Source organism: Diadema antillarum, unplaced genomic scaffold, assembly GCF_040938485.1.
Source record: "Diadema antillarum isolate AM-2024a unplaced genomic scaffold, OU_Dant_1.0 seq00000122_RagTag, whole genome shotgun sequence".
Classification (NCBI taxonomy): Eukaryota; Metazoa; Echinodermata; class Echinoidea; order Diadematoida; family Diadematidae; genus Diadema; species Diadema antillarum.
The window spans coordinates 618,267-690,355 of record NW_027271202.1 but is presented as its reverse complement, the minus strand read 5'-3'; the positions used below and the strand labels follow the sequence as shown (position 1 = coordinate 690,355).

The 72,089-nt window shown below is 38.7% G+C and overlaps 1 protein-coding gene and 1 long non-coding RNA gene across 2 annotated transcripts; both read left to right on the top strand.

Moving 5' to 3' along the window:
• Positions 1–15,409: 15,409 nt before the first annotated feature.
• Positions 15,410–41,285, top strand: LOC139727186 (A disintegrin and metalloproteinase with thrombospondin motifs 1-like). The gene is made up of 26 exons (XM_071638146.1): positions 15,410–15,433; positions 16,519–16,579; positions 18,275–18,624; positions 19,454–19,614; positions 19,678–19,775; positions 20,550–20,737; positions 21,309–21,392; positions 22,688–22,830; positions 23,496–23,639; positions 25,802–25,937; positions 26,538–26,699; positions 27,680–27,775; positions 28,774–28,916; positions 29,643–29,706; positions 30,971–31,082; positions 31,580–31,861; positions 32,490–32,567; positions 32,925–33,048; positions 34,108–34,310; positions 34,888–35,017; positions 35,503–35,713; positions 36,547–36,769; positions 37,793–37,939; positions 39,029–39,202; positions 40,120–40,313; positions 41,127–41,285. The coding sequence occupies exons 1-26, from the start codon at positions 15,410–15,412 to the stop codon at positions 41,283–41,285; spliced, it is 3,891 nt and encodes a 1,296-aa protein (XP_071494247.1).
• A 6,499-nt stretch (positions 41,286–47,784) lies between these two features.
• On the top strand, positions 47,785–50,703 carry LOC139727207 (uncharacterized). Its single transcript, XR_011710737.1, has 3 exons — positions 47,785–47,829; positions 48,860–48,996; positions 50,560–50,703. It is a non-coding gene; the product is annotated as an uncharacterized lncRNA (long non-coding RNA).
• Positions 50,704–72,089: the final 21,386 nt, after the last annotated feature.

Genomic DNA, 72,089 nt, shown 5'->3' with positions numbered 1-72,089 from the left:
AGGACAGAAAATGTCGCAGGATGCTGGTGGAAGCTTTCTACCTCAGGTCTTCGTCAGCTTTGTTGTCTGTTTATACGAAATGAAATGGATGTTTTGAGCATAAAAGATCATATTATGAAGTAATGAACATAATACATTGAGTACAATTTCAGCATGAGTTAACAACTTCGGAGCATACTAGGCAACAAATTTGGCAATTGCAAAACATTCAACAATGTATTACTGTAAGTAAATATATAATAATGGGTATATATTACATACAGGTATATCATACAATAAAAAATATCAAACATAACTACACCACATATCATGACTATTAAACATAATGATGTAGTTACCTGTTTAAAGCAGACGTGTGTGTGTTTCTTGGGTTGTCTTGTGGCTGTCTGTGGCGGGATGAGAGTGATCATGTGATATATTGGGAGAGGTATGTCAGGCAGGAGTAGGGTCCGATGGTATAAAGAAATGGGTCCAGTGTTCATGCAAGTGTGTCAGTGGAGGATTGTTTAAAAGTACAATACATGAGCATTCTCGTGGTCATTGCCGGTCTTTAACTCCTACAGCTGGTTTACAAACAATCACAATGGCAGGCATGGAACCAGGGTCCAGTAAAGAGTAGATGGTGTGTTGCCATAGGCACATAACACAAAAATACACAGTATACACATAATAACATATAACAAAATTAACTATTGCTGGCAAAATCTTTATGTACTTATATACTGCGTGATATAACAAGACTGTGTCGCACAGTGTACTATGCTGTTTTTCCTGTACACACCTCTATCTGTCTCTCTATCTATCTATATTCATATACTTCCTATACATATAATATTCATGCACCCATATACACATGATCATCAACATATATCATATAATGCGTATAGAAAATATTCATTCTATACGCATTATATGATAGCTGAATATATAACAGTACCTATTGATCAACCAATGCAACATCAAAAAATCAATCCTTTATAAACGTTATATCTGTTCCAATAAATACCATCTCATCTCATACAGGAATAATAACATCATGTGTCAACACGCATTTATTCTGCAGAAGTCGAACTCGGAACCCCCGTTTCAAGGTCAACAGTATTTTCCACTACACCACGAACCCCCACCCCCACCCCCCCCCCCCCCCCCCTTGAGAGATTTGTAAGGCTATGACGATTTCGTCTAAAACTCCTTTATAACTTTCTCATTTTCTTTTGAATAAACAAAACAAGTGAAGGTTCGGCTTTCCTACTTATCTATTTTACATGGCTACAATCGTTACATAGAGCGGTATTCCACGTATCAGGTCTGTGCAACATCAAAACTTTCTTATTTCACACGAAACGTGTTGGGGCTTGCGTGAGCGTGTCTTCACAACGTTCCAAAGGATGCAGACGGGAGAGTCACAACATTTTTAGTGGAATGACGTTCTTTTTCGAGTTTTCGAATTCGAGTGTTGTGATACAGGGGAATGAATCGACGGCGGAGAGGTACTTTTGTTATGGAAATTAGGTGATCAAGTAATTCGGAGAAGGCTATAGTCTACGATCTCAGACCTGAATTGCTACGTCAATTGCTTAAAGATCCATCAACAAGCATACCAGAATGATCCTCTGGTGTTTTCGATTAGGATGAACAGCCTAGGCTGCAGTACACACAGAACAAATTTTGGGTTGTTGAGATCATAATGTAGTATTTGAGTGACGCTATTACTTTTAGCAAATACAGAAGTGGACAAATCTTCAGTGTTTTTAACGAAGAGTGTATTAAATCCTGGTCAACATGACAAAGTAGTTGTAGTTGTAGTTGTAGTTGTAGTTGTAGTTGTAGTTGTAGTTGTAGCAGGTACTAAGCTCACCTAGTACATCAATGGTTGACTAGGGTAAGTAAAATAGGACAGGACGTTAGTGACTTGACCTGTGGATAAGACGAGCCGAGGTCTGAAGGCGGCGAACCAACTCGGGAGGGTCCCCTTTTCTTCCAGAAACAATACTCCCAAGAGGGTCTGTTTGAGCGACCACTCCCGTGGGTCCTGTGCCAAACTTTCCGGTCCAGCAGGCTCGCGTCAACACTGAGAAGACCTCACTGACCAGTGGGAAGGAAACATAACGGGACCGGTCGTGTGTTCAATTTCTGTCCATCAAATCGCACAAAGGACGAAGGATGATCATCAGTCCATCACTGACCGCTCGTCCAGTCAGGAGGCCAGGCAAGTATCGTCTGCTAGCTAATGTTTTGTTTTCGCTCTGAGTCCAGGTCAGGGATCGCCACTGGTTCCAAAGGATGCCAGCACTTACTCGCTGGCTCAAGGAATAACCTGTGCTGTTAGGAACTCTCTTCCGGGTGGATCTTCTAATTTATGAGTGCACGCAACTCTCTGACGATCGATTTTTTTTTTGTGTCTGTACCATCATCGGATCACGGAGAGGGCTGAGGACAACTCTATTTCCCCCTTCCTCGTCCTTTTGTGAACGATGTTGTTTTGGAAAATGTTCGTCGGTGTCCTCTACTCGATCGGCATTTGTTTTGTTGCGTCGTCTCATGCTGGGGTAAGTGGCTGTCTGTTTACTGAGGGGGTCCAGCAGGTGTTACTAACAATAGACGCGCGGACTAGTGGAGAACTGCGGAATAGAGTCGTATGGCCAAAATAGAAGATGGGCTTTGTGCCAGGCATGCACCCATTTAACTGACCTGATCATCTTCATTACTGATCAGTTTCAATATTTGGTGCTCGCTCTGTTCACCTACGGCATAGATTTCTCCTTTTTTTTTCTTATACTATTAAAAAACAATAAAAGTGTATACTCTTATCTCTTCTTTACCTTGAACTGACAATAGTTCATGAGTTTTGATCATCGCAACATTTTGTCAGTTGTATGTTAGGCCCTATATATCCATAAATATCTCATATGTTGAGAAAGTCCAATTCCGTTCAATTCAGATCAGTTCAATTATAATTTATTCCCATCCAACAAAAATGTAATACATAATAAACAGCATACATTTCACGATTCACCTTGTTTGAGCAATTTGTAAGAAATACGTTTTGCATAAGGTTTATGCAAGAGTAAATTACCAAAGATACGTACACATTAACTAAACGGTAAGAAAAACAAAACACACTTTGCAAGGTTGATAGAATAGGAAATATAATGATGGAAGATATCTGGTAAAGCGGGAATCACTCAATAAATGAATGTATTCATTCATATCAATCATTATTACGTTCAGTAATAACGAAATAGTTAAATGCAGTTATTGTGACATGGTTTGTGCGTGCGCTGAAATCGAGACAGCTAGATGCTGATCGAGAAAGTGAAAGCGCACTAGTTGTTTACTCCGACTGGCCGCTAATGCGGTATGTAAGTCAATCGATCGACTAGCTTGTAAGATGGCAAGAAGGAGAATGACCCATTTTGTTCTCTCCATTGTCGTCCTTGCAAGTCTTTTGTCTTTGCTGGTGTAGAGACAGGTGCGAACATATTTCGTTTGAAGGCCAGTGTGTGTGTGTGTGGCTCAGGTGTGATACATTCTCAATGTATACATTGCTATCATGCGTGAATGTATGAGTGTGTATGTGTGTATGTGGGGGGGGGGGGGCTGGAACAGATAATAGATGTTTTAATCAATTATGACTCACCCTGCATGTATTGTTACATTCGAGTAGAAACGAAAGTTATCACACACGACTAGGCTGAATGTCACGTACGGTTTTGATCTGAAGGTGGCAGGACCATTCTCATTTCTTTTCTTTTTTTCATCAGAGTAGTGGATGAAGACAATGACAATCATTTCTCCTTCGAGTAACTATAGATTTTGTATCTTGATACAAATTACCATATTTGGAGGGAGGGAAGGGCGATATTTCATCTTATAAATGTTATTGAATTAAATTAAATGTTTCTGTTAGTAGCAGCACCTCACTTTCTTGAAGCTGCTTTTATCTTTTATGAAATTATGATTGCAATATTCCTATTCTGCGTGTTTTCATTAGTTGTTAGTCATAAGATGTTACACACATCAAATCTACAGTTCTGATTGCACTGGTTGTACAATTTTTAAACCTCTTCGTTTCTCAAAATCAATGTGCACAGCTAAGTTCGTGTTTGTGTATGTTTGAGCGTATGTGTGCTGTTTTTGTAGCAGAGTAAATCGATTTCGTATGGCTGCAGGCTCACCTAGAATATGGTTTATGGAACTATCAGCCTAACCGCGTTCACATGGATACTGTAGAATTGGAAGGGTGTGTGACCCATTGTGTGTTGACGCAAGCAAACAAAAGAAGTTTCTTCACAATTTCACGTTTGCACAGTAACCGTCACTTACACGCTTCGCTCTTGAATCCCCATCCCCCTCAAATTAAAGTACCTCGGCAAACGTAGGTCGAGAGAACTGATTAAACAAAGAAACATGTGCGAAGCTTTCTGCCTCTGGGCACGGTTAGCTCTACACATTAATGAAAGGGACATGAAGTTTGGGGGATCTCGACATATCCCTCAAAATGAACCGCTTCTCCCCGGGCACCCCTGGATAATACCCAAAGGGTCTTCAATAAATTCTATATGTTATCACATCGTTGATTTTATGATACCAATGTAATGTGTTATTTCATATATGCTTCCATCGGGGTTTGTTAATACAAGTTCAGTCCGTCAGGATTCCCTCATTCCGACAGCCACCGATGGTAGTGATCCGGACGGCAGCTCGAAAGCCTTGGTGTCCACAGAGCTGGACACCAGGACTATTAATTTCTCAGTCGAGGCGGGAAGTTACTCACCTCCCTGGTCGAGGCCAACCTACTTAACGACAGCGCTCTCTTCGACCTAGCCTGCCCCAATCGACGGTTTGGCGCTCCTTCGAGCTCGTGTACTTCTAGGAAACCATGCGAAGTGGCGCTTTGAAACTCATTGCTTATTTAGATTCCAATGTAGCATATAGAACAGATGGATATCATTGTCGTGTAGGCCGTAGGCTGACATTCAACATTATATAGTCATGTTAGTTGTGCTTCAATCAATCCACAAAATCGTGTAACAACTCTTAGCCCAGAAATCGTGACTGAAAAAACACAATTATAAGGTTCCTTCCTTTCGTTATTGTTCCTATACCTTTTTCAACTTTTCTTTACTTCAGAATATTCATCAGCATGATTAGTCGACCAATCTTGTTTAGGGGTAATGCTGTTGTATTCGTTGCCAGTATTGTTTCGGCCATTCTGTTCGATGTAAGTCTCTTGTACGATGAGTGAATGACTCAGTGTGAGATGGTGATGGAAGTCAGTCACGTGTGCAAAGATTAGGGACGTAAGGACAAGGACGTCTCTTCATGGAACGTTACCCGTAAAAGAGCGCGTCACACGGGTTCAAGATTCATGGCCAAGTAACGCCACGTGGATATAGACAAAGTGCTTGGTGGATAAGGTTGACCGATGAAAGTAAACGGAAGATTTTTTTAGAATACCGAGTAAAAGACTGATCTTACGTCTCGTGAGCAGTTATACATAACAAAGAACAAGAACCTGTAACCTGAACCTGCAAAGAGCAGCGATTATTCTACAGCACAATCTTTTAAGAGAGAACATGGCATTTGCACCTGCACAACAAAGATATGAGATTGGCAAGAAATTGATTAAAAACCTCGAAAAATAAGCCTTTGGTCAACGGATCTATGAAATTGGCGCAAACAGATTGACACCTTGATTATAAGATAGCAACGATCATAAAACGTGGATCCATGATCTAGAAAGACTCGAGTGGCGTTTGATAAGCAACAAGCCAGGTACTACAAATTGAAGGAGACGTCCCTGATTAAAGCTAGGAAGTGGAATAGCGAAGGATTTAAAGAAAGTCGGATTTGTCAAATTGATCCTGAGTCATCTGCACACAGTTCGAAAAGATCTTGATAGCATTGAAAGGGAGGAAGGAAAAATATAAAGACGAGTTTGAATGAATGACGAAATGATGAGATGATAACGATGTTTTTTTTTTTAATCATCTGTAGTCAACGTGAAAATGACAAGCAGGATAGATCGATTTTCTGACTTCCATTGTACTGAGTGATCACGACCCTTTAGTCATACTTAACAACCAAAACATCACAGCGGATTAGAGTACTCGCTTGCATAATATGGTTTCGTTCTTGTTTTTCTTTGTTGACAATAATTATTCATGTCTGCTTCCGTGTGTGTTGGGTGTGTGCGCGCGCTCGTGTGTGTGTGTGTGTGTGTGTGTGTGTGTGTGTGTGTGTGTGTGTGTGTGTGTGTGTGTGTGTGTGTGTGTGTGTGTGTGTGTGTGTGTCGTGTTATTCCCTAGGAAGTCATTGGAAGTAAGAGCAAATTGAACTGTAATGTTGTCCGTGTAGATCTTTTGACGGTCTCGCAAAACTTCACGACGCATGCCCCGACATCCGTGCCATGTTATGAAAGAGTTGCGATCAACCGGAAAATCCACACTATAATCGTAACTCAATGTTTTGTCCTGCCAGCATTTTTAGTCATTTTCTGTTCTCATTCTGAGCCCTGAAAGCTGACTCGAATCGTGCAAATTTACCACCTAGTATCCTGATGATCACAGTCGTGAATTGTTTTCCATGTAGTCTAAATGCTCGTTATCATTCATAAACGCTGTTCACTCATCCATCTCTTATAGCGCTATGTTGTAGAATAAATTTTTTGTTGAAAGTGTATGCTTCATTCTGACTGTCTGATCAAAGCTATTCTTCCACCTTTTTTGCTTCCTCCTTCCAAGATCCCCTTATCGTACATTTTTCCCTTTTCTCCAACGATGTCTTCACTCTTTTTCTTCATTTGGCATCTTTGTTGATATCCATTTGTATGAGTAGGCGTATTTAAACAAAGGTACGAATGTTTCGTCAAGACGTAGAAAACAATCTACGTCGATGACTGTTTGAGACTAGAATATATCAACTTACAGATATAATTGGAGTGGTCCGCTGCTTTATTACTGGGTCTCCTTGTCCTTTGTTGGCTAAAGGTTGTTACGAGCACCTGGCAATCTAACTTTTTCGTCAATAGGTAATCATGTCTTGTCTGTAATACAAGGCCCAAGATTGCTCTACATGTCATAAGAAGCCCACCGTCCATCGATCTTTCCAAAGACTAACGTTATCCGATCGACCTTGTAAAAAGGGGGGCTGATGACCCCCCCCCCCCTTACTCCTATTGTCTATTTGTCCATCAACAATGAGGCACGTCTTAGGAAAGAACGCACGTGTACATTGCGCACATGGTGTGTGCTCGTGCGTAACGATCGGAGTCATGCCCTGAGCGATGTATGGTCACGTAGCTCGGCGCTATTCTCGGCGGCAGGGCATTGCTCCTTACCCTAAGGTCGCGAAAAGCGATCGACATTTTACACGCGATTTCCACTATTTTCTTTAATCTTCAACGTTATCATTTGTATTTTCTTTGTAACATCATTAAAACCTTTGTAAAAACCAGACCCATATGCAGAGATTATGCTGTACATCGAGGTTGCGAGAGAAAAGGAAGTTTGAGTTGTCATAATTATCTTGTGTGTTTGTAAATGACTTTAATGAACTTCATTCAAGTGTTTATAAGGCCACTGTTGCTATGTTTAGAGTAAATCGACAGAAGACGACTTGATCACTTAAACACGACAAATACAAATGACTAAAATCTAAGTCGGGAGGGCAAATCCGCTATTTGTGCAATTTGATCCGGGCGACTTGGACCACAAATAAGGTGTTTTTTTTCGGAGATATTCTTCCCCCTCCTTTATTTTTTTACCAGATCCCTTTTCACGGCTAACACAGAAGAAGATCAGGCATAGGTTAGAAACACTCTATGACGATGAGATATCTTGGGAGAATAGTCACGAATATAGTGGCTGGGTTTGCAAAAGGAACGAGCGACCTTCAGTAACAAAGCAACAGCAACGCCCAAGGAAAAGTCCCGACGAATACTAAAAGAGAGTGAATACGAGATAAGTTTAATTCTTCAATTGAAGTATCCTCACTTTATTGAGGCGTGTTTGCGGCGCCACAATATTAGCCAGTACAGTATACAAAATAGAAATGGTGGTACGGCAATGCACCGTCTGCACTGTCTCTTTATTTTCTTTCGTATCACGGTGACGACTAAAATACGCAGCTGTCTAGTAGTATAGGCTTACCAGCCAAAAATAAATACCTGAAAACAAAAGAGGAAGGTCTCGTATATCACCACAATAAACATCAGTGAGGGTCTTCGTGGGATGAACCTTTCTGCCTTAGAATAGTATTGTTTGTTTGTTTGTTTGTTTGTTTGTTTATTTCATTTTCCATCTGAGAAGATGGCTGGATAGCCCATATTCAACTATAATAGCTGGTCTTCCATGGTGTCCAGTTGGATGTAAGGCGGTTCCACTTCACCTGGCCGGGTTAAACACCCTACTCTTTGCATGATTTGTGACTCTCTCACACACGGGACCTCCATTTTACAGTGTGTCCTATCCGAGGAACAGAGTGTTTTGCCTCTTACTAGAGGGGACGGTATGATTACACACAACATTGCTCAGTGGGACCGGGGTATCGAACCGGGGTCCTAGGATCGTGAGGCCTGCAGACGCGCTACCGACTGAGCCAAATCACCATCTGTAGGTCTTCGATAACATAATAGGTTAGATTACAGAAAGTCAGTAACTACTGATCATTGACACCATCATCTACGACGTAACATGGACGTCCATTATAATATTTTTTTGAATAAAATACAAGTAAATGCGTTATTTTGTATGACCACGTTCCATCATAAGAGGTGGAGATACGGGAAAGAGAGAAAGCAAGATTTTGAAATTGGGAAAGAATAAGCAGTTCTGGGGGAGGTACTACACCTGGGGTGTTTCATAAAGGTGTTCTTAAAGTTACGAACGACCTACGAACGACTGGTGATCAGTTCTTGTGCTGAATTATTGAAATTCTGATAAGTATAGCACATCAAAACTGATCACCAGTCGTTCGTAAGTCGTTCGTAACTTTACGAACAGCTTCATGAAACAGGGCCCTGCTATGATGCATTTTCAGGCAGAAAGACATAGGGAAAGAGGAAGAAAGAGGCTCTTGGGAAGGACGTGAATATCTCTGTTTTTTTCTTTTTGCATCATCATTGATTACAAACGGGATTTGAATATCATGCCAAAGACCATCCGTATAACCAAACTCTCCATATAACCAACAATCCAAAAGTGAGCACTAACAAAATGTTCGCTTAAAGTCCTATCTCCATAAACTATAACATACATCATGGCTCGACACTAACTTTTTTGTTTGGTGGCCCGATGGGGCCACCAAAATCCTAAATTTCAAATTTTTGGTGGCCCGAGAGAAAAATTTGGTGTCCCGAAAAAAACACAATAAAACACATTAAAAGTCCTTTTTTTTTAATGAGTCAAATGTTTAAGTTTTGTGATAGTAAGAATTAGAAGTTAGACATATCTACTCATAAATAAACTTCAACAAACTTGCAACACTCACTCTCAGGCACTCATTCAGTCCTTTTCATCCATCCTTTAAACAAATTTAACTGCTAATTTCCGGCGCAAAAAGTTACGAATTTATTGACATACTTTTCAAAAAATTTTGGTGCCCGAGGGGGGCCACCAAATTTGCCCTTTTTTGAAATTTGGTGGCCCGACTTTCATTTTTGGTGGCCCCGGGCCACCAGGCCACCGTTAGTGTCGAGCCCTGCATACAATGCATGTATGAACCTACTTTAATGATTACCTCAGAGACATTCTGTTATGAGCTCTCCCTTTGGAATATTTTACTAAAGCATAATATTGTACACGTAATGATAAAAGTGTTTGAGCTCTTTATGATATCGCCTGATTTGATGTCAGTATTGTCTGGGGCAATTTGTTTTTCAATAAAGCCCCATTTGTGTATTTTTTTTTTGTAAACAAAAACAACAACAGGTACATTCCGTACGCCAACAAGAATCCGGTGCCCAACATGTGATTATGTCACTCGGTTACCGTGAGAGAGTGTGTTTGTCTCTGTAGCAAGGGTGGATAAACTGACAAATGCAGTGCCCGGTATCCTATTTACTTGCGAATTTAGGGACAATACTGTGCTCAAATATTCACAAGTATCTCTGCCCGTATTTAGCTGGTGACTCAATCTTGTTTAAATATGTGTCACACAGGGCTCTGTTTGGGAGTTTGATGCAAATGGTCGTAGGTTTGATGCACCGACAGAGAAAATGAAAACGGATGACGTCAGGAAACGAGTCAGAGGCGCGATGACGAAAGAGCGATGACTAACTGATTTCCTATCATGCAATATCTGAACCACGGGCGAGTCATTTTGTTTTTTACGCTCCGGGTTACGAAGTACCTGGTACCATTTCAAAGCTTCCGTTGTGTATGAATAGTAAAAAAAGCTGGAATTCCTGAAGACTATATCTGAAAAGTGTTCACTTTTTATGATGCCTGTACACAACAAAGGCTGAGTGCCTCATTCTCTTCTATCCTCCAGTGTTGTCGTCGTAGGTCAAAGGTCAAGTCAAAATTTTAAAAATTGTCGTTTATGACATGTAAGGCCAAGTAAAAAAAGATAGCAGTTTCTCGTCCGGGTTTTTTGAGCAAGGCGATGAGGGAGGTCCTTACTATTTGATATCTTACTATTATTTCGAGGATTGTCAAAATGGAAGTAATATGTGTTTCTCATCCGGTAATTCTGAGAAAGGTAACGAGAGAGGGCTTTACTATTTTCTTACATCCAATTTATGAAATGAAATATCACTCTGGTAGCTCTGCTGTGTTATGAGAGACCAGGTCCCAAGTGTACAGTATGTCTTGCCTGCACTCAAACAAATAGATTATGTACCATACTTGAAATGAAACTTCATGCATGCCGAAATACATTTGCTTTTTCTTTCCACTACAGATGTCAAGGGAAAATGACCATCTTAATACTGGTATTATTAGTGTTGTAATGGCATTTCTCAGGGGCGGATCCAGGATTTCTGTAAAGAGGAGGCGTGACTAATATTTCTCCTGGTGCCACTTCCGGGTTTCATTTCATCTTTTTTCTTTTTATTTTCTTTGTTTTTAACGAAAATTAAAGGGGGGCGTGCGCCGGTTGCGCCCCTCTCTGGATCCGCCACTGTTTCTGATACCAGTGTTATACTTGCAATTCTGATGTATTGTGCTACTCAGAAACAGGTATAAAACATGTCTTTCAACAAAGAATGTACGACTGAAATAAATTGTATGATATTCAAAACACTGCTTTATTCATCATTGGTGTTTGTGACTTTTTGTGTCCACACAGCTGGTATGTATCTGCATTTCTTCACAGTACAATTGTAGCACATTTAACTGGAAACTGTTGTACAATAGCAGATGGATGTCAAAATGATACTGATATGGCATTATAGCATTAAACGTTTAAAGATGTTTCTTCATGTTCTAAAAAAGACATTTGAAAATCACTCATCATTTGGATGATGAATGATTGTATACCCACACTACAGATGATATGACTCACGGCCGTGTCCGTGAATTTACATCGTAAAGAAAAGTATCCCGCAGAAATACGAGACAAACCAGAATCCGTGGAAAAGTTATTTATTTTGCAGATACACCCATTTGATAATTCTACATTTGCTGGAAAAGCGCATTCACTTTCTCTTCAAAATAGAACAATAAATCGCCGTCAGCGATGCAACGTTACAGAGCAGAGTGTACGAGCTTCTACACATTCGAATGTGTTCATGCGTGCGTGCAGACAGCTGACAGACAAGTCCCGTTGCATAACACTTTTTTAGCAACCTTAGAAAATTCAGGTTGGGATTTGCCCAACCTGAATTTTTTAAGGTTGCTAACCTAAGAATGTAAAATCCGGTTGGGAGCTTCCAACCGGAATTTTGTGATTTCAACCGGAAAAAAATCCGGTTGGAGTTTTATGCAACAGGCCCCAGGGGATGGTACCGGTGACCGACCCTGGACAGCTACATGCATAACAGACACGCACACTTTGCCAATACGGTGCGGCACGGCCACTGCACCGGCACCGTACCTTCCGACACTGCACACACATGCACATACAATTGTAGTCACAATGACATGAAAATGTATACAAACTCGATACAATCCTCACAAGCATTTGTACAGTACAATTCATCCGCTTAAAATATGAGAAACGGGGAAAAATACGAACAATGCGCGAAATATGCGTGGAATATCAGCGATTGATCGCAAAAAAAATGTTGCCGCTATCCCGTTCACGACGTACCGAGTGCGCTGTTCATCACAGCTAGCCCAGGCCGGCGCCGCCCACGCCCGCGCCCATCCAACTACAGTTCGACTGCTTTGTGGGTCATTCCTTCTTGCCGAGCTCGCAGTGTGAAATGCATGCGTTACGCGTTATACATACACACTACAGAAGCTACAGCTGTACTACAGCTAAGTAGAGGACGCAAGGCGTAATTAGAAATGACATCACGATTGGTAGGTGAATTGTCGATCTTTTTTTCGGCGGCCGAAAAAATAGTAAATATCAAAAAAAGTTGATGCCGCAACTGAAAATCGAGGCGGGCGGGGAGCGGGCTGGGACGAGAATTATGAATTTCTTGGTATTTTCAGCGCCATTTTGAAAATAGTAAATAGTAAAAAAATCGATGCGGCGGCCAAAATCGATGCGGCGGCCAAAATCGATGCGCGCGAGGACGAGAAACTGGTTTCTTTTTTTACTTGGCCTAATAATAATATTATAGAATTACTTGATATTTTCCTATCGGACATAATTAGTACACATGTGGAGTGTCGTGGGACTGGTTTTTACTTCGTTGCAATTGATAATGTAATGAAGTGAGAGGGCACAAGAGTGATATAAGATTTTAGCCGTCAACGTTTGCGGAGGAGAATAATTCATTAATATGTCAGAAAATATGTTGATTGTATTTAGTGGGACGAACAAACTGACTGATCAGATTTTTGGACAACTTTTATGAGAGGGCGTCTTGAAATTTCATACCACAATGCGTATTCTCAAATCATTCATTTTCTGTGCTCCGAAGTAACGATTGTTACAAGATCATACAGAGCATACCTGTGTCGGGATAAGTGCTTACCTGCACTGACTTTATTGACATCTGATAAAAGCTGTAAAAATGGTACGTACTTTGTAATCAACGCACAAGTTGGATATATTCACCCTCTTCAATAAAAACTATCCATGTTTTAAACTCCCTCAGATAGTTGTCTCGCTGTTCGTTTGGAGAATAACGAATTTGGCCAGTGATGTAGATGAAGATAACAATTTGATCATAATGACATGCAAGAGATATGAATCATACAAAATGAGAGAAGGCGTATAACCGACCAGGGAACAATCATTTCCTTATACGTCGTGATAATCAATGGAAATTGTTGAAGTAGAAGTCCTGCAGTGTAGTGTGGTTCGTTGAATTAAAAAACTGAATTTGTATTACTTTGCGATCTGGTTGGGCAATTGTAACAGTCAAAGTGCTTAGAGACAAAGTTGGATGAAACCTGGAGAACTGAGACGATAGTGAAAATTGGCTCTCGGCTTAGAATAAACTGACATCTCCCCTGCCATTCACGACTAACAAGACTCAAACGTTCGGATTTTTCACTTCGTTACCTACCCGTCTCGGACCATTTAGCTTAGATCACTGGTCGTGCAAACACCATTGTCACCCAAAAGAGGCCAATAATTACCCGTCATTGTTTCACAGCTTAGGTATGACCGTTTTTCCACAGAAAACTCGATGCTGACAACTTGACCAAGAAGTTGTCTTTGGTCTACTGACGGAGTGCATCAAGTACCATGTAATTCTTCCTGCCTCGGTGTTTGGTTAGGGACGCAGTGTACAATAGCGTTTAGCTTGTCCAATTGTTCTATCAAAGACGAATGCATACACAGGTCCCACCTATAGGTTGCTTTTCTACTCCTTTTACTGTAACGCCTCGATGATTCTACCTTTATTACTACCCGTGATAAACCAATTGTTAGTTGCGCAATGCCTGACATGTCTAAGTGTTTTTAAAGTGGGGTGGCGGATCGTTTGAATATCAATGTTGTGTTTAAAGCCACTGTGTGCGCAAGTTATTCTTTATTGATTATTCACTTTTTTTTTCATCGATTCCAAAGTCTGGCCATTCAATCATGATGTTCATGACTAGGGGGTTTAGAGTACATGCACATGTATACAATGTTGCCTATTTCGATTATATGATTTTGATTGTAGATATCAATCGGACACCGCCACCTATCATAGGTTTTGTCGTCAGTACTCTGGGTTTGCCTTTGCTGTTTTGCCTGCAATAAAATAGTTTTGTATTATGCGAAAATATGAAGTACAAAGGGATTCCCTAAGTCTGCTCTAGCGTGTGTCAATTATGTGCTCTCACACGCGAAGCGGAACAAAGGGTCATTATAACAAGACCAAGAAGCATGTTGGGGCAAACAATTACACAGTAGGCGTTTTCACATCAGCCCGATAAAAATCCAAGCTCGAGATATTTTTTAATTCCCCCTTTCAGAAAATAGCGCGCTATTTAGAAAAATCGGGCTGATGTGAAAACGCCTAGTGAGAACTCTTTGAATAAAGGCTAAAGTCACCACTTGGGCCTATTCTTCTTCTTCTTTTTTTGCCCCTGTCTACACTAGAATATTTCGAACGAGGCAGCAAATATTGATATATCTCCCTAATAAGCCAGTTTGGAGTTCCACTTTGCTCATGACCAGAAAAAAAGGTCATTCGTACCAACACGCATATTATGTTGGTTGTTAAATTCACCGGGATAAGTATCTGTGATGTAATGATCATTCATTTAATCCTTATGAATGCTGCTCGCCTGCACATCCACCTGAAAGCAAAAGTAGTATTTGGCGATATCAATAGAAAGATGTATTGTTAATACATTCAATGCAAAATAATGAAATGGATGCTTTTCCAAGTGCTAATTGACGGATCATTGATGGTCATCTGGTCTACGCAAGTTCATCCTCAGCTTCAACATAACTGATGAATTCCATATATTGTTACGTCGCGCAAGCTTATGCATTATGTCGCTCTAAAAACGAATGAAGTGCCCTTAACCGACTGAGAAAAAAATAAACGTCATTCGAACCAATGTGCCAATGAGCTAACTCTGAACTGGCTTATGATTGTGGTTTCTTTGCTAGTGTGTTTGTTTTGTCCAAGATCCATTGAAATTAATTTTGTTCTAGGCCAAATTTTCAGCCTACACGTTGTAGTTACTAATCACTACAAGAATAGCCCATAAGTAGAGGGTAGTGTGAACCAACTTGATCTACTTCTACAGAAACTCTCAAACAAAGCTGCGAGATTAGTGCTGCATATGGCCAGGCAGACCATTTTCTACGGCTGGTAACTTGCTGAACTGACTTGGATGGCAAAATGTATACAAGAACGCCTATTGCCGTATGTGATAGTTCCATCCTATTTATGCCCTATGGCTACAATATAGGCGTTAAGTCACGTATGAAACAAGATGTGCCCTACATCTTGCCCATTGCTCATTCTCGCATCTAACATTGAATATACACCCCCCCCCCCAAAAAAAAAGAAAAAAAAGAAAAAAGCTTTCTTAATCTAACTTATACTCTTTACCTTGAGTTTCAGCCAAATTTTAAAAGACAATTTAATCAACAATCTAAATAAGTATGATTAATAAATTAAAAAATTTAGTCTAGTATTCCATATGTCATGTTTAAACCATCAATCATTCATTGGTAGTCTGATCTTATTATAACCGTATGCATCCTTGTATGAGTTCGCATATTTTTGTACGTGATCTTATCGGCTGTATTTATCATATCGCATTTGGATGCTTTTTATATGCTAGTTCCTATGCACAATGAGAATTTACCGCATACCTCTAATATTTGATATTGTTAACACTGATGACTTGAAAAGCAGGCCCCCGTCTTCTGAACATGATTACCCTGTGTGTTGGTTAATCTTTTTTGATAATGCTAAATGAATGAAATGATTAGATGAATGAAAGAAATAAGATATAGTTGACTGTTTTCTTCCGAGTCAAGTCTTTATTCCGATCTCTTCATCTCCATGTGATCTATATTTCTGCCATTTTGTTTCGATAATTATAATTAATTGTGATGAAATATAAATTTGTAATGATGTGTGTGTTTACTGTATTGTGAGTATAAATTATGGTTGTACGATTGTGTATATATTGAAAATTGTATTCATTTATATGTGTACATGTACATGAATGTACGTATGTATGTATGTATGTATGCAGATATTCCTATGTGTACACCCATATGCCAACAAGAAGAATTCCCTATATGGACAATAAATGAATCTGAATCTGAATCTGAATCTGATATCTCGGCATCAGTATGACTGGCGTTCATCACTGATGTTTAATTATGAATTGGAAATACTTTTCACATTTTAATTTCAAATACAGTATTTATGAAACGAATGAAACTCTGGTTTATCTTAATACTTTACATTTCCTCTTTGTCTCTTTCTTGCAGGATGCGTTTCTTACTGATGACGAATTAGAACATTATATCGGCAGTGAAAGGGGCTTGCTGGGTAAGTAGCTTTTTCTATACCTGCACATACACATACCAACAACACACTCGCATAAACTTGATATATATCATAGATTTAATACATCATAGACTTAATAGGTTACATGTTTAGTTTATAAAGACTATTAGGTTTCCTTGCAAGTCCAGATTTGTAACGAAACGAACAATTTTTATACTATACAAAATAGTAAGCCGAATAGATCATAAGTGTTATAGATCCTATAAGTGCGTATTAAATATACCATCCCACTGTTGTGACACAAGGCGACACAGAGCACAACGAATCTATACGCCCCCCCCCCCACACCCCCCGATCCTGATGAGGTCGTACCGAAAGCTTGAATAAAGGAGCAAGACTTTGAGAGTAACGTCCGTCTCACACCTCATTTCTTTCGCATATCAACATGAACCATAGACTGCGCGCACATGCAGCTCAGGCTTAATTTTTCGTAATATTTTTATAGAATATGCTTAACTTTATAGAATGCCGCACTGCAAAAATTCATCAAGGAGATTTGTGTAAATGATCTTAAAATTGTACCTGTTGAGTTACATTCTTTTATAGACAATAACTGACCCCAAAGAGGTTATATTTGTGGCGAAACGACAGAGAAGCAATAAAAACAAATGAAGACAAAGAAAGAGAGAGAAAAGCCAAAGAGCTCAAACTGCCACACGTTGTAAGATATGTCAGCATCCACCTATATTAGTCTCGATCCAGTATACTGTTGACGTTTTTCCACGTGTTGTGTTGCGCGAGTTGATGTTGTTTACGCGTCCAAGAGGTTTCGGTCTTCTTTCTCTTCTAGAGGATTATCCCTAGATAGGACACTTGGTCACAAGTGGTGATTATCCCTGTTGTTAAAACCTTAATCTTGTGTTCGAAACCACTGCGTTCTCCCAACTTATTCTAGATGATCTGTATTCCAACCAAATAGGCAAGGGATTTGGATAACCTTCCCAGTTGATCCAGTTTACTTTCCAATGGATATAAAATTTCTTAGCGGCGTTTCCCAAGAAAGAATTGCTGAAGTGATCCTCTTTGTTGTTAACGTTGAAGTGGAGAATGGGGTCGGGTGCTCTAGTTCAACAAACTGCTCAATTATCTTGTAATGGAGGGTGACAAAATGACACCGTCTGGTGTTGGCCAAACTCCATAAAGGATTCAGCTGAATAGAATCTTGCCAATGACCGTAATGAGACTTAGATATAGCGTGCTCTACCGTCATGGACAGTTTTCCGCAAATTTAATGGAGCACATCGGCGCAGCAGAGCGGGAAGGACTCGAAGATCCTTGGTGTCTTAGAATTCCATTCCTATAGGAAAGAGAGTGCTTACGGCAAAATAACTTTCGCTTTCAAAGAGCGGAAACCTCGTTGTGCAGTTTAAGAAAAAGTAAGGGAAACCGACTTTTTCTGAAAAATTAAAATTGCAATGCCGTAATGAATCTAATGATTTTATTGTATTTTGTTTAGTTTATACAAACCTGTATACATAGATTCATGTAAGCCTATCTTTATGAGTGATATAGTACTGTTGACAGGCCAATACCGCATATATTATGTAAAAAAAGACGTTTTATTATATGTTGTAATATAATATTAAGATACCTTGTTGGTTTAACGTACAGTGTTCCATACTGCACAGATTTCTATTAATTGAAAACGAAACGGAATCGGTGGCGATTTTTCAACAGATTTTCATATAGCAGAGCCCACGGAAGTCGGTGCGTCTTCAACTAGCGATGGACCCTACCATAACACTGATGGCACCGACAGAGTCTCGAGAAAGCCGAGGCAGGCTTCATCGGCCAAGAATTTACGTCAAATCGAATTCAAAGCTTTCGACGCCACCTATCAAATGGTCCTCCGCGGGGCCTCAGGGTTAATCAGGCAAGGTCTGGAGGCCGAGTTTCTGGGTCCGGACGGTCGGGTAGTGGACCGCAAAGCCATTGATGCTGAATGTTTCTATCACGGACAGCTGATTTCACCGGAACGATGGGGTGACCGGAATTCTACTGTGGCGATCAGCTTGTGCAGTGGTGTGGTGAGTTGTCCTATTACGGGTGAACCTTGGTTCAAGCAGTCGTTTAATCATGAATGACAGTCCCACAGAATTCATCTTACCACATACCAATAGGTTAACCTGTGTACTAATAATTTTAAAACGAAACTCTTTCCCACACGCTGTCTTCTTTTTCTCCTTCTCTTCATCTTACTTCTACTTTTTTACTTTCTGTTTCCTTGTCTGTCTTTCTCCCTTTCTTCTTATTTGTTCTTCATTTTCTTTTTTCTTTTCTTCATCGACTGATTGTTATTTTTTCCTGGCCTAGGCATCCAAAGGAGTAGTGCTGGCGCTAAAAAGACATGTCCTTGCTTACCATCCAAGCCTGTATACGGCAGAAAGAAATGTTGCTGCTTTCGAGTTGTATTCTAAGCACCCTTTCAAATATTAAGAAATACATAATGTAAAATATCAGCACATGTTAATACATCTGCACATCTTAATTTCCATTCATAAGAAATACTTCTAGGATTCTTGGAATTAATCCATTCATTTCACGTTCTCGTTGTTTAATTGGTACGCTGTTTGGAAACACATGACTTTAATGACAAAAGTGAAGGTAACCCCTTCCAAATGAGACCTTACAAAGTATCAATGTCGGTTTCATATAACTGTCTTACTGCTAGATATACACCTGAATAACATATCGATTTCTTGTGATTCTGGTTTTTAAATGCACGAGAGATGACCTTGATCTGTGACAATCATATTTCGTTTAAGTCAATTTTATTCCACCAGAATGAAAGTTATATGTCTAACTGTCATATCTAAACTTAATGATTTTGTTCGCATGGGCTCGTCTCTTTCTCAGACTGGAATAATAAGTACTCCAGAGTTTGACCTGGTGGTTCGGCCGCTGAAGAGAGATCACACCACTCGATACCACTCCGACCGCGGGCAGCCATGGCGAGACACTGGTCTCGTGAGGTCGGACACGGGTCAATTTCAGCCTCACATCATCATCAAGAGAGAGTCCCAAACAGACTTCGACTGGGAAGCCGGTAGGAGCTCGATCGTGGAGGACGACTTCGGCAGCAGTGATGAGACCGAGCCCGACGATCTCGACGTCGATGGTATCAATGTCGAGGTGGGCTTCGATGACGAGGAAGAACACTTCTGTGGGTTGGACACAAGTAAGTGTCTGACGAAAGGGCATACTCTTTCCATTTTTTCTCAATTTACAAGAGACTTAATCATTGTAAGGATAACATCAACGTTTGAGGTATAATGCGCTTTAGAGCTTTAGGTATTATTGTTATTTAGTACTTGAACATGACAACCTGATCAAGGGGGAAAAAAAGAACAAGGAGAATGCCCTTACGGTCAATGACAGTTTATACGGTCCACTGCCCAAGTCAGCAGCGTCCAGCCGTAATCTAATAAAATGGGATAGAAATCGTCATGGTCACGATTGACAGTCTATAACGGTCTCCGAATTGTGATGACGTCACATTCATCGTGCATTCTATAAATTTGGTGGGTGCGTCCATTCCTCTTTCTGATACAGAAGCACGTTGTTGTTGTTTTTTATAAGAAACAGTTAACCTACCTACGATTGACACGATATCATATGACGTGCAAGCAGGTTCCGAGATGTGGAAGATCGTTTTGGAGCCCTTCTGAAAACTATGTCTCGCCTTTAATCTGTTTTTTTTCTTGTATTATAATCTTATATTGTATTCAGTTCGTAATTATGTGTTATTATCATTGTAAGGTACTTTTGCAAGCAACTTTGTGGGTAACTTGTGTTATTCTTATGCAGGGCCCCTCTGTAAATCAGTTCTTTAACTGAAGAGCTATCATGTGAAAATAAGACGAAATTAATACAAATGAATAGATGAAAACAACGGAGTCATCTCTCTAACGAAAGACTAAAACTTTCTTTTGTCCCAACTCCCTGTCCATAGGTTTCTTCCACACCATCTTCAATCACACAATGCCACTTCAGTCCAGGCAGACGGACAATCCGACCAGGAAAAGGCGGGAAACCAACAAAGAGGCAAAGGCTATGGAACTACTCGTGGTCGCAGACAATCAGATGCGACTATACTATGGAACCGATGTCGTTCCTTATACCTTGACTCTCATTAATATCGTGAGTATACTTAGGCGATTTTGAGGAAGGACAATAACATGTGAAATGTTTCAGCAAACCAGAGGACAAATCAGGAACATCGATTGACATGGAATGGTTGTAACGATATATGAACGTTCTGAATATACTATAATATATCATCTATGCTTTGTTGTTGTTGTTGTTGTTGTTGTTGTTGTTGTTGTTGTTGTGGGGGATCTTATAGCAGTGCATTGGGTCTCGAAGTTGCATGTGTTCATAAATAGCTTTTCCTCTGACTGCAATGATTTTACTCTGATTAAACTCATTTAGCAAAGATGATGATAAATATGGACCATGATGTGATTCTGAGTTAAGCAAGTCGACAGCTTGCTGATAGACTGATAAAATTAGTTTCAAAAGGAAATGAAGATTCTTCATTTATGTTGTCTATGCATTATGTTTATCAGTTTACATTCATATGATTTATATGGATTGAAAGACTTTATGTGCTTTTCTTTTTTTCGCGACGATGGTAAATTGATCTTGTGTAAATAATTTATGAGTGTTTTGTGTCGTATTGATGTGTAGATTTACTTTTCTCCCGTTAAAGGCAGCGGGGAGGTTCCGTCATGACAGTTTGGGGCGAGTCATCCACTTTCACATCGTTAGACTCCTTGTTCTCACTTCCGATTCGGTAAGTTGATATTCAATTAACCCTTTGTATGATTTGAGTTTTGATTGGCACAGAAAACCCCATAGCATTATACACACTGTCCTAAGATTCTGCCACAGAAAGGATTAACAAGTGATTGATTTTCTTTTAAAAAAAGAAAAAATGTGATTTTAGTAATATTTTCAAAATAGCTTTTTCTTTTTAAAGTAAAGTCATCATCAAATAGTGAAAAAAAATCTTTTCAATGATGCATGACAAGAAATATATTAGTATGTCATTAAAATTATCACATGATTCTTAGCATCTTCCATATCAAATACCTCAAGTTGATAAAAATGGAGGTATCAAATTTTGCATTTAGCTTTTATAATTCAAACTTTTCTCTTGTCATCTCTATTTGTATTTCACTTTAAAAGAAGTAAGATATATTGTGTTGGCTAAGCAGTCTTCCTTCTTTTTAAAGTTTTCTAATCAAATGTTACTGCAGATATGCCTTTAGTGTCTCCTGTTTAATTGAGCTCATGTCAAAAGCACTTGCTTATGCTGATAAAAGAACGAAACGTTCGTGTTTAGGATTCTTTTTCTGACTCATTAGTTGATGTATGGATTAGACGGTCATGCGTACCATCTCTATGAGGCCATTCGAATTCTATTGGGCTCAACCGTTGGGCTCAATCATTGGGCTCAACAGCTCAATAAACCAGTTCATAATTAGCTTGTGTGCCCATTCGGACAAAATGACCCTTTTTTTCTCAGTTGCTTAGACACTTCACTCGTCAAATCGACAGGATGCAAGACTTTGCCCGATGTAACAATCACTATGAAGTTCATATTCAAACATAGAATGAACCTGCGTAGTGGGTGGCTAGAATCGCCGGTCAGTCTACACTTGGGGAAGCATCCATTTCCTTGTATTGCATTGGATGAAGTAGTAAATCTTTTCTATTAATGTTGCTAAATACTAGAATTGCAGTCAAGGGGCTGTGCTGGCAAGCTCCACTTATACCAATTACATAACTAATCATTCGTATCCCGGCTAAATACTGGTTAATGGTAAAGGTGGAGTAAAGATTAGGGTTAGGGTTAGCTTTAGGGTCAGGAGTTTGGGTTAGGGTTACGATTAGGTTCAGGATTAGGATTACTGCCACGGGGAGGGTCCGGGGTAATTGCCCAGGGGGTAATTGCCCTAAACCCGAAATCATTATATAATTGACGTCTATCGCAGTTAATTAAAAAGCCAACATGCATGACGTAATCTTGAATTACCTTAGTTTGCTCATGGAACGACGAGATGACTTTTATTTCTTCCTGTCCAGGTCGTGGCACCAGAGGGCGTAACTCTAGACGTGGTACTGGATGGTGAGATGACCCTGTCTAGTTTTTGCTGGTTTCAGTACTACACAAATAAACTGGACGATAGCCATAAAGATCACTGGGACAACGCGATCATGATTACAAGGTTTGTATAATTCACTATCTTTGCATCAAAATAATCCAAAACCAATCCTCACTTTATGACAAAAACGACTCCCCATCGGAGCCCAACCGTTTATGGAATGTCAATTTAATCCAGTTTATAATAGTAGTGCTTCAAAGTTTGTGACGATAAAGTCCAGAGTGTCTTAATACTTGCGTTTTGTGTGTGTTTCCCGATCGCGTGTGTGCATGTAACATTTGTGTTTTACTTTCGTGAACCCCCCCCCCCAAAAAAAAAACAAACAAACAAACAAACAAACAAACAAACATGTGATTTTGCTTGATGGGAATGTGTTTTAAAATATGTACGAAATATAGGCTTACTTACAATTATTCATAAGCCCAATGGTCCACTGCGCAGAACCAAAATGACTCTGGATTAATGTTTGATTTCATCTTTTTTTTTATACCACATGGTCCTGGTCACTATTTCGGATGACAATATTTCTCTAGAATATTATAACTTGTTGAAGCAACAGCCAATCACGAAGCAGGAGTCTTGCCGTTACCAATGACATTTGGCCAATCCAGCAAGAGGTGCTGTTATATCATTTTTTTATCGGACTCTGTTCTCTCACCTTCTCCCCGCCCCTCTTGCTCTATCCCTGCTCCCCCCCCCTCTCTCTCTCTCTTTCTCTATCTCCACAGATACGACATTGAATTAGAGCAGAATAAATACTTGCTTGGCATTGCCAATGTGAGAGGCACCTGTTCGCTGACACATCAGTGTTCTCTCAACGAGGATAACGGGTTATCCACCGGACTCATCATTGCTCATGAAATTGGCCACACGTGAGTTCTGTTTCAATTCAATTCAATTCAATTCAATTCATTTATTTTCATTCTTCTTCTTTTTTCTTTTTCAACAAAAGCATAACACAAGATAAATCAGGTTTTACATCATAAACAAAGAACATTTGCCTTTGCAATTAATAAATGGTATCAATAAACATAGGAGCGCATACTGGCAAAAAAAAATAATGCAAAGTCATGCTTCAGTTGAAAAAAAAAAGGAAGAAAGAATAGAGAGGTCCACTAAAAAGCAAAGCTTGTAGATTGTGAACCACTCATAAAACCTATGAATTACTTATTTACAAACACTTGTGACGAATATGATATACGACAGGACGGGACAAAACAGAAGAAACACAACAACATGACACAACTTGCCAGAATAGATGAAAAGTATGGAAGGAAAGAAAGAAAAAGAGAGAGAATGAGAGAATACCTACGCGCTGAACAATGGAAATGGAACAGGGGATGGTAGAGAATGTGCTTCATAGAGTTGGTGCTGCATGCAGCTGAGCAAGGATTGTAATGGCTACTTCTTTACATAATAATGAATTCAGTGATGATTTCTACCTTCTACTCATTACGTCATGAATATACGGACTGATGAAGGTTTACAAAATGTGAATTTTTGAAGAGTGCTGTTACCGAGAAACTTTTCGTTTATATATAGTTTCTTGTATAGTTATTTCTTTCTTTTCCCCTCATGTTAAAATTTGTCATGATTGCCACTATTTCTTTTGCATCTCTGATTGCTCTTTTGGTGTAATTGTACATAATCGGTAATACAAGGACAACTATCTATTACTTTTGTAGGAAATTGGATGTTGTTGTTCGTTTTTTTTAATGATGGGACTGCATACAACAGGTCCTGCTTTTTAGTCGTCCCCTCCAGGTCCAACAACTTTGTAACAGAATTTGTTATAAAACTTACAATATAACATTTGTATCTCAGTTCACATTTCCTTGTCTTTTATTACATTGTGGTAGGCCTACTGATCTCGTTGCATTATGTGTATTGAAATGTTTCATTGTAGCTATTTTGTTTGAAATGAAATGAACAATAAAAACTAACGTACGGAAAGAGCTCAAGAAGTTTCAGGGAGAATATTCCACCGGCAAGCAAGATAAAACCAAATATAGCGAAATTAAGATCTGGTTCAAATACTTTTTAGCATCACTACAGAGTCGTGTTTTCCTGTGTGTAGGAAGGAAATCCATGTTTTGATACATGAAACCACACTATTAAACTGATGAGCAGAACTTTCCATCTCATCGAAGCTAAGAGTTGGAATCCCTTTAAGCTATATGGTCGATAGTTGTTCTATTTTGTTTCACTCCGCGCCCTTGAACTATTTAAGTACAATATTTTGTTTTATAAGCCAGGGCCGGCGCACTGTTTTCAAAAGTGTGGGGGCCCACTTTCGGGTCCTCAGCTCATCTCTCCCCGTCCCCGCGTCCACTTCCGGGTTTCTTCAGCTGACAAGCAAAAAAAAAAAAAAAAAAAAAAAGGTCCTCAGCTCATCTTCGTCCACTTCCGGGTTTCTTCAGCTAACAAGCAAAAAAAAATAAAAATAAAAAAATGGTCCTCAGCTCATTCTCTCCCCTCCCATTTTAGTGCCATTTACGTATACTTTCCTTTGTATGGTGCACAAAAAGTGTGGGGCCCGAGCCCCCACGGCCCCCACGGCTGCGCCGCCCCCTGTAACCTACTCCTCCAAGAAAGAAAACTACAGAACGTCTGCTAGATTCATGTGGAGCAAGTTCAAGGCTGCATCAATATTGAGCTTCACATCCGTGCATGGCATGAATGGTCAGATTTGTGGATAAAGCAATTGGTGTATGATATAGGGAAAGTATACATTTTGTGTAAAGTGTATGCATGCTAATTTCGTTATCATAATCGCTTATGACATTTATGTGCTACAAAATACATGCAGTTTTCTGAATGTCAGAACTGAACTCAAATTATGCATGGTGTATGAGGCCTTGTGTGAATGGAATTCTGATAATTGCTTTTCTCTTCAGTTTAATTTCACCGTTGTAGTTTTGAGAAGCATGAGATAAGTTTAAAGTTAAGTGCACTATACACACAGAAAATGTGGTTACCAAAATGATGTAATAAGCATAAGTGGTAACAGAGACAAGTTTCCTGACATTCGCAGACTTGGGATGTTGCACGATAAAGACGTTGGCTGTCCGCTAGGTACAAACATCATGTCAGCAAACCGAATAGGTGGGACTGGGGGCTTCGTCTGGTCAGAGTGTAGCAAAGATCAGCTCGAGATTTTTCTCAAGTATGTATATCTACGAAGTTTTCATGTGACTAATTTCGTATTTTGATTTCTTTCTTCCTAGTACCTTAATTAACAATGTAACATTGGGTAAGCAGGGGATTTCATCAAGCCGTAGGGCTATGTTATTTTTTTTCACGGACAAATTTGCTCTTAGTTAGTCAGATGAATGGGTTTCAGCACCTTAATGCAGTTTGTCAGAAAAAAATTCTGACAAAACGCAGGATGAACTGCCCCCTGTGCAGTATATTTTCACCCGTGTGAAAGGTAGTAGAGCTATGATGGATATACCAGAACTTGCTTAATTTAGTGGGATAATAAGCTATTCGAAACGTCATATTTAATGTCTTTGTATCTTAATCTTGATTCAACATTTACAATCTTTCACAAAATAGTTACCACGAATGTTCGTCATGAGGTTGTTTCTCTCTGGCAAAGCCTTCTCGCCAAGTGTAATTATCATACTTTATAAATGGTGTTCTTGATTTTGGTAGGGAAAAAACACAATAACGAAATTGAATTATTAGCGTAGCAGTAACTTTGTGTCGCATAACATCATTTAAAAAAAATACATTTTCATCCTTATTGATTACAACCAAACAGTGAGCCGAGTATTGATTGCCTCGATGACATCCCGGAAGATCTTGTCATCATCGACGGCAATCCACTTCCGGGTCAAATTTACGACGCCGATCAGCAATGTATTACGTTCTCAACGTACTTCAGCGGTATGTGTACGGACGTGGCGCTTCTCATTTATGGCGTTCAAGCAAGTATTTCAAAATAAAGAATATTTATCCCTAATCTGGCACAAAACTAACGTATTTCAGGAGAAGTTCACTCGATTCGAAGTCGATGTAGCTAGTTTGAAGCAAACACTAAGAACATATTTGAGGTAAAAGTAATTTTTTACACGTTTATAATTGCACTGCCATAACATTGAAAGAAATCATTAAATAACAATTTATGTCCAATGTGATTGATATTGAATGAAAGCATACATATGCAACTTCAAATTGCTTCAAATTGCTGACGATTTCATCGTGCTCAGTTAAATATAAGGACATGGAAGACATTCATCCAGTTTGAATTATAAATGTTTACATTTTGATTTATCTTCAAAATAAACCAAAAAGCTTGAACATTGATAGGCTGAGGGTAATCGTGTTCTTTTCTGTTTGTTTTTATTTTGCTTTTAAGCATATTTCTTTCCAATTTGTTATAAACATATTACGGAGGATTTCATAGTATGTTGATGAATAATTATACCAAATCTTGTTTCTTTTTTTTCGCACCGATGTTGCTTGTAGAGGCATTATCCCGTATTTTTTCCTCAGTTACCATGGTTACATAAAATGTATGAGACAATGTATATGATTTATTTTCCTGCTATCTACTCAATCACTATGTGAAGGAACATGTTACAAAAAAATCATTGTTGCAAAATCTGCTGCTTTATTACGAGAAAATATTGTAGCCTATCACTGACTATTAATTCTGAGGTCATTAGTTCGAATCCCTTGGCAACGGCGGTTTTGCTCATTACTAGCCAATGGACCTATTCCTAATTAGCCAGTCACTCGGAGGATGCCTTTAAGGTCTTTGGTTCTGTGGTTGCTTGATTACAAGGCAATAAGTCCTTGCAAGGAGTTAAAGCAACTCAGTTCACTCCAGTTCAATTCCAAGTTCCCGGGGAGTGGCTCGACAAACCCCCCATAGTGTTACTTTGCTCCGTTTGATACAAAACAGGACAGATGTCCGCAGATGTACTGCCGCTTTCCAAACGGACTTTGCTCACGGACGGGTGTTGCTTCCGCTGACGGCACCAACTGTGGCGCGGGAAAGGTAGGATCCTATTATTATCGTGATTCAGAAGTAAAATATACACTACATTAATACTGAGTAAAAAGTAAGTTCAGGGGAGGGGTGTTTCAAGAAGTCGAACTTAATTAAATTGATTAACTACAAATTATAGTATGTCACTGGTTTCCTTGTTCAATTTCATTGGCCTAATAATCACCACCCACTTTCATTAATGTTTACAGAATACTTCCACTGTTATTTATTTTATCTTGCATAATCAATGGCTACATAAAAAGAAAATCTCTAAATCTCAATTTTCATTAGAAAGTCGAGCAACGTTGAAGACACACACAGCATACCATAATTTTTAGTCAATCTTAAATTTTAAGTTCGACTTAAATTCTTCATGAAACACCCCCAAGCCTCTTTAGGCAGCCTCGAGCAGCCTTTCAGCTCAGTGTAAACAGATAAAGTACAGAAAATGAGATCCGATCAAGTAAGAACCTATAGGGTTGGTTTCAGAGCCTTCTATAAAGTAAAAATTAAAGTAATAGTATATTTCCGACGTACAGCGTAGAACATGCACCCTGCATGTCGGAACACATTTGACATAATATTATCTCTTTCCATTTAGATTTATGTCATGTTCTGAGTTAGGATGGTTTATGGGTAGATTTTTGTCATTTCTAATTTTTCATTGTGCTGATTTCCGAAATAAGAGCTGAAATGAAGCTACATGAAAAAAAAAAATAATGCTTACCGTCATTGTATCGTCTTTGTATGACGTATATCGGGAAGTGGCCTCAGATTTATATGAAACCATCTTCAGTAGATGTTACAAATATAACACACTAAAATAATAGATATCTTTGTTAATATGTATCTATACAAGGGTGTAGAGATATAAGAGATATTTATAAAAACAGATGACGCACGTAAACTTAGCCCAATTTCTCAGTAAGCCTATTGGTTTCTTCTGTGATACCAGGAGCAACCCTGTTTTGTGGTCATTATCTCTATTTCTCTCCACACTTCCCCAGTGGTGCATCGAAGGGGCGTGTGTGGAGAAGCCAGCCATGGTAATAGACGGGGGCTGGTCGGCGTGGGATGGCTCATGGGGGGCTTGCTCCCGGACCTGCGGGGGAGGAGTTCGCCTCAGACACCGCTACTGCACGAACCCAATGTAAGCGCTTAGATTCAAGGATCTGTGATACGAGTCTCGATCACATTATGCAACTGAGTCATAGCGATTATAATAGTTGCATTTTATTTTCCTGTTGCCTTATGAATAGGCCTGATAGATATTATGTAATACTCATTGTTGTCAACGTTTGACATTTCAAAGCTTCGCAAGCATTTCAGAATGTATTATACCCATGTAATGTGCACTAGATGATTCGTAAGTGTTTTGTCATCTGGACATTTCGGAGGGAAACCTTCCAAATGCATGGTTTTCTACATAGTCGTGCGTACAATGGTCGTATAGGCAGGATTCGTAGATACAAGTGTGGAGGAAAGACAGCGATAACAAATTGCATTCGCAGCAATAATCTTATTTAAGAACTTAAAACGGTCTTATGGTTATGCTGCATGTTACAATAGATCAGCTTGCAAACATTGTTATCTCGTTAAGTACCAATATTAACATATTTTGAGACAAAACATTCCCCTAAGATGTAGATAGGACAATTGTATGTACAACTCATAATTATATATGATAAAAAGGAGAAAGAAAAAAAAAAGATAGAAGAGCATGTAAACTTGGCAGCCGTGTGACTGCCACATGATATAAAACGAGCCATATGTAGAAAATGTATGTGCTATACCCAATGGAATGAAATGCAATGGAATTCCACCTCATATTATGTTTATCATTATCATTCGTTTGTTTGTTTGCTTTTTAACCTAGACCACAAAATGGCGGCGCTGGTTGTGAAGGAGACAGCATTGTAGCAGAAATGTGTAACACGCAGGTACAGGGCACTCGATCTATTGTATGTCCCCCCCCCCCCCCCCAAAAAAAAAAAAAAAAAATTACAACGGGACCCTCCTCAATGATATCTTCAAAAATAGTGAATCAATCTAAATACAAATTCAGGATATGAAATTATAACTCATTGCCCATATCTTACAGAAAACCCCATTCGATTTGCTTCAGTGGTCCAAGAGAAATGAGTTTTGTAGAGGATGTCAGAAATCTCTTCCCTCCAAGTTCTGTCTATTGTATTCACACACAAGAGCATCAAAGTGCTTAACTTGGAAGAATCAGACTCATGACATGCTTTACAACAATCCACATTTCTCTGTGACCGCTCAACCAAATTGAATGGGGTTTTCTGCAAAATAGAGCTAGGATGTTATATTTTAAGACTGAGGTTGCATTTAGACAGTTTAATCATACTGGGTGTTATCAATGCGAAAATTTGATTGTAATTTTTTTGTGTGGACATACTTTATAGGATGCTAGAGAGGTTCCTTCTTTTACGTACCACTCTTTGCAAGATTCAATCTGATCTTTTCCTATCGGTGTAGGGACGAGTAAACGGTCAATCATTCTGTTTTCATCAAATATTCATATGAAATAACTATTTTTACAAAATTCAACTTTCTAAAGGACGAAAGCACAATTTACATACGGCGAAGTATAGCCACGGCTATGAAAAACCTCATATAGAACTAGTGACAGCAGTAGTGGTCGTTAAATTGTTTTAGTAGTAAAAGCAAAAGTAATAGAAATAGTAGTAGTAGTAGTAGTAGTAGTAGTAGTAGTAGTAGTAGTAGCAGCAGCAGCAGCAGCAGTAGTAGTACTAGTAGTAGTAGTAGTAGTAGTAGCAGTAGTAGTAGTAGTAGTAGTAGTAGTGGCAGTAGTAGTAGTAGCAGTAGTGGCAGTAGTAGTGGCAGTAGTAGTAGTAGTATAGAGAGTGGTCAGAAAAGAAGAGAGTATAGTCAAAATCCTATTAAGAGTAACAATAGTAACACCGAGAGTAACGATGGTTGTAGTGCTTATAGTGAACACTACCTGCAGGAGTAACATACGAGTAGTTAACAGCAGCGGTATGACTACTTTTAAGATTCGAGTAACAATGAACTTGATTGAAGAAAAGTAGACTTAGTAATAGTTGAGATGATCTCATGTTCTCACTACTAATATCGAACTATTCAGCATCATTTTCAAGGTCACCGTTATAATTTCTTTTGTGTGTGTTTGTGTTGTTGGGTTTTTATCACATGTTGCAGGAGTGCGAATCGACTCAGAGTGCCTTTAGAGACGAACAGTGCGGCATGACGAGTAGTGAGCCCTCTACCGGGGAGAACCTTGAATGGAAAGCTTACAACGAGAACTCGGAAGGTACGGATAAATCCACATCAAAGTTTGAATGGTCGCTCATTAAACAGGTGAAGTTGGAACGATAAACATCATTTAGGAATGGCTTCTTATCCTATATATTGTCTATGTACTTTTTTTTTTTCTCATGCCGATTAGCCTAGAAACAGTCGGGCTCATATACCATACAGTTTAGCCCGTTTGAAGTATATGATTTCTCATTTTCTTTTAACCCATCCATTGCGGGAGCTGATTGTACCAAACGTATATCTTAAAATATGTCTCGAAGCTAGGCAAGGAGTGATACTATTGATGTGTAAGATGAAAAGGAGCAACATCGTAAATTGAAATAGTGCAGATCTTTGCCTATTTGTTTGTTTATTTCAGATATTGTTATTGTTATTTACTATTAACAACTATGCACTGTGTTGCCTGTGGACATTTAAACTGTCAATGGAATTTCCCCTCGCATATTACTCCAACTACCAAACAACAACAAACACAAAATGAAACACCGACAGGTGATCAGCTGTGCGAGATGTGGTGTCAGGCGGAAGTCGTTGCCGACGTCGATCAAAGTCTACGCATTGTCGAACGCCGGGGGGACAAGTTCGTTGACGGTACGCGGTGCTCCGTTGACTTCGGCGAGACGAGGGTGTGCGTGCAGGGCACCTGCAGGGCGTTCGGTTGTGACGGCTACCAGTACTCGGGCGTGGCACTCGATCCGTGCGGTGTGTGTGGGGGAGACTCGTCTACGTGCCGCTTGGTGTCCGCCTCCCTCCACATCAATCTGGCTGACCAACGTATGCTATCAAATTCAAACTTTTGGTCTATATATATATATATATATATATATATATATATATATATATATATATTACAATAGGGAGGAAAGGCAACTTGATTAATTTGTCTGGCGTTTGTATAGAAAGAGAGAATCTATAGGTTGAAATGACAACAAAAAACAAAACATGTTGACCGAAATTTTCATTGAGTTGCACAGCACAAGTGAAGGCAACAATGTCGTGTTAAAGGTTGTATACAACATAACGCATTATATTCTCAATTATACCTTAAAGACTAGCAAAATGACGCTGAATAGACTCAAATACAGACTTGTACCAGCCGATCGCATTTTCGCGACATGATGACGAGAAGAAAAAAAAAACCCACACAAGGATGTATCCAGTAGAGGCCAAAGAAACAAAACCAACGAACGTAGTTTTGAGTCTTTAGTTGATGGCTAAATGCGTTAGCTGTAGTGATATTCTCATATTTCGTGTAACCGAAATTTACAAATTACGACATTCGAGCATCATGTCTATCCGTGTTGAGTGTTTATTTTCCCTATTTAACAATCTATTATTCTTTGTATTCATTGTTCTCTCATTTATTTTGTGTTAAAACTTTTCTCTTTTTCTTGACTCCCAGAATTTTCTCCGTTTCTAACGATCCCAGCTGGTGTAACGTCGATCACGGTTGCCAACTCGAACAACGCCACCTTTATGTGTAAGTACTCCCCCGCCCTCTATCTATCTATCTATCTATCTATCTATCGCACTCCACGTCATAATACTGCGTGTGAGTACTGATATCACATCGGAAAACTGTGTTCATGCTAGCGAAAAAGTGAAACATCTGATGAATAATATAGTCAGAAGAAGTACACACCCGCATCCAAAGACTATGAAGCATTCATTGAAACTTGACATTGTGTTTATCCACATCATATATAATTATAATTATACATTATATATTTACATATTTACATATTTACATATATATACATAATAAGTTCACATAATGCCCAGTTTACATAATCTGCTGTATTATGTATGACTCCCTCCTTGCCCATCTCACACGTAGGGGTGACTATCAACGGTCAGCTGGTGGTAGGAGGTGAGAGTCAGACCCGGTCATTGGACGGAGAGTACCGGGATCAGAATACCACTGTCTACTATACCACGTCAGCTGGACTAGAGAAGATAGAGTAAGTCATCACAAGAATAGAAAGAAAAGAAGCAAGAAGACAATCTCACTGTTGTCTTTAGCGCTATGCTAAAACGCTGCTCACTACTTCCTTTCGGTGATTTGGCTCAGTCGGTAGCACGTCTGCATCCAGATCCAAAAGACTCGGGTTCGATTCATGAGTCTAACTGAGCGATGTTGTGTGTAATCATGCCGTCCCCTCTACTATAAGAGGCAAAACTCTCGGATGTCCTTCGGATAGGACATAAAATAGAGGTCTCGCGCGTGAGAGAGTCACAACTCATGCATGTGAAAAAAAAAAAACCACCCCGCTTCATTCATTCATCGCAAAGAGCAGGGTGTGTAACCCGGTGAAGTGGTCCCACCTCACACCTAACTGGACCCCATGGAAGACCAGCTAGTGCAGCTGTATTATGGGCTATCCAGCCATCTTCTTCTCAGATGGTAAAATGAAATAAACAAACATAGATCGAAAATGATGTGTGTTTTGATTAAATTGATTACGCAGAATGCTTCGACCCATTATGAATAAATGGTGTAAGTTACTGACACGACTTTATTTAAATCAATAATTCTTGCACCGAGTTGTTCTTAATTGGAACTGATTGACAAATTGCCGTTCATCGACATAGATAAACACCGATTATTCAGTGTTTTAGTAGTAACCGTGATAAACATCATGGGCATAAATATTCAAATTGGATTCAAACCATCACAGGCTTTCGGGCGGAAGCGCGATATAGTATGGTGGATATGAGACCTGTCTAGCAATTAGGAGGTTGTTGGTTCGAGTCCAACCTGAGTATGTATGTCCATGATTTTCAACATGTCTTTTATTCAAGCACGGAATAATCGCTGTTTTATACGTCGATGAAGGGCTGGAATGGTGCAATATTACAATAGAGCTCCAGAAAGGAGCGTACAGCATCTTTGTGAATTATTATAGACAAAGAAAAGAATTGCAATGGTCTTAGATGCAAGTTTTGACGGATATTCATTTGTCAATCTACTAGGTCAGTTTTGAATGCTTGTTTCTCATTTCGTTTCATTTGACTGATAGAGTAAGAGGACCCACTGAGTATGATATCGAATTCAAGGTGTTCGCACAAGGTACTGGCAGCGTCTTCTCCAGTATTCACTACGAGTACTACGTGCAGGTCGACGCCAAGCTCACGTCGTCCACCCCGACACCGACCCCGACCGAGACAGACCTCTACATCTGGGCCAAGTCTGAGGGAGAATGCAGCGTGACGTGTGGTACCGGTTAGTGATACTTGTGATTTTAAATCCGATATGGTTCAGTTTCTTCTTGATATGATATGATTTAGATTTTATTTAATTTAAAGTGACGGGACATGATATGATGTGAGAAATGAAGAGAAGAAATTGTCAGGTATTTCAGGTTAAGCACTATCGAGGTGTTTTTCTTTGATGTTATTAAACTTGTCCCCTATCCAAGTGGGCACGCTGTATACGATGTGTCATTTACTTAAGGATTGAAGTTGATATTTCATGAATCTCTTTTCCTAGGATGGAAGATTCAAATGTGTACATTCGTGCCGCCGGCATCATACTACTCACTAACGGAGCATATTCATTTTTGCCCTATCATTATCACTCAATCATTTACTAGATTTTTGTTTCTGACAACAGTACTCATGATGACGGCATGCATGATACAGAACTGCACAACAACAAATATCCAGTGATTCACATGCCATGTCGTTTATCATTGTATACAATGACAGAAGAAACTGTTATTGGAATTGGGCAGAAGCCTTCTTTGGGTGATTTTGGATGAGATAAGCTCTTTGAAATCACTGTCTTCCTCCTCAAACAGGAACTCGAATGGAAGTGGTGCGATGCGTAGACGTGATCAGCGTCCTGTTCGTTGACGACAGCCTATGTGATTTGGCGAGTCGACCAGTTCCTCTTGTGGAGAGCTGTGAACTAGATAATTGTCCACCAAGGTAAAGAACGACAACAACGATAGTGAATATGATAGTAACGGCGATATTTATAATCTATGTAATAATACGAATAGAAATCAACAATGACTAATTTTTCTTCATACTTTTCGTGACGCCCAATATCTTACATTCCTTGTTTAATAACTTACAAGATATAATAATAATTATTAGTACTCACTTTACCCATTATGTGTCTGTTGTTTTGAATTCAGTTCCATTGTTCAGTTACATTGTTACTTTGTTCCTCTTCAAGGAACAATTTCACGATGTCATAGAAATATCAAGCAAAAGGATGACTAGCAGAGTAGTATTTTAACAATAAGTACCTTTTGAGGCAAAAATGCTAGCTCCCTAATGACATTTTGTAGGTGAACGTGAGATCTTGCATTCGGGTTTTCTATTTCATGGAGTTGCCTGAGCAATCGTGAGCCTCATACTGAAAACATCAAAATCTCAAATGGAGTACACGCTATTTTGCTTCACAGGTGGTTTTTAGCCGACTTGAATAGTACGTGCAGCGCCACCTGCGGCGAAGGAGTGCGAACGCGTGTTGTCGTGTGCCTGCAGTTCGGTATCGACGGGGTTCGGGTGGTCAGCGATGTTTTCTGCAATGACGACGATAAGCCGAGTGCTGCCGAACCATGTACAGGCCTACCGGATTGCCCCGGAACATGGGTGCTCAGTGCATGGTCTCCTGTAAGAGTGCAATGTCAACCCTTTATTCCATAAAGTATACATTCTTGAAACGGAGGAGGAAAGAGATTAAGAGTAAATGAGACAAGAAATAGCATCAGAAAGAAAAAAGAATGTTTTAAAGAGAACTGGAATAGCGACACAGAAAAAAAGGAAAGACAAAGAGGAGGGGAAGGGAAAGTTAGGCAGAGCAATTACAAAATTAAAAAGGAGTGGAATGAAGAAGAAGTTGCAATGTGTTTATTGCTCACTCAAGAAGATTTTTAGTAAAAACTTATAGCAGACTAGTAGTAAAGATAAGATTGGTAAGATTCATGATAACTTTATTGCAAAGAGGACAGGTTATGAGAAGATGAGAAAGAAGACTATAATCTTGATAGTTACCATGAATCATGTTTTCTTATCGTTATTTCTAAGTAAGGATATAATTGAATAAGATCCTTTAACCTTAATTCTCACATATATCATTTTTCTGCCTCTTTCCTCTTTCATTCCCTTCCTCTCCCTCTTTCCTTCTCTCTCTGTCTCTTTACATCTATCTATCTATCTATCTATCTATCTATCTATCTATATATATATGTATATATATATCCATTTATCTATGTATCTATCCATCTATCCATCTATCTATCTATCTATTTATTTATGTATCTATCCATCTATCCATCCAGCTACCTATATATCTATATGTCTATTTATCTATCTATCTATCTATCTATCTATCTATCTATCTATCTATCTATCTATCTATCTATCTATCTATCTATTTATCTATCTATCATTCATATTCTCGTGTTGTTGTCCATCTGTCTGCCTCTGTATCACCCTCACGGCAGTGTAAGCCCTGCATGAATCGCACCCGCCTGGTTCTATGTCGCACGGGGGAAGATTTCCTCACGGAGCTGGACGACTCCCAGTGCCCCGAACCCAAGCCCGCCACGTGGGAGGAGTGCGAATGCGTTGCCACGACAACAGCCGTCACACGTACGGGTCCGACGACCACGACCCTCACTGGCGGGGATGCCCCGTCATCTGAAGCGAACCCTACTCTTGCTCCAGGTACAACTACCTTACTTAAAAACATAGTACACTTTACATTACTGTAGAAAGGTTTGTATTGGATGATTATCTTTGCGTTGAAATATTCATTTAACTGAGCAATAACCATGCCTATTCAGTCACATATATGCTCTTTCACGTCATTCACATGTCATCACGAAGTGATTTTTTAATTTGTACCGTGCAGAAATAATAATAATAATAATAATAATAATATGAAATATTTATTTAGCGCTTAATACAACACGTTTCGAAGCGCTTTACAATGCTAAACAACCAAACAGACAAACATACAAATCAGCTTAGAATAACAAATATACAAATGCATACAGGGCCTACATAATCATTAATTCTGCTCTAAAAATAAATTAGTTTTAAGTTTCTTTTTGAAGATGTCAACGGAGGTGGAGGTCTGAATGTGAGTAGGGAGAGTGTTCCAAAGAAGGAGGGCACAAACGGAAAAAGAAATAATAAATGAAATTAAATAAACAGTCAGAAAATGGATGAAACAAGTTAGATATTATACTATATATTTCATATTGTTCATTTATTCAAATCAATTCAATTCATTTATTTTCTTTCCCTTTTTTTCCAACAAAACATAACACAGAATGAATCAGGTGATAAGCATAAACAATCGAGTTTGCAAAGGATAATGATACGATGATTTACGACTGGTAGTCTTTCATAATTGAAAGAGCCAGGCAATATTTGGTTGTTAACATAACCGAGTTACTTCTTTTGGACTATTAATGATAGTTCCAATGCTGTCGAAATATTAGAAATCATAAAATGTCATGATAATGTGCAGAGCATAAGCATGACACATTAGTGTAAACAACAACAAACAAATTTGGTATTCATACACCATGTACACTGGCAGAAAGAATGAGACAAGCACGTGGAATAAAGGAGCGTAACGAAGAACTTTGCTTGATATTAAACAAATCTCGTTCAATTTTTACCACTATCTGACCCACGTACCCACACTCTACCACTGTGTACTCTGTATATCTGATGCAGATGGCAACTTCCTAACGACGGAGGCAGAAGGTACTATTGACAGAGTCGGTTCTACAGGGGGCGCTCTAACCAGCATTGTCATTGTGGCACCGCTTGGTCACGTGATTTCTGTCACTTTCAAAGTCGTCAAGGTCATTTGTCCCTTGGGTAAGTGCTCGTCAGCAATGAGCAATTTAAGTTAAAATTTGTCGGATATTGATACCCTAGCTGATTGTCTTTATAAAAGAAAACAACTTATTTTAAAGATGATACAAATTCTTTTTTTTTTATGCAGCAAGCACACATAACTACAGCAAGAGCAGAAACACTATGGGAGGCATGCAAATGCGATCCATTTGACAACTGATGAGAAATCAGTGGAGTGAAACTAGAAAATAATAACTTAGTATACAAATAAAAAGAACACAATGTCCAGATATTGACGATCAATGTGCTTGACAATGCGCTCTATTTCGACATAAGAACACAGTGGGTCCTACTTGATTAAAAAGAGAAGTTATCAACTTGACATTATGAATGAACCTCTATAGAAAGTAACTTACAGACTTTGAATCATATTTATTGCTTACTGATGATAAATACGGGAAGAGCAGCTCTACAGGGCAATTATGTTAGAAATGAAATTACTTCATCTTTTAGGTTAAAGATAATATAAAGTTTTGGTACCTCAAAAGTTTCCCTGAGTTTCCTTGTCTTAGTTTGTGTTTCAGGTTAAAGTACCTTTCATATAACTACTGTGAGACTTACTCGCCCCAAAGTGCTCTCATGTCTTAGTAATCATGCAATAATGGTTTCGTACAATACGTGTATATTGATTCTCGCGGTACCGCGTCGAGTCAAACTAACGGCTCGTTCGAATTTTTCAGAGCCCGCTCTGCTCTGGTACGAAACCATTATTGCATGATTATTAAGACATGAGAGCACTTTGGGGCGAGTAAGTCTCACAGTGTTAGTTATATTAAAGATACTTTAACCTGAAACGCAAACTAAGACAAGGAAAATCAGGGAAACTTTTGAGGTACCAAAATTTTATATTATCTTTAGTGGAATACTTCTGAATAATTCGATTTCCTATAGTGTAATCGCAAAGTCAAGAGGAAGTCACGTTAATTATTTGACAACAAAGTCTTTGCTGATGCCGGATACCATACTTAGAGCAAGATTTAGATTGATTCAAAAACAGGTCTACCAATCCATTGATTTTGGATGTTACATGGCTGCGTTCTCTTTTCGCAGGTGATTCATTTCGTGTTAAAGATGGCGAGAACGTGTACAGCGCCTGTAGCTTCTTTACCAACTTCAACTGGACCTCATCGAGTAACATTGTCCAGTTTGACCTGTTGACCAACGGCGAGGACAGGGGCTACTCGCTGTCCTACCAATTCATCCAGTCCGTGGTGCCTTATTCCAGTTAGTAGTAGGCCTATGATAGTAATATTAATCATGATAACAATGGAAGTAATTGTTAGTTTTATGAGTACTATATGATACTAATACTATAGATTTCTAGGTCAATTTCATACTTGTATCATTCCAAATCATGAATGTGCATTCAAATTAACACAGCGCATCCACGCGAAAATATTCGGGCATTCAATTTCAGAATCCGAGCGATTAGTTTCTTTTATGGCAGCTCTATTTCGTTTCAAATTTCAAATCAAATTCATGCATGAACCTTATTTCCAAATGCGAGCACTGCATTACGTACTTCTGCAGCATTCAAATTCATGCGATAATCCGGGTGAGCTTGTTTGACAATGTTTGGGGTCAGATTCAATTTCACTTTCAGGTGATCAGTTTCGTACTTCGTGCAATCAATTTCATGAAGAAAATGGAATAGATTTTGGAAAGAGGGGTAATAGGGTGAGGATGGGGGGGGGGGGGGGGAGGAGAAAGGGGCAAAATTTTCTTTTAAAACAAGCACACAGGTACGCACAACCCAGAAAGGCTTGCATATAATTAAGATTGTTTAAAGGTTCCATGTTGTTCTGTGCTCATGAATTCTTGGTTTTTCATTTCAAGAAAATTTACATTGTAAGGTCCAATCAGCAGTGCTTCCAAACAACATAGTTTGTAGTAGTAGCAGCGGAAGGGGTAGTAGTAGTTGTAGTAGGAGGAGGAGGAGGAGAAGAAGTAGGAGCAGTAGAAGTTTCCTTTTTTATTTCTTTTATGCTTTTTCTATATTATAATTATCATGATTGTCATCATCATGATTCCAGTACTATTGTCAGCAATTCAAGTGTTATAATTTTTATGATTAGATTTTAACATACTTGTATTAGTAGATTTAAAGAAGAAATATTTCAAACTTTCTTTTTTTCCACCAGGTTGTGACCAACTACACCTGCAATCATCAGGGGTGGTGACAAGCCCAAACTACCCGTCATATTACCCTCCCAACCATGAGTGTGTGTTCTATATCATCGCCCCACCACAGAACAGGATAAACTTGTATTTTGATGAATTCGATTTACACGTGGATGATGCAATATCGTGTTCGACCGTACGAGACCATGTGCAGGTGGGTGCTAATCATTTCCCTCTCATATTAGTTTAATTATCTTTTTCTTCATTTCTTTTGTTCATAATTCTCTAACAAGTCATGCAGTTGCTAACATACACAAACGAACATAGAAACGAACTGAGTATATGTATAAAATATATTCATTTATCTATATATACCATGTATACCATGTCCAGTTGAACAATAGCCAGGGTGAGTACTAGAACATTGATTTTCTGATCTTGATTTGATTTCATGCGAATTGAATTCATTTCAACTTTGTCAATGTTCATGAAAACAAAAAGCAAACAAAAATTTATTTACAATGATTATTACAGTATATGGTACAATTGTATTTTTTTTTTCGTGACGTAAAAGATAGAACGGTTAATTAAGCATCAAAATGTAATACAAATTTTTGATAAGAACAAAAATGGGGAAGCGCCTATTAAAAGCACAACCTGTAGTAGGCCCGATGAATATGAAAAGTTTGTAGGCAGACAACATCCAGTTTCAAGGTAAATGCAGTAAATTAGACTGTCTTGTTGGATAACTATATATGAATAAAACTGTTTTTAGCAAAAATTTTTGATAATGTTATTAGAAGGTGATTGCAACTAAATTTGTGTATGAGTTTCCCCATTGAATTGGAAATCACATAAGTTTTGAATTTTCCGCATTTCATGGTCATGATTTTGGTAACTTCAAATTCTTCAGACTCTGAGTTTTCCAGTAATGTGTCAGTTTGCCAAACTTTCTTTCATTGAAGACAGGTTTATGAATAAATAATCATCAATAGTAAACATTTTTTCTTTGTGATATCCGACCAAGGTCAAGGATATGGATCAACGATACTACAGCAGCATATACTGCGGGCAGCATGCTCCCTTCGGCTATGTGTCATTTGGAAACCGGTTACGGATATCCTTCTTCAGTGACTCGGTTTATTCCTCGCTCGGTTTCTCAGCCACGTACACCTTTGTTGATTGAACCTGGCTCTCTTAATAATGGACAGCTCAGCCGATGTTGTCTGCCAAAGTGATGTGCATGTGTTATCGCTGGCTCCAAACTGGAATCATCTGGATCCATCGCGAGTGAACATTTAATTCATGCACACGGCAAACACTGCACGAAATCTGATACACCTTGCATAGTGATATTTATGTCATTTTGTAATCCATGAAATATTTTATCTATCGACACTATTTTGATGGCTATAAGCGCGTTTCCTATAATTACCTTTGGAATGTGAAAGAGTTTTACACATGCTACAGACACACTTTTCTATGCATGTCAGATGGAGACTCTTACCTTGTATCAAAACTGCTGACAAAGGAATATAATTATGCATGTTATAAGTGAGATTTGATACCTTTAGATACCGTTTACGGTAGGGACGAACTAAGGTTAAAGACTTAAGTTTGAATCAAACCGCCCGCAAGTGGAGAACAATGCAATCAACATTGCCATAGATACAGCCCCTTATCAATAAGCACTCATCTTCAACTTGCTATTTATTCGATGGATGACATTACTTTATCTTACTCTAAATCGTGTGAAAAGTGATTACTCTGTTATTCACATCCATCCTGAATTTGTCAATTTCTGCATTATTTCTAGGTTTGTTTTAACGAGATAATGGCGAGCTTTATACATGCAACGGGAATGTAAACACGACGCTATTTAGGCTATAAGTGGTGTTTTGCATTTGCACGAGACAGCTGTTTCCATTGTCTAACTGGAAAGGCTGCGTCGTCTTAGCGTTCGCGTCGCAAATCTAAAGCTTGCTGTAATGTGTTAGACTTGCACGATGACAGTCTCAGCGAAAGACTTGATGAAGGGGACTGTCAAAGACCAAGGAAACTGTTAAGGGTCATGGTCAGCCTAGCTCATGGTGACAAATGGCCATCATTAAAGGAGTGACATCTTCTTCCGGATGTTACACCCCTATTTACGTCATCGCAATCGTGCCGATACTGCCATTATTCCTATCACCAGAGTCAAATTGTGTTCTTATCACCTCCACAGTTTCTTAATATCTCAGATGCTTTATAACTTTTTTTAATGATTATTCAGTTAAATTGTTAATGGAAAGGGTTAAAGATAATGAAACGTTAAGTTGGTAGTAGAAACATTTGAACTGTCATTTCTTCAGCCACAAGTCAGAGAGAGAGAGAGAGAGAGAGGGGGGGGGGGGGGAGGGGGAGAAGGGGAGGCAAAACGACTCTGTCCAGACCTCCCCCTTCATTCCCCGCCTAGTCCCCCCCCCCCCCCCCCCCCCCCATAAACCAAAAGGTAAAATCTCTTGTACATGTCAGTCTGCACGTCTGCTCACTGGAATAGCAGTACAGACCGGATTACTAACGACTAGTATACTCAAATCTAGCATGACTTTATAAAGTGTGTACTCATGACAACTAACAGCTTGCCAGATATTTGCCCGACATATCAACAATTATTGCATGCAACCTAGGCTTCAAAATATGGAAGTGAATCTGATATGAAGATTCGACTTGAAGAGCTCATTACTATAGGTCCTGAGGGATATCAATGGAATACATTTGAATACACTTGAAAACTGGCCAATGTCGTTGGCTGTTTGTGGCATAGCACTTTGGTGACTAAGTAAACCTGAACTCGATGATGCCAGCAAAACATGACGTCAGTTAACAAATAGACTTCTGCAACAGGTGGTGTTGTCACAGTGTTATGCAACGACCATTAAAATAGGATGTCTTCTTACTCACCATTATCTTATACTGGGTTTTTCCCTGCTTAATTTCCAACTAGCGGATGTGTGCCATGGGGAAGATAATTCGTCATATCATCGCGAGAAGATTCTGTTTAATTGTTTGCGCCGTGCGACAGGTGAAATAACTCTCACCATTGGAGGAGGGGTGATGGATGGTACAGGGAAATTGAGACATTTTGTCTTGCTCAATTGAGCCCGAGTCATCAAAATATGCCAATTTATTAATGTCGGAATGTATTCAATATAAACAGCAAAACAAAACAAACGAATGAAAGTCGATCAGAGCCGACCCAAATCTCAGGGTTATTTTTTAACTCTTTTAAACAGAGAATCAGAAGGCGTGTGAAAGTTAGCTTTATGGACACCAATTCTTTCTCCTGGCATTCGTGCTGTGTTTGTGGCTCACTTCATGAAATAACCTGGGAGAACCACTTCTTAAACTGATAACTAAAGTCCTGTAGGAGGAGGATTTATCTCTGTTGTGAATTTACGGATGGCTTCTTCTTCAGCCCTGAGAAACGAGCTGCTAGATTTACCCTAACCTTCTAGCTATTGCAGATTACTCTAGAGTGAATGCATCACTTGTAACAAAACTGAGGAACTTTCTTGTGTTTTCTTGCAATGAGTATGTGCAAAAACTTCGAAATATTAGTGTCTATTCACGCTGGTCAGGTTACACTGCACACTTACATCCTGGAAAATTGTCAGTTTGTTGTTGTTGTTTTTTTTCAGTGCTTGTATTTCCGAGCCAAGTCATTTTCATAGTGTAATTACCAGGCTGCAAGAGCCATTTATTTGTATTGGAACTTTCTTACCCTCTGTTCATAGTGACAACCAATATGGTACCTTCTTATTCACCTTTCTTCTCTCTGGCCAAAACAAGTTATAAAAACGTGGAAAGCATTCCCAAGGGCACGTGTTTACATCAGTGTTCATGACAATACGCATTTCAAAGTGTGGGGAGAGTCAGAAAAATGAATACATTAAGTACCATCACCTGATTTGAGAACAAGAGAAGTGACGAAACTGAGGATGGAATAGTGTTGAGCCTGGAATGAGGCTATTGTGGGTAACTGTTCCCTGTGTGAGAAACAATGCTGCTCTCATTGTTGTGACAATGCACTTAATGCAACGTGTAAATGTACATATCAGTATCGTCCTTTGTAAAAGGCACATTTAATCGATATGAAAAAAGCTATTTATATTATTATGTAATGTGTGAAAGTAAAGATACATCGAATAAAAAGCAAACATGAAAAACAGCAATAAATTTCGCCTCCTGTGTTTCATTTAGTTCTCATACCAATTAAGTCTGAAGATTAGCTGTAATTAAGGCGTACTCTTTGAGTAACCAGTACTAAGATGTTCATGTCCTATAATAGTGAAAATCTTTGATTGAAATGATATAATTATACACTCTATCTGTCGTATTTGTGAATTTAGGATTACGATGAAATACATGACTACACAGATTTAAAGTCTATAGGTATATAGATGAGTGTATAACGTACATGAAATGATATAAGATTCATATTTTCTTACTACCTTATGGAAATATATTTTCAATGCGATATTTCAAATTCAATTTCAATTTCAATTTATTTCACAAACATTCACATATGAATCAGCATTTACATACACACGCCGTGGGGACATGTTCGTGGTATCATGTTCCCGTGTGTATCAATTACACAATTGAAGCAGGTTATTCATGTGTACATAAAATGTTGCATGAGACCTTGAAAAAGTACAAACAAGGTCCCCAAAATTACAGAAAAATATTATGCAGATGAGTGAAAATTATATTGCAGGAGGAAAGATTGAGATGAGAAACCAAAACAAGTGGGAGATGGGGAAGGGAGAAAAAGGGAGGGAGTTGTGAAATAGGATTATGTGGTTACTGACATAATAAATGCATTTGTGAATAAAATGTACACTTATGACCATTAATCAAACTCACTTAAAATTAATCACTATAGTTTGCAAGGAGGTGTATTATAAGTTTCTGCTTGAATACAGATAAATTGGGACAGATCTAACGTCAAATTGCAAATCATTTCAAAGCTTAGGATCAGAATCACTAACAGTGATTTGTTTCTTGCAAAAGGCTCGAATCAAAGTTATAGATCTCACTGACGTCTCTGTTTCCATGTAATGAGGAAGACCTTCTATTGCATATGTTTGAAAGTCATCCTATAGGTAACAAAAATGACAATTAAGAAAAAAATCCAGTAAATGCCTTCCATTTGGGTAAATATGGTTGTTTTTTATGAATTATTCTTAGTATTTTTACAAGAAGAGTCTTGAAGATAATATCTATACGCTTTAAAAAAAAAGGTTTACCAAGAACACGAAAACCGCCTCGCATGTCACTTCGTTAGTTTATCTGCTCAAATTGTTTACTTAGTTACTGGAAGCCTTGCCTGTTATAGCAACAGTTGAAAATCAATCAAAAATTTGAGCCTCGGTAGCCATTCATTCCTTTAATAGTGATGTTATTGAGGCAGTTATTGCCCGTATATTATCCACATTCATCACCCTTTCCGTATACCAGAAAGCAGGCTTGCCCGACGTAGCAGCAGTCTACCAAGTACCATGTATTGAACTACTTTGAAGTACATGCTAAATACGGTTTCCCTTTTCCATCACCATCATCTTTATTCTTCGATATCATCATCATGATCATCACTATGATCATCTTCACCATCACTACCATCATCATCGTCACCACCACCACCACCATCATCATCACTACCACCACCATCATCATCACCACCATCATCAGGATTGTCACGACCACGACCACCATCATAATCATCATCACTATCATCATCATCATCATCATCATCAATACCACCACCACCATCACCATCACCCTCATCACCACCACCATCATCATCATCACCACCACAACCATCATCATCATCACCACCACCACCATCGTCATCATCACCAACATCATCATCATCACCACCACCATTGTCTCCACCACCACCGTCATCTCATCACTACCATCATCTTTGACACGGTTGATTTGTGATTGGTCAGTAAGACCAATGATGGCTTTGCCTAAACCAGTCAGGACACAGAATAGATAAGGTGAGTTTTGCAAGAAAAGTGCTTTGATTTTTGACCTTTTTGAAATAAAACATGAATTTCATATCAAGGTTTAACAAAACTGCTAAAACTTCTGAGAGTTTGACTTTTAGATATTCAGTTCAATGCATATGATGGATGCTTATCTAGGTACGTGAAAAAAATAGTAATCCCCCCGCAAAAAAAAGGGGGGATTTAGGCCCTTTGGAAAGTGAGCTCTTCACATTGTGTAAGGGTGTACATCAGATTCGACTGCACCATGTCTTCTTAAGGCGACTCTCTACTTTGATTGCATATAATTTGCATATCATTACCAATGCAAATATCAATCTCATAATTATTGCCTATCCTTATCTTATTCGGCATGGAAGGGGGGGGGGGAGAGAAATGCCCAGTGCTGTATCCAAATAGACCTGTTTGCAAACACACCTTGGCCTTTGCCTCGGACATATTTTGAGTTTCCGTCGCTTTTGCGGCAATGCGCTTCGACAAAAAGCGGTCAAGCGGCTAATGAATGGATTTGGTAAACCATTCCTATTGCGGACACTGGTGATATGCTTGCTTTAAAATCATTTACAATTACTAATACGGTGTGCATGCTACTGATTTGTGAGTATACTAATTGCCCAGAGTTAGATTATTAAATATTGCCGCTGAAAATGTTTGATTTAACATCAATTCACGACCAACCTGATGATGTTACAACAGAAGTTATATTTTCAACCAACCTGTATGTTTATCTTGTTGACTTTAATCCAGTACTAGCTAGCCAGTAAAATATATCATTCCCTAAAGAAAGTTCCCTGAGAAAATGTACTATCTTGCTAAAAGTGTAAAGTTATTTCATTAACCCTTTGAGAACGAACTCATTTTTTCCACAGCATGTATTTCCCATAGACACCAGTCCTGCCCGAGTATACTCGGGACTCGTCTTCAATGGGTTAAATAGCTAAAAATGTAACACTTTGTATGTAAAATAGGCATTATAATGATGTCACATCTGTAGTTTGATAACACATTATTGAGATTAGGACTGAAACTTCTGGGCAAGAAAACATCTATATTCATAATAATATATAGAAATCGATATCATTTACACTTAATTCTTGGCTGTTTTTATGTCTAGATACACAAATTATATCAAAGTGTTGTATTACGAATTTAGTATTTACTGGCGATACGACTATGAAGCAATTAGACTGAAGCTAAAGCTGGGGCATTGGGTATTATGCAGATTCCCTGCCATGCCTGCAGACTTAGAATAATTCCTGCGATATTAAACTATTCATTCAGCTATAGTATGACATTTGGTTCTATGCATATATTTCTAAATGCGTGATGAGACCTTCTGTGTGTCTGCTAAAGCACGCATCATGAGTGTCCGGTTATTGTCTCTAATACTACGCAAACAAAGTGATAATGATAAAACGTGAGAAGCCAAACTTGTGTTGCATCTGCCATTTTTCTGCCGAGGGATATCATGGTGACTTCATTGTCATACCTCTCTGGGAAAATAAAATAACATGTTCCATGGTTCTTATCTACATTAATGTTTAACGAATCGAGGTACTGCTGCGATGGTTTCACCGAAAGGTAATAGTAATTGTAACATTTCCAAGTCGCATTCAGGAGTAGGATTCCTTGGGAGAAGGAACACAAGCTTAACTCGTCTCAATCAAATCGAAGGTATTCTCTTTTTGTCATTGACAATTCATATTTTATTCCAAATCCATGTCTTAATCTCCTCTTTTGGTTACTGTGCATTATACCATTATCAAATACATGCGTAGTTCAGAAATGAAGACGTTGGCATTTAATAACTCTTGTAATTCATCTATCAATGTCGACTAAATTATTCATAGCTCAAAACATTGCCCTGATTTCGACTTACTCTCGGCAATGTTCGGCATTTGGTATTCTGATCATTGTATTTTCTTTGCAAAACCGATGAACATATAGCTTCTACGGAGAAGAGTTTAAAATGTAAGAAAAAAAAACAAGACCGATTTCATTTTTATCAAGTTAATATACATATATTTGAGATTCAATCCGCTGAAGAACAGAGAAAATAGCTGATATCTTTGTGATAATTTATATCTATATGTATATATAATAGATTTAGAATGTTTCCTGTTATGTAGCGAATGCATGCAGTATCAGTGAAAAGATGTTATTATTTTTCTATTGTTTTGATAATGACCTTGCTTATAAAATAATTAGAATGACATTTATCTGTTCTTGCATTCAAACTATTCATATATTTCATTCCAGATTCTCTCTATTTCTTTCTTTCTCTCACTCTATCTCTTCTCTTCTTTTCTCCCTCCTCTCATTTCTTCCCTTCTTTCTCTCCTCTCCTACTTTTCTATCTTCAAGCTTCTTCTTTCTTTCTCTGTGTGAATCAATCTGTATGCAGCAATCAATCAATCAATCAATCAATCAATCAATCAATCAATCAATCAACCAATCAATCAATCAATCAATCAATCAATCAATCAATCAATCAATCAATCACTCACTCACTCACTCAATCAATCAATCACTTAATCAATCAATCAGTCAATCAGTCAATCAATCAATCAATCAATCAACTAGTCAATCAATCAGTTAATCAATCAATCATACAATCAGTAGGGCCTATTCCAGTCCCAATTTGCATTGAAATAGAACACGGGTTTGGTTTTGTTCATGATAATTCTGTCACTTCCACCTCCAGAAGCTGAGATATTGCTTTCTGCAGGGAAGGCATTATTTGGTTGAAAAAAGAGAGACTGTCTTGCCTTGCCAGCATGAATGACCTTTTGGCATTTTCGATATGTCTCTTCGCACTTATCGGGAGCGCGGCGTCTACTGGTGAGCACCCAAGTCCTTTTATCTACCATTGTAGATGCTTTAATTGACACTTTTATACCTACGTGTTTTCGTGCAGGCAATTCTTCCAACCTTCTACTGCTGACTTACACCTTCTTTTCAAATTGGTGAAATTTTTGCGTCTTTTTGTTTTTTCTTTGAAACTGATTGTCAATATATTAGTTGTGTCGCAATATTAGGGGCTTGCTTAAAATTTGAGATGAAAGATTTCAATGGCAGATGGAAGTTTGGAACAGGTTTTCACATTTTCATTTCTTGCAGCCACATACCAGTACATTGAAATGAGAAAAGAGGATCATTGCACCCACTCATAAGTCTCTCCCGAAACCTGCTCATGAATTTTTCTCCAATAATTTTCCGTCTTTCCAAAGCTGATAAAGGAAAATGACCAAGTTCCCTTGACAATAAGCTATTGCAGCGAAAGAAACTGAGAATCATGAATTTTGTCAAGGAAAGGGATGTGCCTATTTTAATGTGTTATCAACCAAAAAGTGACTTTTACAATGATTTCCCTTAGAAGATGTATGAAGTTTTGTTCACCATCACCTAATCAAATTCGCACTTCCGATTCTGAGCAATATCATTGCTTTGTAGTCACACACGAAGCTTCAAAATTCAATGCCAAATACTTATGCAACTTCAAGTGTACTGTTTTTACTGTCCCAATCTCTCCGTGAGAGTCAATTTGAAGACTGAGGGATTGGCAGAGTACATTAAATGACGTCAGGCAGAATTTCAACAACTTTTCTCAAGGCTTGATTTAGCATCAGCCAGAGTTCACTGGTATACACCCCATGTGATACTAGAGGGGCATCTCTTCTCACCTAAACATTGTTCTTTCGCCCTCCCGCACACCCCTCAATTACTAGTGCCTTTGTTAGCTTTGTCTTGATTTGCATTCCTTGTACTTTGGAATAGTTACCACTGGTTGTTGATTATAATGATGATGTTCTTGTCAATGTTTGTTGTACACTATAATTCATTATGGGTGATATTTAGTTACATGTTACGAGTGAGGCGATCCATGTTTTACAAGCTTTGCTCTTTAATGGACCATTTTTCCATTGTTATAGTTTTTTGTCAACTTTGCAAAGTATTCATTGCTATTGTTAGTTATTCTACGTAATTGCACATATATTTTATCATTTGACGTTAACATTATGTTTTTTTGTTAAAAAAATGATAAAACAATAATTTGTGCAAAGTATGCTTTGTATTTTGTTTCAACTGTTGTTAGATCGAAATGAATTACAATTGAATAGAAATGAATTGAATTGAATTGAATTGAATTGAAGAGAATACAATGAAATTGAATTAAATTGATTGAATCGAATTAAATCGAATTGAATCGAATTAAATAGAATTGAATTGAAATGAATTTGATTTAATCTATTGAATTGAACAGAATAGAATATAATTGAATTGAATTGAATTGAAGAGAATACAATGAAATTAGATTAAATTGATTGAATCGAATGAAATAGAATATAATACAATAGAATAGGATTGAATTGAATTGAATTGAATTGAATTGAAAACCCCCAGGCTGCTCTCGTCCCATTGTCGGCGATCACGTGATCTTGAATCCTGACACACCGACGTATCCTCCATGGACCATGGTCTCCCTCTCCTGTGCACCTGGTTACACATCAAACGGTGGTCAGACCTACAGCTATTGTTACTCCTCGTCAATCTATTACTGGTATCCCACCGAAGCCGATATGCTCTCATGCGTTCCAGGTGAGTTCATACTCACAGCACTATTTTAATCTTTGGAATTTCAATTTGAGGAAAAGATCTATCTAATTAATGAGTCTGAAAACAAAGTTGAAACAAAAATCCCATATCTTTTCATTTCACAAAGCTTTACCACACATTCTTCTGTCCTCTTGTCACAATAACTGCGTGCATATTAACCCATTGAGGACGGGCTGATTTTGCTACAGCACGCATTTCCAATAGACACTTGCTGGAGTATATTCGGGACTGATCCTCAACGGGTTGATTATGAATGAGGTTATTCCCTGTTCTTTGTATCATGTATAGGATTTCTATTTTTAACGCAAGAAGTAAGTGTTTAATAGAATGGAATGGCATTAAATGATAATATAGAACGTAAACCTTACCAGAACATAAGCACAATTCAACGCCGTGTTCAAGTTCTATTGGCTTTTAACGAATTGAATAAATTGGACGAAGAAGCTGATAAAGTTTTCATCCAAGTCTGTCCGAGATTATCAAGTCACGGAGTTTCAGAGCTTCATGGTGTGTTTTGACGAGATGGTGATCTACTTCGCAACCACTTATGCAAATTACAGCTGATGACGTCATTTCCTTCTTAAAGTCAGTTCACATTTAGCAATAGGGCAGCAATGTGGCATAGTGGATAGTAGGTCGTCTGTCTCGTAATCAACAGACTCGGGTTCGATTCCTAGAGAGACTAGCTGAGAATTATTGTGTGTAATCATGCCATTCCCTGTAACAAAATGCAAAAACATTTATATTATGGAAGTCAAGTATGTGAGCAGGGAGGTAGCCATCTGCCCGGTATGCAAGTAAAATATATATCTCTTCATTCATTCATCCCAAGAGCATCCCCCCCCCCCCCCCCTCATGCTTACACTAGAAAAAAAACCAGAAACCAAAAACTTGCGAATAATGCCGACTCATCGCGGTTCGGCTAAGGCGACTACCGATAGTCAGCAAATGGTATCAACTAGGCACGTTGTGCCTCACCACGAAGGTGCTAGTAGTACCTCCCTGGTCTTGGAAAGAAGAAGTCTGTTGGCAATGGTTTGCAATGAAATTGAGCTTATGAAGTATAACTGAGACCCCGTTTACAGTGCAGGGCCGAGCCCGGCTTCAATTGCTGTACTCGGCCCCGCAATTTTGTCCGTTTATAGTACAGGCGTCGGTCCGTGCTTTTAATTCAAACCTTTCAATATTTAATCGTAGTGGCGCTCTGCTTGTAAATAAACGATCATTATTGGGAGCGCGCCGGTCGCAATTTGGTACCGCATTTGGCCCAGTTTGCGTTTACAGTGAGAAAAGGCCGGGGTCGGCCGCGGCCGAGCCGCGGCCGAGACTACCTCCAGAGCTAGGCCAAATGCGCGGCCGATTTTAGTACCGCATCTGGCCTTATGCACGCTTACAGTGAAATGAAGGCCGGGCTCGGCCGGGACCGAGCCCGGCCTTTTTACTCATTGTAAACGGGGTCTGAAGGCCGTGTCACACCTTTCCGGTTAGGCCTTGCGTGCGACTTGCAAAGAATAATTTTGACTACCCGGAGGTCCCCGTAGATGATCCGCACATGACAGTGCCTAGCATGTATCTCAACCGTAGTCGCCCGGAGGTGCGCACGCAATTTTTTTTACCCGCAGCCATGTTTAGGTCCTGTCACACCTTTCCGGCCAAGCTACTCGGGCTTGCTGCGTGTAGGGATTTTTCAGCATACGGGACCTTTTCTGAGGGCGGACAAGAATTTTGGCGAGTCAGTGCATGTGTCTTACTTGCTGGACGCGTTCTACTTAAATTCTACTTGCGAGTAAACTGTGTGACCTTTGTAACAGTTGCTGGGGAGCTGACAACTCAGTGAAGGAATTCCTCTGGAGGAATGGCAGAAATCCCACAGAATGCCATTATCTTGGCTGCATACGGGACTGCGAAATACCTGCGTGGGAGTTGCCTGCGAGGTGCTGTCGCTAAGGGCCTCCTACTGGCGTTCTGCGTGGACTTCTCCGGGCATCCCCGGGACTCAAAAAAAAAAATTTGGTCATGCTCAAAACATGGCTGCGGTTAAATCGGACTTGCGTGCGCACCTCTGGGCAACTAAAGGCGAGATACGCGCTAGGTACTGTCAGGTGGGGACCAACTGCGGAGAGCTCCGGGTAGCAAATTCGTTTCCCCGCAGGTCAACCCGCAAAACTTCCCCAGATACGGTATAACAAGGAATTGAGCATGCTCAAAACTTATTCTGAGTGAGTCATGCGGGTTCGTTTGCAGAGGTACATGCAGAACACCAGTATGAGACCCTTACCAGCAGCACCTCGCAGGCAACTTTGATGCAGGTACATCTCAGTACCTGTAAGTCGCTCGTAACAGAAAACGGATCGGTTTCAAAGCACTCACGCAGGTCACTAGGAATACACGCAAGTAGAAGGTAAGTAGTACGTGTCTAGTAGGTAAGAAACAGGTGCGGAACTCGCAAGCATTCTTGTCCGCCCGCGGAAAATTCTCCTGCGTGCGGAAAATCCCTCCTCGCAACAAGCCCGGTTAGCTTGCCCGGGAAGGTGTGACACCGCCTTTAGGAGGTAAAGGCCGTGTCACACCTTTGAGGGCAAGCCTTGCGTGCGACTTGCAAAGAACAATTTTTACTACCCGGAGGTCCCCGTAGATGACCCGCACATGACAGTACCTAGCACGTATCTCACCCGTAGTCGCCCGGAGGTGCGCACTCAAATCTTTTTACCCGCAACCATGTTTAAGACCTGTCACGCGTGTAGGGATTTTCCAGCATACCGGACAATTTCTGAGGACGGACAAGGATTTGGGCGAGTCAGTGCATGTGTCTTACTTGCTGGAGGCGTTCTACTTAAATTCTACTTGCGGGTATACTGTGTGACCTGTGTACCAGTCGCATGGGGGTTGACAACTCAGGGAAGGAATTCCTCCGAAGGAATGGCAGAAGTCCCACGGAATGTCATTGTCTTGGCTGCATACGGGGACTGCGAAGTACCTGTGTGGGAGTTGTCTGCGAGGTGCTGCCGCTAAGGGTCTCCAACTGGCGTTCTGTGTGGACCTCTCCGGGCATCCCCGCGACTCACCCGGGAAAATTTTTGGTCATGCTCAAAACATGGCTGCGGTTAAATCGGACTTGCGTGCGCACCTCCGGGCTGCTGCAGGCGAGATATGCGCTTGGTATTGTCAGGTGAGAGCTCCGGGTAGCAAATTTGTTCCCCCGCAAGTCAACCCGCAAAACTTCCCCAGGTACGGTATGACAGGGCCTTGAGCATGCTCAAAACTTGTTCTGAGTGAGTTGTGGGGGTTCGCTCTCAGAGGTACACGCAGAACACCAGTGGGAGACCTTACCGGCAGCACCTCGCAGGCAACTCCAACGCAGGTACTTCTCAGTACCCATAAGTCGCTCGTAACAAACAAATGATCGATTTCAAAGCTCTCACGCAGGTCACACGCAATGCATGTAAGTAGAAGGTAAGTAGCACGCGTCTAGTATAGGTAAGAAACAAGTGCGAAACTCGCAAAAATTATTGTCCGCCCACGGAAAATCTGCGTGCTAGAAAATCCCTCCCCGCAACAAACCCGCGTAGCTTGCCCGGAAAGGTGTGACACCGCCTTAAAGGCCGTGTCACACCAGCCTTGCGTGCGACTTGCAAAGAACAGTTTTGACTACCCGGAGGTCCCCGTAGATGATCCGCACATGACAGTACCTAGCATGTATCTCAAAAGTAGTCGCCCGGAGGTGCGCACGCATATTTTTTTACCCGCAACCGTGTTTAGGCCCTGTCACACCTTTCCGGGCAAGCTACTCGGGCTTGTTACGTGTAGGGATTTTCTAGCATACCGGACATTCCTGAGGGCGGAAAAGGATTTGTGCGAGTCAGCGCATGTGTCTTACTTGCTGGACGCGTTATACTTGCGAGTATACTGTGTGACCTTTGTACCAGTCGCGTGGGGGCTGACAACTCAGTGAAGGAATTCCTCTAATGGAAAGGCTGAAATCTCACAGAATTTCATTATCTTGGTTGCATACGGGACTGCGAAGTACCTGTGTGGGAATTGCCTGGGAAGTACTGCCGCTAAGGGTCTCCTACTGGCGTTCTGCGTGGACCTCTACCGGCATTCCCGCGACTCACCTGGAAAAAGTTTTGGTCATGCTCAAAACTTGGCTGCGGTTAAATCGGACTTGAGTGAGCACCTCCGGGCAACTACGCGCTAGATACTGTCAGGTGCGGACCAACTGCGGAGAGCTCCGGGGAGTAAATTTGATTCCCCGCAAGTCAACCCGCAGAAGTTCCCCCGTACGGTATGACAAGGCATGAATGAAAATTGCAAACATTCTTGTTCGCCCGCTGAAAATCTTCTACGTGCTGGAAACTAAATCCTTGCCACAAGCCCGCGTAGATTGCCCGGAATGGTGTGACACGGCCTTAACATTTTACCAACTTGACTAGCTTAAAAATAACTATTGGTATATAACCTACTGAGGAACGGTTCAGTGGTATGAACGAATGAAGAGCGTCTGAATTCCTTTATGGACAATAGAAATGCAAAATATACAATGCTTTCGAGATTAGACACCTGTCGTATCATTCGATTGCCATAGTAGACATATCTTTTGAGTTTCATTTCATCAATTTATTACCTCTTTTGTAGTCTTAAAGACCAATTTTCTCTCATTTCTAAATCCACAAATGCAACTTTGATGAGATTCAGTAATGTTTCGTGAAGCTAATAATTTGAAAAGCTTTTGTCATAATCTCAGTGATCTGTTTACCGCAGTGGGATGGACGAGCGAACCAACAATAACATCTTTCGAAGGTATCTAGTATATGTCGTGATCAAATGGAATGATCCAAAATGTATGATTTTTCCCGTATAATAACTTAAACACAAATATTCATCAAAATATACGAGTATTTTAGTCACATGCAGTTATTCAGGAAGCCCATTAAAATAAAGGTGGAATAAGAAACCATCTATGCTGCTTGTATGTTTTGTTCTTTAAAAATATAGTAGTCATGCTTATACTTCAAGTGATTCATTACCACAGAGTTTATAAACGTTTATAGAGAAAGAGCAAAATCCTTTGTCTGTGATGCATGAAATATGATGTACCAAATCTCGAAATAATTTCAGTTTCTGTTTCATCCTACTTCAATGATCAAATCAGAGTAATTCCCTTGTACTTTTAGAACATTTTCCATCCCGACCCTCTTTAGGGATTGGCATTTTAGTAGTTTTGTGTTTAAGATACCTGTTGTCTGCACACTCGTCCGTTTTTCATTAATAATAGTGTACCTAAATAATTGTTTCCCATGTCTGTTCTATCTATTTTTTTCTGTTGACACAACTTTCATATCATTGAAGTACCATAATCAACATGATGTAGCATAGTTTGTTTATCTTTTTTAAATCCAATTTCATCATATTTCTGTATTGTAGCCTTCAAGACCATTTATCCCATTTCTTCAGCCATGCGAGGGTAATAAGATTCGGTAATGTTCGTAGATGTTTGGAAAAGAAAATGATTTGAGAATAACTTATCATTGCCTCCAGGTTCAACAGGGGAAGTGACCAGAGAACCAACAACACCGTCTTTCGAAGGTAAAATATTTTGTGATCGAATAAAATGAACTGTGATGATTGTTTGTCCTCATTTAAACACAATTTAGTTACCAGCATTTCTTCGGAAAGCATAAAAATGACGAGACAAAAAGTTTTATGTTGCTTTTAAATTAAACAAGAGATCAAAGTCAGGATCATTCTTTAAGTGATTTATCATCACAATCCCCATACGTTATAGATGAAGAACAAATACTTTTTTGTTATGCATGACATTTGCACAATATGTCATGACGCTTTCGTTTTCACCGTTTTTCAACGATCAAATTACAGTAATCCACTTTTACTTTTAAGATGTTCCCCATCCAAACCTTTTAAGGATTTGCATTTTTGTAGTTTTATGTTTAAGATGTCTACACACGTGTTCGGTTGTCTTTGGCAGTAGTGAGGTTCTATATTTTGTTTTGTTTTTCTTTCCTGCCATATATTTGCCTTATAGCCACAACTGCGATACATTCATGTGAAGGAAATTGCTGTACGAATTCAACTTATGTCCCGTATTGTGGGTCATATGGGAGTCCGTGCTATTGTGACCAGATTTGTGTAGGGTATGGGGACTGCTGCCCTGACTACATTGATGTATGTGACTATCCGGTTTCTACAGTGCAAGAAGGTCTGTGAAGTGCGACAAATTATATATTTCTCTGTTATTTTCATTTTGGACAATTCATCTTACATACTAAATACATTGGAATCATAGAGAATCAAGGAGGAACAGTCTATCACAGGACTGACTACACGACATCCCATTAAACTTTCTTAATACAAACAGTCCAACCTATTACAAAAATTAAACGCTTTTTCCTATGTAGATGTGTCCTCGTATTTTCTTTACTAATGAAACATTCTTTCATCAATACTTCCGTGATTTTTTTTTAGCCATAAAAGGCCAATTTTCTCCTCCTATACCAACCTTGCAAGGGTGACGAGATTCAGGAATGTTTGGGAAAAGCAAAAACTAAGATTATCTCTTCTTGTAATATACTCGCTGATCTGTTTACCACAGCGGGAATAACCGATGAACCTACATACTATCTTTCAAATATAATCAAATGAAATGTACCAAAATCTATCGCTCTTTTTAATCACTTAAACAATTTTAAGCATGAACATCTAAACACAGTTTAGTTTCATGCAATTATTTGATAAAATATAAGATAGAATAAAGATAAACTTTTTTCTCTTTAATAGTCTATTATGTAAAAGTCACGTTTATCAAGTAGGCCTAATTAAATTATCACAATGTCTAAGAACGGAAGAATAAGTAATTTTTAGTCATACCGACATATTATCTTACCCAACTTCAGAAGTAGAATTGCATTAATCCACGTTCACTTTTAGGGCAGTTTCCATTGTTGATGGTTTTCAGGGATTTGCAGTATTGTAGTATTGTATTTAAAGTCATCAAAGTTTAAAATCATTCTGTAAGTATATTGTTGTCTGATGTTGCGTACATGCGTGTTTGTGTGTGTCTCCTTATCCCTGTTAGAGTAAAAGTTGTTATGAAAACCTGATCGAAGTTTGATGCAAAATGCATCCTGTAAGCCTATATTCTTGATATTAGTATACTCGTAGTATCTGGGACTGTGCACATGGTAAGATACATTTTGGATCTAATGCATTTGTACTGTACTTTTATACATGCTTGGCCTCTTATAAATTCGAGTGACAAGAGAGAGTCTGAGGCTTTGAGCAATTGAATTTAGATGCCCATTTACTAAACACCATGCTTCTTCTTTGCATTTGAATTGTTTTTCTGAATTTGCTTTTGTACGGATAATAAATTCGAACGAAGGAAAATTGTTTTGTATGTATATTCCTTAAGTTTCCTTTTGGTCTAAAGTTTAGATGACACATTTACAGAATCCCTTGCACTTATCACAAGTTGGTATGAAAGAAATTGAATTTTACAGTTCATTTCTTAAAATGTACGTGTTTTTTATTCTACTTCGGGTAAGCCATTAAAACAGATTTTGATTGTCTATCAGCCTTATACACAGCTTATCCCTTTATCCCTGTATTAATTGCCCTTTAAATCTTGTCAAGACTCCCAAATTTTGACGAGTTAAACCTAAAAATCTCTTCCTTAAAGTTCTGTCATAAACTAACAGATTTTATCCTGCTACTTTTTGTGTCTGTTGACTTTATATTCTTGGATTTATTTTTGTTTGAGTTGAATTATGATAGTACATTACATGGCCAAAAGGGAGCTATGAATACTTGTAAGCAACCAAACCACTGGACCGCATGACCAGACAATGAAGACAAAGTGTCTTGCCCAGGGCCATAAGCCACCGCAAACACGGGACAAGGGATGCATATAAAGTCCTGAGTCTTATCCACTGGACTTACACAGCTCTTCAACATTCTAAGCTTCTGAAATAACGTTTTCTTTATTCATGTTCTGTTGCTATATTAGATAATCAATGCCTTGTACTGTACCTACACATGAATTAGGTATGTAATACATATTCTTTGTATCTGTTGTTGTTCCTCTATCCAGACACTACGGAAGAAGAGCCCGTTGAAGGTAGCTATCAAATTAATTTCAATATATTATATTGTTTCTTAGTTTTCTCAAATGCGAGAAACCATTTGCAACTTATAAAAAAACCGATGACATTATTCAACTGAAGGGGAAAATGATAGCAAACATGATTACAGAATGATTGTATTGCAGTAACATGCTTGTAAGGAGAAATAATAGAACAGCTATTTGCTTTACTTTTCTTTCATTTTTTTAGTTTTATTTATCTTCGAGCACTGGTCGCAAGATGAGATTTATTAGAGGGTTATTGAGGCTGGAGAAAATTTAAATGTTGAAATGTTATATAAATATATATATATATATATATATATATATATATATATATATAAATATCCATATATGTTTATATATATATATATATAAATATCCATATATGTTTATATATATATATATATAAATATCCATATATGTTTATATATATATATATATACATTTGATTATATACATATATATATATATACATATATATATATATATTTGATTCTGTATGATTAGTGTATATAAGTGATAAAAACCTCAATTAGTCTAATGCCATTTTTGGTTTTTATCACATATATACACTAATCATACAGAATGAAAATCAATGTGTGAAGTAAACATGCTCCCAATGTTATCATTCTAATAGATGATTTAATCAAAATATTTTACTCTCTTACTTCAACATGTATATGTCAAATTTTTGATTTAATCCACGATAGTCAAGATTTTTTTCAAAAGTCCAAAAAATCACATTGAATTCACTTATGCGCAGCAAACGCATAATGTACATAAGGTAGATTGCTATTGATAAATATTGCGTTAGGTATCTTCTGGCTTCACTCCAAAAAAACAACAACAACAACAACAGTAAAATGTAAAGATAATTGTTATGCAACAAACAATGATAATAACGATAATAATTCACAACATTTAAAAAGCGCTTAGAATATTAAAATACCTCTAGGCGCTGAGAACAAAGAGAAAATAAGAAAAAGAAGTTACAGTTTCAGAATGTTAAAACACATAAAGCAAATTGCCAGCTACGCATGCTAAAGCAAGAGACTATTAAATAAACAAATAATCTTGTATCATTTCGCCCTTCATGATATTGCACCTTACTTAAATTCTGTTTTTTCCATTTCTAAAGGTGATGACATTCTTCTTGTAGCTGATGACACCAGGATAGTTTCTGCGAATCTCGCAAACGCCAACCTCTACTCATTGATATTCAACGAATTACCCATATCTTCCTTCACCGAGAGTTATGTGATAGCTCTCGCCTACCACCCGGCATATCGCATGGTGTTTTGGACGGAGATCAACGGCGCGATCAAACGAGCCGGCATCGACGGATCCAACCCTATTTCGATACGGGGATTTACTGGCAGTACGTATTCATAAGCCTTCATGTATTCACTTGCATCTACTGAAGGCAGACAAAATTACGGGATGAAATAAAAATTATGCCTTTCATAATTATCATGCACCTGTCTTATAAATCACAATACATAAAGCACTATTTCAAATTCAAGACAACCTCCGATTTCACACGTTATGGTTGGTATGAAGAGAGATTTGATTCTCGCATTGAAACGAATTTTTCAAATTTTATTTCGTTTTGGCTGCTGCTTTTGAGATATTTTGGAACACATTATCTATTTTGACTTCCGTAAGTTTCATGATCATGTAAACCAAAGAAAACGGTTTAGACGTGAAAGTATGAAATTGAAGCCCTGAAAGAACTTTTTTTTGGGGAAAATCTATCATTAACGTAATATTTTTAATTATAATCTTTGTATATGAGTTTCTGTGAATTGTTTTGTTGTTCAATCAGGAGCCGAGGGACTTGCAATTGACCTAGCAACTGACAAATTGTACTGGACAGATCAATTCTTGAACGCGATTATCTGCGCAAATTTGGATGGAACAGGGCAGGAGGAAATTATCAACACAACTTTGGATTCCCCACGGGCCATTGTTATACATCAAGAAGAAAGGTATCTATACAGTGTCATTTGAAACAGCGTGTATGCCACAAATTTAAGAGACATTGTTGTACTCCTCTGTTTCATATTAGTTACGTTCAGACGGTGATCCTTAACCGCCGGATAGCTAACCTTGAGGATAAGTTCTATGGGGCGCCAAGTGTCGCACGATTGATTTCGTTACGATATCAGTCATTTTGAATTTAATCGAATTGAATTGAATTGAATTTATTTGTTCATCATAAAAAAAAACAGAGAAGGACATTGATTAACAATCATGACAAACACAGAGTAAAGACAGAACTTTGGAATACATAAAGCTGAAGGGAAGCAGCCAACGAGGAATTAAAAGTTTCCTTAAAATCTGGCGGACCCAGATAATCAATTAAAAACTGCACTGGTGGTAATTATTTCATATTTATAAAAAACGAGATGAACAAATATACAGATGTAAGAACAAAACAAAAAGAAATACAGCGAAATTGTCGACTAAATGACCATGTAGTCGAAGGTGCTCCGTCGCAGGTGCCTTAAAGTTTTTATTGCGAAGAAGAACAGAAGAGAGAACCCCTGTAGGCATGATGGAATGTGGGAAAAGCTGAATTCGCAAACTCACGACCGCCAACAAAATTCAGCACAATTAGAACTCATTTTGTATTTGGCAATATTTTTTTGAGACTAGATTATTGCGGCGCATTTACTGTTTGCTTTATTTCATCTTTTGAGGATTATGTTCTGGACTGACTGGGGTATCGATGATAAGATCGAAAGGGCTAACCTGGACGGTTCTGATAGGATGGTCATAGTCAACTCGACTCTGTTTTATAACAACGGCTTGACTCTCAGTGGTAAGTAAGCCTCCACAACCTTCTACTCCACTGACAAACGTGTGCTGAGTGATTTTAGTATCATTTTCATACTCATTGCACCATGCAACAATGACTGTGTGATTGTTAAATCGATATAAAGAATCAAGTAGACTCTGAATTGAAGTATTTAAATCAATTTCAATTCTCAATAACTAAATACTGATAATGATGTGAAATCACTGATAATGGAGATGATGGCAATATCTACGTACACATATGCCTACTTTTAATTCGTTCATTACCTCTAATTTTCCATGTCGACATGGCGAAGTACACTTTTAAGGAAGTCGACTTGACGAGATAAGCTACAATATGTTGCCATGTCGACTTACAGCTGTATTAAAGTTGATAACGAATGGTAGGTTACATAACTTGACATGTCGAGATAATATAGATATTGAGTTGACTTGACAAGAAAAAGCATCTCACCATTTCGTCAGGTAAAATGGCACTTAAAAGCTTCCGCAGATTATACAAACATGCTATCAACGTGCAATATGATTTTCTTATTGCAGGCTCTCGATTGTACTGGTGTGAAGCCTACTACGATAGGATCGAATCATGCGACTTCTGGGGTGGGGACAGAACGGTGGTTTTATCGATTCCCGGCGCTCATCCCTTCGATCTCGTTGTCGTTGATGACGTCATTATTTGGACTGATTGGAATAACGTCGCCCTCGGGATCGAGGGAAACAACGGATCTTATGGATACTACTATCACAGCGTCTTCAGCAATCCAACTGGAATCGTGACGTATCGTGGTAAGACTATTCATGTGTTCACCTTACGATGGACACAGCATTGTTTTCATACGTCTTATTTGATGGGTCATGTCTCGATTGAACGAATCCCCCCCCCCCCTTCCTCTCCCCCGTTCCCGTTACAACTCAAACTCAGATTCACCTGCTACTAGGCCTCTACCCTACACACAAAACACCACCCCTCCTCATAATGATAATAATAGTGATGATAATGATGAAAATAATAGTAATAGTAATAATGATAATAATTATTATTATATTAGTATTAGTATGAGTAGTAGTAGTAGTAGTAGTAGTAGTATAACAATGATAATCAAGATACTTTGCGAATAATAACTGTAACAATAAAAATGATAATGAAAATTTTTATTATCACCGGTGCTAGTATTTTTCTTTTTGTTTATTACCACTATCATCCTTTTCGTAATCATAATCAGTGCAAATTTTACACTATTCAAACCATACCAGATTTAAGCCCCGAAATTGTTTTAAACCCCTCTATCTCCCCCCCCCCCCCCATCCCCAAGATAAAATAAGCCGCTTTCCGTCGGCAAGTAGAACAATTGGATTCGGGATACCGGCATTTTGGTTCAATCACTGAGAAACAAACAAACAAAAAACAAAAACAAACAAACAAACAAAAATGTCACCATGATTCTTTTTCGTGTTGTTGTAGAGAGAAGATTTGTTTATGAAGAACATTGTCCTGTCGTATTTCGCTTTTACATACCTTTTTGCCCCTTTGCCATTATTGTCTTGTTTCTATCCCAGACGTGTATTCAACAGAAACGCCACCATCGACAGATGATGACGTTACAACTGAAGACGGTAATAGACCTCTCTTTCTCTCTCTGTGTGTGTTTCCTACCATTTTCCGTTCTCTCTTTTGATAATTCTTGATTAGTTTTTGATCTAATTTTGTTTGGATAACATCACCGTAATGATCTATTTATACAATAATAACTTGAGTATAGACATCCGAAGAAGAGAAGCAGCTGCACTAGACAAAGGATAAATAGCGAAAAGGTGTTAATTCCGCAAATGCCAATGGATCTTCAGCAGAACAACAGGGATCATCTGGGAATTTCTACTGCTGTTAACTGTAAAATACTTTACAGCAGAAAAAAGAATGAATATCAATGATGGAAGTGATTTTAAGGTAGGCGAAGATATTTGTTTCCGAAGTAGAAAGGCCACATGAAATTATCAATATTATCATGAATATGAGATATCATTTTGCTTAAAAAAAGAAAATTCCACTGTCGTCATTCAGGAAAACTTGCTCGACAGGATCTTATTCCTTTGATTGTAATTTCAGTCAAGCCTAAATCTTTTTTATTCCTATGCATAGGCTGAGATTAGTATAGTGAACCAGAACGAAATTACAAGTGATTATCCAGACACATGAGCTGTACCACTCTAGATTCAAAAAAAAAAAATCAAATGAAAAGGCTTATGCTAACGAATTTGTTTTCCGCACACTGGAGAAAGCGGTAAACTTATTATGCAGTTATCTGATGCGGGAAATACTTCGTGAAAACATTTTCGCGAAGATTCTAACACAATCATGAGTAAGTTTTGATTAAAATCGTACTTTTGTTGTTCCTTCATGCATGCCAGGAACAACGGTGAGGCTTCCCACGACCCCGGACATTATCACTATTGGAGACCCAGGTATTTGATCTACTGAAGCTATTATTTACTAAAACAAAAACAAGAGTGAGAACAACAAAGAAAATGAAAGCAAACGTATGTCTAATTGAAATAACTATCTTTAAGCTTTTTTCAAGGGAATGTATATTAAAAATTCTGCAATTTCCTTTGAATTCTTATTGTCAGTGTTGTTAAAGTAATCTTTGATTACGTATTATTTATAATTGTACATGTTCATTGATAGCAAAGAATTGCACAGCATAGGAATCTGTATACAATGGGTAAGATGACAATCATGACAGCTTGACATTGCATGCAATGACACTGAAATTTTCGAAGTGTTCTGGACAGACAGTCGTGCCTCTTCTGCATCAAAACAGGAAGACGGACAGCAAGGAAAAAATAATGGTATAAATTATAAATAATAAAAATATAAATAATATGTATAAATGATATAAATTATGTGCAACTCCTTGTGATTCTTACCCTTTCGAAGAAATCCTGTCTGAAAATCTTTTTCTCTGGACTATTTTAGTTCAAAAGTATTTTGTGAGATTTTCAGTGTGTAGTTTGTGAACTGAATATAGACAGAATCCAGGAACAATGAGCAATGTTCAGTCGGGGAACATCTTAGGGTCTCTGGTGGAAATTGGCAAATAACTTTTCAACTGAGCAACTTATCACCTACTGTGTCTTGTGTGTGGCGGCGTTTAAATCAAGGCGCCAACTGAAACTCGGCAGTCATACTGCAGGATCGTGTACATGTATCTTAAGGTGACAAACAAAAAGAGCTGAAAACGTTTAGAAAGCAGCACAGGCAAATGACGGATTACATAGAGCTAGTTTATAAAATATGTCATTGCAGGGAAGTTGCATGTATTTGCCTCTTCCGTTTGTTGTTGTTGTCGTTGTTGTTGTTGTTGTTGTTGTTGTCATGTCAGTCTTGTCTCTTTATCTTAAAAACTAATTTGTGTTGATTTTCTTCTTCAGAGGGGCCCATTATGTACAATGTACCAAGCATTGTATTTTCATGGGGTCGATCCATATTTCGTATGTTACATATTGTTCTTCTTGGTGATTTACTGAAATGTTTTGTTATTACACTGATGTTTTATAATGTTTCGTTATTGTTCTTTACTCTGTTCCTTTCACAATGTATCGCTTACATTATTATTTTTTTCAAAAGAGATGTGAAATATATGTTACTACGTTCTGGCAAAATGTGAAAATGAATTTGAATCGAATTGTATTTATATTTTTGTTCCTTTCTGTTAGAAGGGAAGAGAAAACAAATTGATTTAAAATTATCAAATCGAGTGCTACATATTTCAAGGGACCACAGTGAGGATTGTGGACGGTTCTAGCTCTCGCCACGGGCGAGTAGAGGTCTACTACGATGGAGTTTGGGGCACTGTATGCGACGATGGATGGGACTATAACGACGCCCGAGTAGTCTGCCGAAGTCTTGGCTTTGACGGAGCCTCGGAAGCCATCCACTGGTTTGGCGGGGGAACTGGTCCAATCTATCTCGATAACGTCGCTTGTAGTGGATATGAAGACAGTATCTTTGACTGCCCTCACAATGGCATAGGAAACCATAACTGCGGGCACAGTGAAGATGCCGGAGTGCGATGTTATTCTTATGATGGTGAGGAACTACTTAAGTGCATGCGTCATTTTGATGTATATGAGTCTCGGCCATTTGATCACCTCCTACAGTTGTTTGTATTTTTCTCTTTCTTTTGTGGTGAGGATTTAATCAAGTATATACGTCATCGTGATGTAGATAGACATTGCCAATGTTACCCACCTTCTGCATGTTCTCCCGCAGTTTATTCTTATGGTGAGGAATTATACGTCATTTTCATGTTAAGAAATATTGGTCATTTGACCATATATCGCAGTTAAACTGTCATGGTGATGAATATCTAAAGTTCATATTTTACATCGTTTTGATGCATACAGATATTTGTCATTTACCAATTTCCTCATAGGTTATTCTTAAAGTGAGGTATTACTCAAGCTGGATTACTTCGATCATATAGATATTGGAGTCTTCCATTACATTTTGTTTGTAGAAAATGATATTTGGACAGCGCATAAGCATTTAGGCAGCAGCAAAAAAAAAAAGCAAAACAAAATAAATCCGTATTCTCCAAACACTCTCGATGGTAATAAGTGAAAGAAACGACAGAAAAATCTTACATTTGGTCCTCTCTCTTGGTAGATGTAAGGAAATTGTTTCTTTGTTTGTTTTATAGTGGAATTAATGATTTTTTTTGTTCTTATAATGGTTAATACGGTGATTTATGTGACCTGCGTTTGTTTACAATGTCGTTTGTTTTGTTTCAAAATATCAGACACAACTCCACGCGAAGTGTACACTGACGTCACAGTGACGGAATATCCAGGTGTGGTAATCAAGCGACATGTAGTCCGATTCACGACATATCTACAGACATTTGACAGAGTTCGTTTAAAACCATGTGTGCACACAAGCGCCATTGTTATTTCAAAACGAGCAATTGTGATACAGGAGGGTGTTTTTTTTTTTCTATTTTCAAGCACCCGAGTGATAATATTTGTTCTTTTACACTTGGGCACAGACTGTTTGCTCAGAAAACGGTCACCATGCACATTCCCATTATTGGGTTGGGCTGAATTGGTTTAGTGGATGAGACCTCGAACTCCTTAAGAATAGGTCCCGGATTCGAATCTTGCTGTGTTTAGACACTCTTGTAAGAAAGATGTTTTGCCTAAACACCATGTCCCTTTTTGCCCAAGTGTAGATAGGGGTACCGAGCGATATTTAGGTAATAAAGCAACGCTCTGTGTGAGAGCAACGCTAACACCGAAATGGCTTCCTTAAGTAGACCGTAATCATCTCCCCGCCCGTCCGGGATCGGAGGGACTCTAAATCTCTGGTCACGGGGTGTTTTTCGTGCGACGAACTCCGACCCGAGAACTTTCACCCGGAGATTTCATTTACAACCATGACAAAAGATGCCTTATTTCTATAACAAAATTTAACAAACATTTACGTCATGAGATTTTTATTTTTTTTCTGATGAGTTCTGATATTACATCTTGAACACAAAAGAATCTTTCCTAATGTCTTGAAATGACAGCCTACCTGAGATGAGATTGAGGTGTCTGTCTCTTGAGGTTGGGGGTTGGAATTTAGAGCTCACCTGAAGTAGGGGGGGGGGGCATTGAGCATTGCTCTGGTTTTAAGGGGTCTCCCATGCTGGAAAAGCCTGCAAAAAGCCCGCAAAAATGGGGATTCAGAAATGTTGGCAGTTCTGAGATGGGGGGGGGGGGGGTTCAAAGGACGGGAACGAGCATATTATGCGTACCCTAAATAACAGTGAGTGGGGCTGGGGTAAATATCACTTCATCGTCATTATCAAACAGAGTCATTTCAGCAATCAAGCATCGATGCAGTTTATGTCGCTAAATTTCCCGCCTTGCTTTTTTTAGACAATGATATCGTCTGCGGCAGCACATCGATGACGCTGTATGTTGACAGATCGCTTCTTGATAGCCAGGACGGTCCCGGAGACATCCACTTCATCGATGACAACTGCGTTGGCTACTATCACGACTACGATCACGTTGCCATCACCACTCGATACGATCGATGTGGAACTATCCAGGAGGTGGGTATAAGGAGGGTAACAATGTGACCCTGGTATTGCAAAACCAGCAAAAAGTAGCTGGATAGGATTTTTGAGTCAAGTTAAAATTTCGGATGACGTGATTCAGCACTGCATGTTAAACAAAGTGGGGATTCAAATTTCCATAGTTAGCGCAATGAATCTCGTCACACTCATGGAGCAGATTATATTGACGATTCTCACAAGATAGTAATGCTGAGCAAACACTTTTCCTTTTTTCTCAAGTTTCTGTAGGGGGTTTGTGCACAATCACATTTGTCGTGTATTAAGTGAAAATGAAAAAAAAAAAACCACTAGTTAGAATGCAACAAAAAATGAACCACACCAAACAATGGTTAGCCTATAAAAAGTTGTTAGGGCACTTCCCAACCGCATCTTAAAGCACTTCTCATAGCCATCAATCTGGATTTAAAAAAGAAATGTAGATAGTAATTTGTCAGAACCAACTGTCACCACCCGAATTACCATTGTTCACAGAAATGTATTTTAAGGCTTACTATACGCATATTGAAAAATGGACCCAAGCGATATTTGTGGGTATCTGTTATGCACAGTCGTAAATGGGAACAAATGCATGGATCCAATTAATCCTCGCAAAAAAAAAGATCGATCTTCATGGATCATGTTCATGCATGAAAATAAAATGATTGACTGTCACCCGAATGACAGTTTCTTCATCAACAGTTGCATGATTTCTCTCCCTCATTCTACCAGTAATTAGGGTTAAGTTTCTGAGATTTGTTGTTTACTTCAACTCAAATCAAACTTGGTGGTCATATTATTTCATTTCGCTTGCAGCAAGAAGCAGACTACATCAAGTTCTACAACAAAGTTACGTACTACACGCCCCGCGATCGTAGTGGAACCAATCAGATCATTACACGTGAACATATTTTGCAAATCAACGTCACGTGTAGATTGGAGCGGGAGGAGACGCTGAGCGAGATATTCTATCCAATCAGAGACTCCGTTACAGCATCAGAGGTAACCAATTAGAGCGTTTGTTATGAAAATGGACTTGTGTAACCACTCCCCCTCACCTCATTCAGACATCAGAGTATCACAAATTTTCGAACAACTTTTCACCAACAGTGTTTTCAACTATCTGTTTTGTTTTTATGACGAATTTTGTTATGAGGATGATTAATTTGAGTGAATATGCAGTGTATATGCAGATGTATATTAGCAAATAATCTGAGATCTTAATAGTCACATGATGATTACGTCATAATAAAGAAGGTAATAGTTGTACGAGAAGGAAACACTTCAAAAGACGTCACTGAAGACCTATAGAGAGGAAGCCTACTCAGCAGGTAATACGTCGGCAACAAAGGACATCAAATCTAATCATCTTTATCTTTGTTATATCATATTTTGATTGCTGAGACTGTTATCATTATGACATGTCATTACATGAACTGTTTTAGGGATCAATATTGTCAGTTACATTAACATCAATATTCGTCAATAATGCAGCATTTGTAAAACAAGGTGAGCACGATATAGATGAATATACACGCAAAATTGCTGTTGCCTAATTCCATTCCTGATTTATCACTGCTGGTACTAGTACAGTGATTCCATGTACTTCAATATCATGAATATGAACCTCAAATCATGCCTCACCATCCTGATCACAATTCGTTATCGCCATGGTATTTGGTTACAGCTTGGATACGGCGAGTTCACCATCACTATGGAGCGGTACACCGATTGGACGTTCAACTGGGAGGCCCCTGATTCAGCCCTGGTAGAGTTAGGCCAAGAGCTCTATTTTGGTGTGAAGCTGGTAGCCTACAGCGATCTGACACTCCTCATAGAATCCTGCTGGGCTACTCGAACCTCGAACCCACTGGACGCCATAAGATACTCTCTCGTTGAGGATGGGTAGGAGTTCATACGATAAGTCCTTCAATAATGAATTCATTTATGTTTTTATGTTTGTTACAAGAAAACCCACTTCGGCCCTACAGATCCAAAGCTTATCACTTCTAGGATTGGTGTGTGGTGCGAATATTGTTAAAACAGAATGAAGCAAACGCATGCCGTTACCTGTTTTAAGGGTTCATATAGGAAGGTGTGAACAAGTTAACAGGGAACTATCAGAAAAAATTAGGTCGTTATAAAATTGATTCGTGATGAACGGAGGAGGAATGATATAGATATGTTGATTGAGCTTTTATGAAGTCCCATCCGAGGTCGTACTCGAAAACCGAAAAAAAAGTAGTATGTGTCAAAGTGATGGATAGAGGAGAATAATTTTAGTGTTAAAACCTATATAAAAGATTGATATCACACCGATGATTTTATTTTCATCTGTGTCAAGGCAATGTTCATGAGTCATTTTCACCGTTCTTTTGTTCATGTATGATATGAGTTAAAACATTATTTGTTTTTGCACTGAATTTTACTTATTGATAATTAATAATCATGTACAGCATAAGAAGAAAATAACATAAAGACTTTGATTGCACTATGATATATCAATAAGGAAAGATAACCCAAACCAGACCTTTATACTTGTACCATAAAGCCTGCGTGCAAAGACAGAAAGCTGTTGGAGCCTTTGTTTATCCTAATTTTGTCTGAACTCGTGTAGGTGTGCTGAAGACTCGACGGTGACTTTCCGTAACTTGGGTCAGCTTTTCAAAGGTTTCACGGTTGATGCATTTGCATTTATCGGAGATTACGAACAGGTTTGTAACAACTTTGTCTAGTTTTTCGAAGGTCCTAGCAAAAAAACAGTTTTGCATATTAGCACAATTCATTTCGGAACAGCTACGCGGATTTGTTTTGTTTTGTTTTGTTTTTGTTTTACGTACGTCACCCTGTGCACTGCGTGTGTTTTCCGAGATCACTTTAGCTGCCAATAGCTTAGTATAATCATTTGTTTGTTCGTTTTGTTTGCAAATATACTCTGCATTTTTTATCACCATTCGATGTTAAAAGAACTCAAATGTGGTATAAATGACGAAGTAATAAGGTGATAAACAAAATGATTAAATGTTCATGGATGTATTTGATATAAGACCTTATCTCATAAGACAATTACAATTTGAGCATTATGCAAAGGGCGAGACGATCATGTATTATTGAAAAAGTGCACGAAGGTACAGTAGCCCTAAAACACATTGCTTAATGTCCAATAATTAATATTTTCTACTTGTACATGAATAATGTCAATGGAACTTGCATATATTTTGTTTTATGCGCGCGTCTTGTGCCCGTCCATTCTTGAAATGAAAAAAAAAATCAAATGAAATGAATAATACAACATCGTAACTTGTTTCGTCCGGCAGCCAACATGATTTTACTGATAATTGCACATGTCCCCCAACCATTGGTTATTGACCATGCAATTGATAAGTTTACGAATAACTGTAATGTGGCACATGACACATACATGACTTCATATTCCTTTACTACATCTCAAATAATATCGAAGGATCATACTGGTGTAATAATGTATAATGAGGTTCTTTTTCTTCTCTCCTAGGTGTATGTTCACTGCGACATCCTCGTGTGTGACAATGGTGAGTGGAACTCACGCTGCTCCCAGGGCTGTGTGTCGAGGGCCAAACGAGACGTCCAGTCCACAGGCTCCCAGTCCAACCCGCACACCGTCTCACACGGACCGCTCTCTGCAGCCAACGTGGAAGGTGGGAATTCACGCGGAGCAGCGGGTACGTACACACTTTGGGGAATGAAGAACCACACTTTTGCAGGAATAAAAAGGAATAATAGAGTCATCGTGAAAAAAAAAGTGAAAAGAAGTTTAGGAAATTTTAGAAATAAAGCAAAAACAAAAATAGCAACAACAATCAGGCAGTCGAGTTGCATATATAATTCGTCTGATGATTTGACACAAAGTGCGAACTGTAAAAATGTAATACTTGCGTGAAAAAAAGAGAACTATAAAACCTGCCTTGGCGTTACTGACGTGCTGCCAGTCTGATTTTCGCCCAGCAGATGATATGTGTATTTGTTTGTAATAAGTTCAAGCCATTACCTCTCTCCTTTCATACCATTAAGCTAGGTTTTGTAGGTAGGGCCTATACTTAGTTAGGAACAATACTTGCATCCATTGCATACAACAAATGGTAGTGGTCCAAAGCGTGAAAAAAAAAATCTATGGATTTTGCTTTATTAGTATTTTGTTGATAGCCATGTGATGAGGATAAAAAGTGTTATCTACATTTCCAATTTGAAACGTTTTTCAGTTATTTCTTATTGGTGGCACG

What these genes read in the sequence shown, in the direction of transcription:
- LOC139727186 (XM_071638146.1), top strand. Translation starts at nt 15,410, where the DNA reads ATGTATACAAGAACGCCTATTGCC. An exon ending in ATACAAGAACGCCTATTGCC is followed by an intron (nt 15,434 to 16,518) that starts GTATGTGATAGT and finishes TCTTTCTTGCAG; the next exon opens with GATGCGTTTCTTACTGATGA. An exon ending in TTGTTCTCACTTCCGATTCG is followed by an intron (nt 21,393 to 22,687) that starts GTAAGTTGATAT and finishes CTTCCTGTCCAG; the next exon opens with GTCGTGGCACCAGAGGGCGT.